The sequence below is a fragment of the Diceros bicornis genome, assembly GCF_020826845.1.
Source record: "Diceros bicornis minor isolate mBicDic1 chromosome 3 unlocalized genomic scaffold, mDicBic1.mat.cur SUPER_3_unloc_1, whole genome shotgun sequence".
Taxonomy (NCBI): domain Eukaryota; kingdom Metazoa; phylum Chordata; class Mammalia; order Perissodactyla; family Rhinocerotidae; genus Diceros; species Diceros bicornis.
In genome coordinates, this window is record NW_026690897.1 from 2,882,080 (window position 1) to 2,954,168 (window position 72,089).

Genomic DNA, 72,089 nt, shown 5'->3' on the forward strand with positions numbered 1-72,089 from the left:
GCTACTGCCTGCTCACTTAAAGAGGTTTCACAGAAGGACCAAGTGTACAAATGGACACTCTTGCTGTCCGTATGGATTCCACACTCACCAGAATAGGCTGGCTTGTAAAATAGGCTGATGCAGGTTCCTCCATGGCTGCAGAGTTGTCCTGCTGACCCCACTCCTGATGTGCAGACAGCCTGTGGATTGCTGGAAAATGCAGTGAGTTCTGCCTCTGATTCCCCTTTTATGTAGGGAATGGATAATCCAATCAGTGGATAATCCAGAGGAGACTTCCTGTCTCTTATCAATGGGATTTGAGCGATTCCTAAAGCTTTATACATAAACAGAGAAATGTGGGGTTATTGACACTGTCAGATACTGTTGGTAGATTAAAAAATTTAATACAGTTGTGTGGGGAGGTGGTATTTGCAGTTTCTATCAACATTTTAATATTTCCTTTGTCTTCCACTATTGATATTTTCTGTAAAAATAGGAATGGAAGTTTATATGTACAAAAATGTCCATACAACATATGTTTTAATAGGGAAAAATAGAGAATGTGTAAACATTTATCAATAAAATAATGTCCAAAATATTTATTAATAAGTCTCTGGAATAGATCACACAGCCATTAAAAATAAATTAGTACTTTGTGCATTTACACCTCAGGTAATTACCAGTAAACTTGTAATTATTTCAACCGTCTTACTCTTTCCCTTCCCTTTGACCTGAATAATTAACGTTCCTTTACTCTCTTTACTTCACTGATGTTGACTTAACTCTTTTATTATTCTGTTATGTTGTCTATAAACTTATTTGTTGAAATCATATAGAAATCTTTGTTTAATTGCACTAATGGCTAAATCCTGAATCCTTAATACAGTCTAATATGAATAATTACTTTTACCCCCTCCCCCAAATGCTAATAACTTAAACACTTTCAATTCTATTTTTAACCTTCCTGACATTTGTATTACTGTTTTCATGCATTTTATTCTACATATATTTTAATCTCCATGAGAGATTTCTAGAATTACTTCACAAAATAAAATTCATTTATATTTATCTATAAATTATCCTTTCCTTTCCTCTTCAGTCCTTCCTCCGTTCCTGGTTTTCTACCTGAGATTATGTTCCTTTGGGTGTGATAACTCACTCCAGTATTTTGTCTAATTCAAGGCTGCTGACAATCAAAAGTTTCACTTTAAGTTTTTCTAGGACATCTTTATTTGGGGCACTGTTGCTGCTGGGTGTAGAATTCTGGTTTGACATGAGATTTCTTTTAGCATTTAAAAAATACTGCTCTGTTGATGTCTATCTTATTTTATTTATGGTTAGAAATCACCAGTTGGCCTTTTTCTTGCTTATTTGGCATCTATAGTCCCTAAAATCCTTTACGTTAACTTTGGTTTTTAGACCATAGTTCAGTTCATTAATATTTCCTGTGTAGTCACTCTGCTTAGGGAATGTTGAATTAATTGAATCTGTAGATTGATGTCTTTCATCAACTTGGAACATGCTTGTGTATTTTCACTTCTGATATCAATTCCTCTCCACATTCTCACTACTCCCCTTTTAATCACATCCCATGTGTATTCTAATTTTACCCTGAATTTTCCAATGTCATTGACCCTGTGGTTTTCTTGGAAGATTTGCTCTTAAACAGTCTTCCGTTTTAGTAAACCAGTCTTTTGCTGGAATCAAATCCTTCTTAATTACTTAATTTTTTAATTTCATTTCTAACATAAACACAATATACAGCTTTAATTTTTTAAAAAAGAGATAGCGGAGCAGTTTGACAATAAGGAGAAAATGATTTCCTTTTGATACAATAAAGCTAATATAGGTAGGAGAAAATTATAAATTGGATCATATTAAGTTATATGAGGAGCCAGTATTCATTGAAATTCAACAGTAAGACAGAGGGAGCATAAAACCTGAGTATCTTGTTCTTTGTACTGATGTGGACTAGCTTTTGAAATGATAATATTTAGATTTCTTGCGTTAAATAAAAATGTTATAAAATCCAGTTTCATCTGTTTGTATTTACTTTCTTTAACATGTGTTCTGGAAAATTGAAATGACATAGGTCACATTGTGATATCTCTGTTGGTCTTGGTTGGATAAAGCCATGATGTGATGGTTAATTTTAGGTGTCAGCTTGACTGGCTGCAGGGGTGCCCAGCTGGACTGTGAAGCGTTATTTCTGGGTGTGTCTGTGAGGAGGTTTCTGGAAGAGATTAGCATTTGATTCCATGGTCTACATAAACAAACCCACCCTCACTAGTGTGGGTGGGCATCATCTAATCTGTTGAGGGCTCAAGAGAACAAAAAGCAAAGAAAGGCTGAGTCCACTGTCTCTTCCTGACCTGGGATATCCATCTTTTCCTGCACTTGGACATCAGAGGTCCTGGTTGTCAGGCCTTCAGACTTTGACTGAATTATATCACTGGTTTTTCTTGTTCTCCAGCTTGCAGATGGCAGATTGTGGGACTTCTCAACTCCATAACCTTGTGAGCCAATTCCTACAATAAATCTCCACTTCTATATGTTTATATATATTCTATGGTTCTATTTCTCTAGAGAATCCTGACTAATACACATGGATAACAAAGTGCATATTAAGTGCACATGGAGGACATTTCCCAAGGCATAGGAGGCTCCTCCAACCCCGCGGGAGGAAGCAACTCTTCCCATCCAGGCAACACACATGAGCGCTCACACACACACACACACAAACACAAGTAATTTGAAAATGTGCTCAAGCTCAAACTTTCACTCTCTGCCTTATTGTTCATCACAGCAGTGATTTCTACATGGCATGCTATACATCCTTTGCCATTTATTATCTCTTTCCTCCCACTAAGACTAAATCAAACAGGGGCAGTCTGTCTGTTTAGTTATTTTGTAGATCACAGGTTTCATACCAGAGCTTTGCATGTAGTAAGTGCTCTAAAAATAGAATGACCAAATAGTTTTCCCTCCAAACTGAAACATATCAGGGAATGAAAAGGGTAGTATTAATAATTATGATAAGACAACAGGAGAAATATGTGCTGAAGACAGAAACGGGGGATTTAAAAGTTAAGATGGGGGCCGGCCCGGTGGCGCAAGCGGTTAAGTGCGCGCGCTCCGCTGCGGCGGCCCGGGGTTCGCTGGTTCGGATCCCGGGCGCGCACCGACGCACTGCTTGGTAAGCCGTGCTGTGGCGGCGTCCCATATGAAGTGGAGGAAGATGGGCACCGATGTTAGCCCAGGGCCGTCTTCCTCAGCAAAAAAGGAGGAGGATTGGCCGATGTTAGCTCAGGGCTGATCTCCTCACAAAAAAAAAAAAAAAAAAAAAAAAAAAAAAAGTTAAGATGAACTGATCACTTTTGCATTTTAAACAGATCACTGTGACTAGAATCTCATGATTTTATTACGAGGAGAAAGGATTTGGAATCTTAAACTATTCTTGCTAATTTACTGCAGTGTACCACTCTAAAGGTGGTGTCTTTGCATAAGAGTAGTTAAGTGGATGGATTTAAAATATTTCAGGAAGTGAATTTTTAATGTTTCAATTTTATATGTATATAAATATAAAATATATATTGTACACATAATATATGTGAGCCCTTTATGTGTGCAAAGCCATATGTGAACACTATTGTGGGAAAATTTGGAAAATCCATATTGGTCTTGTCTTCATGGAGTATCCAGTTTAGTGAGAAAGAACTAAATCTTGAAAGAAATAGATAATAATGCACATATAACTAAAATAGAAAAAAAAAATCAACAAAGAGGGAAAATGGAGTTTTATAAATTGGCTTACTAGAGTAGGAGAGTTCACTGTGTGGAAATGATATTTTGTATGAGATCTGAAAGATGATTAGAAATAATTCAAAAGTGGAAAACCTGTAGGTAGATTCAGGAGGGTGGATGGGTGGTTTATTGATATCTGAGTGTGGGGTACCAGGGTGTCCAGAGTGACACCCAGGGCTAGACGCATTATTAGCACAAACAAGTGAGTTTGGGAACACTGAGAGAGAAGCAAATTATTTTGGGGAAGTGGTTTGCTCAACTTGGGACCTGGTCATTGTGAGTTGAGTCATCACTGATGCCGTGAGTGTGCAGGTAGATAAATGGGTCTGGGGGTCAGAGTTAGGTCTCTGCTGATTCTTTGGACATATTTGGCTCATTAGTGGTATTTGAAGCAAGGGAAATGTATGGTGTTGCCCCAGGAGGGTGCAGATGGGCAACAGGTGTCTGAGCAGGGCTGACTTCCGGGAAGGATCAGTCATTGTGGGGTGGTCATAAAGAGAAGCCAAAAAGTGCCTCAGGAAGTTCAGACAGGCAAGAGCAGGACACTGTAGGGTGGTGGATCCCAAGGACAAATAGGCTTTTAAAATGACATTGAAGTCCACAAGGTCACATGCTACTGCAGAGCATGTCAGACAAATCATGAAAAGTCCCCAGTGGATTGGTAAGAGACATGGCTTGTGAGGTTAGCAAGAGAAAAATCCACAGAATGAGGATGGGCTTGAGTGTGCACTGTGCAAACAGAGGCATTTGGATATATGTGAACTTTTCACAGCGGATCCCTGGCAGGAGGACAAGAGGAGGGGCATGGGGGGTGAGGACTGTTAGGAATGCTGGATGAGGGATTGGTTTGTAGATGGTAGAGATTTGTGCATATTTGAAACCTGAGGGATGATTGCAGTAGGGAAGTGATGGAAAGTGCAACAAATGTGGAGGGCATAATGTCACTGAAATTGAAGAATGAGATAAAAATCAGAGTGGTTTCCGCAAGAAAGAAATTTCTTTGGATATAGCAACAGAAAAGGTGTGATAAATCAATTCCTTATGAGGAATATTTGTAGATCTGATGACTAGAGAGTGAAATAGTTCTTGTTTGATGGTTAACAAGTTATGTGTGAAATATAGAGTAGGTCAGGAGAAAATAGAGATTTATGGAACTTGAGAAATGGAAAGAAATTGACAGAGCATTCAGGAAGCATTAGAGAAATGCATATAGGTCCATTGGTCTGTTGGGATCCACAGGCTCCTGGTGCATTCTCTCTTCAGTGCAAGTGTCAACATGGCATGGCAGGTATTTGGAATCATCTGAAGTGGGCGGCTTGCAAGGCAGATATAATGGCAATAAGGAATCTGCGAGTATGGTCAGTGGATGATTGAAATGATGGACTGTGGAATGCAGGATTAATAGAGAGGAGTAGGAGAAGAGAAGCAAGAGGGTTGTGAAGATATGCTTACTGGAGTAATATACTTTCTCGAAGAATGGTTACTTAGAGGGGAGTTCTTTGTGTCAAAAGTGGAAATGTGGAAATTTGTGGTGGGAATATGGTGTTTCTGAGTTACTGATTTGGGAGCAGGAGAATTTTGGGTGAAGATAGGATCAGGGTGTGGAAGTGAATGACTAAGGATGGAATAGTGAATAATTTCATTAGAGATGAGGCCGTAAAGGAGCTGTGGAGTCCTTGGAACTCTGTGTCCCAATAACAGTGGGCTGTGGGGCACCGGCATGTGTGTATTTGACCATGACAGAGAGAGGAGGAGAGGAACGTGCTGAAGCAAGATGGCGGAGGGAAGTTGGTCTGGATTTGACACTGGGTAGTGACCTTGAGCTTTCTGTCCTTGTCTCACATCAGCTTGATGGTGTCACTGAAGCCTGTTCTCCACGTGTGGTCCCTGTACCAGCAGCATCAACATCACCTCTTAGAAATGACAATTCTCCGTTTCTTCCCCAGTCCTACTTGGGTTGAAGTCCAGCACTCTGAGTTTTAAAAACCCCCCAATGATTGTGATGCACAGTGCGATTTGAGACACATGTGTCCAGGGAGAGAAGGAGGGTGGAATATCCACGTGAGCTGAGAACGTTCTCCGTGGATGGTAGTCTTCATCCTCCATTTTGTTCAAATTTCACATTTTATTTTGTTCTGAAAGAGAAAGCTCAAAAAATATGCCCAGACTTCATAGTGGAAACAGTAAGACCAAGAAAATAAACCCAATCAGAAAACTAAAGTTCTACGCACCCTGAATCCTAAGTAGCTGCATATTCCAGAGGCCAGTTACTGGACTAACTTCCCATCCTGGCAGTGAGGTCAGATGCAGTCAGTGGGAGGAGACCTTGGAGAAGCCCCAGCAAGTCTGTGGATACAGTCGACTGCAGGGACTCCAGGCCTGCAGCAGTGAAGGAGAACTCTTAAGTTCTTTGGAGTCGCAAATACCTTTGAAACAGTGGCACAGGCTGGTCCATGTGAATCTCTGGACCATGCTGGGGCCGAGGGATCTGCACACCAGCCCTGAGCCCACCCGGGCCACTGTCCATATCGGGCAGAGATGAGTCCAGGAATGGGTCTGGGCCACTCACAGCCCCTCTGCAGGCAATGGGCATCTTCTAGAGATATCAGGAGACAGACACAGAAAGTGAAGAAAAGCATGGGAGAGACTGACTGTGGCCTCGAGGACAGAAGAGATTGCTGGGGAGCCAGAGAGAGCAAGGAGCCAAGAAAGGCATCCTGCAAACACAGTGAGGAAGGCAACATCGGTGCTGAAGAAAAGGAGAGTGGTGGCGTTGAGAAATTCCCCATGAGACAGGCTTGACTTTCACAGCATCTCTTTGTAACATCCATCGTGAACTTGACGTTTCATGTTAAACCTCAATTTTTATTTACCATGAGTTTTCTCCTTTTTATATTAAAATTGATAGGATAATTGTAGCTGAGGAATTAGTGTTTTGAACTTAGATTTGTTTTTTCTAGAACCGACACTCAATGAAGAGATGATACCTACTTGAATGAGATTTGTCTTTTAATGTATACTAAACCCGACGCCATAAATGTTTATTATGATTTTGCATCTAATTAGTTTTTTTTTGTTTTTTTTTTTTTTGCTGAGAAAGATTCACCGTGAGCTAACATTTGTTGCCAATCTTCCTCTACTTTGTGTGTGGGTCACCGTCACGGCATGGCTGCTAATGAGTACTGTAGGTCCGTGCCTGGTAACTGAACCTGGGCCACCAAAGCAGAACATGCCAAAACTAACCACTCGGCCAGGGGCCAGCACTATGAATTTGCATCTAATTATAACATAAAATCCATCAATCTTTCTCTTCACTGTCACATGGTAATTCAGACATAGGTGATTTCTATATCATGAATTAAGTATCTCTTATCTGTTACCTGGCAAACTTGTGTAGCTTTGATTTTGGAATCTCCAGAATGAGCATACCCCCTGGGGGCATTATTTTCCCCGTAGAGAACCTTGGCAGCAGACTCATTGCCTTCCTTCCCACACGAGATCCAGAGTCGTGGAAATGGGTTCGCCTTGCACACAACACAGAGCACATAGGAATTACTCCACAAACATGTGATAAGTGAATAATTGGTGGCATCATCAGGTCATTCACAGAAGCCAGACTGAGAGAGAGCTTCCTCAGGTCAGGAAGGAGAAGCATTCCTTTATATTTGTGAGGTTTTAATTTGTAACATTGTAATGTGAACAGCAAGTATACTATTTTTATCAAAATTGTGTTCTGAAGGTTTTCAAAAATCTCTAAATCTCAGAGTAGAGAAAAATCAATCTCTGTGACTCTGTTACTTGCTTCAAAGATTGTCAACTCGTATACCATCTGGCTTTGTTTATCCTCACACCAAGACCCCAAGAATTAACCAGCTGAGATGGCTGAGAGCGCATCATTTCAGCTGTAAATATTTCCGTTTTTGGTACAGATGAGGGAATTTTGGAACACAAACAAAATAACATGATCACACACAAAAATAAAAATGTCATTCGGATAATCAACTATCTAGTCAGTATCCAAAGTCTCCCAGTTTTGTCAAGGTTATTTCTTGGTTTTACATTTTCTTTGAGTCAGGATCTTAATGAAACCCTTCTTTTGCAATTGGTTGATCTGTTTCTGAAGTCACTTTTAATCTCTTGTTGGTTCATGCATCTTGGGATTTGGGTGGAATATGAGTGTGTGTGTTTGTGTGTCTACACCGATGTGTGAATTCTTTCTTTCCTGGATGGGAGTGCCCTGAAAGGAAGGACCTGGGCTGTGGGAACAAGGATTTCTACTCTGCTTCTGGCTGAACTGAAAAGGCCTCCCTGGGTGACACTTGCAGGCTTCAGAAAGGAGGGGGAAGAAGTACCAAGGAGTTCAAGACAATGGCCCTTGTCTTACAGGGTGTTTCCAGGGCATGATGTTCAAAATGCCGGGTGCTAACCCTTTAGGTGCAGGTCGTCGGGTGGGTTCTCGGCATGAGCTCTGAGCAGTGTCTGTTCACCACCCACGTGGGGAGCATTTCAGTATTTTAATTGGTAAGGTTATGTCTGTGGTGTCTGTGGTGTCTAAGATTGGTGGAATTCCCCTGCTGGACCCACTTCTATACCTGCCCCTCTCCTGCCTCATCTTTCAAAACTCCCAACAGGAAAGTTTCACATCCCTGTAACACAAATCCATATAACCACAGCACAGACTGGGGAAAAGAACACAGCAGTCCCAGGGGCTACGTGCTCTATGCCCTCAGGCCAAGCTGCCCCTTTGGGACAAGTCAGTAACAACACGACTGAGTGTGTAAACTAGTGATTGTCTGAGACCATGGACCTGAGAACCTGATGGGCCCAGATGTCACCCAGGGCAGCAAGGGCTGGTGTGGGTCATTCCGTGGACAGGATTAAGGTCTATTGTCCTGGCAAACCAGAGCTTACCCCTGATCCCTCAGGCCCAGCCGGGGAGGAATGGCCAAGATGTGCCTGACAGAGAGGCTGGGGGCCTTCTAGGGAATTTTTACCCTAAAAGAATCCTACAGTGAAGTGCAGGGATGCTGGAAATCCTAGTTCACAGGGAGCAGTGAGGTTCATAGAACAAAGTCCTGTTGTAGGTTTAAAAGCTGCATCATGAATCTTTCCCTCTAGACATGAACCAAGCGGGAAAAGGACTTCCACGGGCATGGGCCAGGATCCCAGGAGGATTCCAGTCTAGGCGAAGGGTGAACAGGGAGCCCTAGAGGCGGCCTGATGGGGATGTCCTGTCGGCCCTTAGTCCATCTGCACATGGTCTTCCTCTGTCCTTGTCCGTTCCACATGCAAACTTTTATCTTTTTACATTTTTTCCTCATTTAGTGTTGATGCAAATCCAGACACTGATTAGAAAACGGCAAGTTCCAATGTCTGATCAAAGAAACCTCAACAAGAGAAGCAAAAAACATTCCTTCTTCCTGGAAAGCTCTAGAAAGACAGCACCGTCCTGGGGAAGGACATGGTCCTGGTAAGTGCTATTTGAAAGACACCCACAATTCAGTGGTTATTGCTCTGCCTGGGAAAGTCCCTCCAACCTCTACATCCAGGGAGATCTGAGGGGCTGTCTCTGCTCCTGGCCCAGGTGAACCACACTGAAATCCACCCGTCCTCTGAGGAACAGGGACTTGAGGGTTTCATTCAGTAGCCAGGGAGGAGGCTGGCCCTCCTCCCTTCTCCCACATACAATAAGCTGTGACCATACACAAGTTCTTAATTTAGGAGGAACGTGAGATTCTGTGTCTCGTTTACATGAGCATAAGAAGTGAAAGAACCACACCACAACACCCAGGCTGTGACAGAAACAGGATATAACGTAAGAGTCAAATCTACCATTTACTATTAAAGAAATAATATCACTCCTCCCCAGTGGGTTAACAGTGGCTGGCGTGGAGATGTCAGGGAGTTGGAGGGGGTGGTGCCCTCCCTCTGGGGCTTTAGGGGACACCAGGGAAAGTCTTAGGATGTCCTCGTTCACTCAGGGTGGGAAGACCTGGCCCAGTGCACCCCGAGGGCGCCAGTGTCCCTGCTGGTCAGGAGGAGCTGCACTTGTGGTCTCCAGAGTGTGACGGCTCATCGCCAAGGGCATGGCGGCTGAAGAGAAGAAACAGACTATTTTGGGGAACCTCCCTGAGATTCATGGCACACCTCCCTGCTCCCCTGCACTCTGATCCAAACCCTGTACTGAGTGCTCAGTCCATCAACAACACCCCGTTTTTCCCTGATGCAGGAGGCATCATTTAGCATCACCCACTTCAGAGGATGCAACTGAATCCCAGAGAGGAGAGGGGAGCGGCCTGTCCCAGGCCTGCTTAGCATTGGAGCTGTGATCCAGTCCCATGCTTAGCCCGAAGCTGTACTGAGCCCCTGGATTCAGTCACTCCTGGTCCCAACACTCACTCGGCCCTGAACTGGAGAATGTCTGGTTCCTCTTTCTCCTGAAGAGCCGCATTTTGCTTGCCTTCTGGTGTGCGGGCTCCAGCCGGCAGGAGACCCAGTAGCTACAGGACAGAGTGGCCTGTGAGCTACCAGGAGCCACACCTCAGGTGCCCCTCCCAGAGCCTGCCAGCAGCTGAGTCCTGGTGCCCCATGGGTCACCACGCTACGAGTTCTGTGGCTGATCAGGGAGCCAGGCCACAGGCTCTGGAGCTGGCCATCAGAGAGAGTCTGGCCTGCCCTCACCCAACTCCTGTCCCCCTCACCTCTCATGGATACTGATGGGCTCCATGGCCTGGAACCAGGCCCCAAATCGCTCATCAGGCTCCAGGTCATAGGCATTTGCAGCCTGCTGGAGCAGCTGGATCCTCCTGATGAGTTTGAATTTCTGGGAGGAAGGACAGGATGCAGACAGGGCTTGGGTGGGGAACGCTGTCAGGGACTTGTGCGGAGTGAGGATCTGGTCTGGGGTCTGTGCTCACTCGGGACCCCTCCTTCCTTCCCTCTCCATTCAGGACTTGCCTGTCCTCACAGTTGGCTTGAATTAGTTCCTCATCCAGGAAGGTGTCCTTGATGCCAGCCCCTCCCGTACCCGCCAAAGTGATGGGATGCCCAGCTTTGTGGATCTGACTCTCCCAATAAATGTAAGACCCAAGGGATGAGGACAGAGAAAGTCTTGCCAGGCGAGGTCTCTGATTTCCACATGCCCACCCTCCCCATAGCTGCTCACGTCACACCATTTCTGAAAGTTGACCCGATTTCCCTGGAAGGGAGACAGCCAATGTCCATCAGAAACAGCCCCCTAAGCCCATAACCAAGCCCCATCCCACCCCTTCTCAGGCTGCAGGAATGTCAGGGCCCAGCAGAGGGCAGACCTTCCACAAAGAGAACTTGACACTGGGCCAGGCTCTGGGCTCCAGGGCTGGAGGGACAGGGGAGCTGAGGCCAGAGACCTTATGTAGCACACCCTCTCTGATGACAGACGGGGAGACTGAGGCCTCAGGGAGGAAGGGACAGCTGGAACACAGAAGTGCTTCCTCACTTGCAGGGGCTGATGGCACTCCCCCAGGGGCAGGGCCCGAGGGGGAGGCTGAATCCATCTCAGACACAGCCTCCTGCAGCTCTGCAGGCAGGCAGCTATGAGCTTCACCAGCCCAGGTAGACTGGTGGGGGGCTTATGAGGAGCATCTATTCACGCATTGCTAAGATGGGCCTGACTCCCCAACTCCCAGGGGTGGCCATGGGGCTCTCATGAGAGGAGGTTTGCCAGGTACTGAGAGCTCAGGTCCCAGGGCAGGGCTCTCGCCTCCCAAACCTCAGGATCCTGCTCTCTGGCCCCACGTCCGGGCTCACTCACTTCCAGATCATCCTCCATCCCAATGTCCAGCAGCTTCAGGTGATAGAGGAACATGTCCAGGAAGGGGACAACACCCTGTGAACTCAGGGTGGGAGTGGTGAGATGAGTCTCACCTCTCAGGTGCCCCCATGGACCCTCCCCCAAATCCCTTCACCCCAGCCTCCTGCCCACCACAGACTCCCACAGAGAACAGCCTAGGACCCTCAGCGGCCTCCCCCCAGTTGCCCCCTCCAGGACCACCCAACTTCCCCAGTCACCTCCCAGGGGTGGCTTTTGGCAAATCCCAGGGTATGTGGTCCCTGCCCCTCCCCTCCCTAACCCATCCTGGGCCCAGCCCTTCCAGGCCTCCTCCTGGTCACTTCCAGGGCAGGCCTTTCAGGCTCTTGGGCTCCTGGAGCTGGGCTGGAGGAGGAGGGACCCCTCTCTTAGGGAGGCCTCCAGCCGTGAGGTGAGTGACCCCTCCTCTGACACCTAGACCCTCCCCCTCAGGCCACCTCACCTGCTGCTGTCTCTCCTGGGCTCCCTGGGGGTCCATCTGCGGGGTGGCCCTCACAGATGACACCTCCTGCAGGGTCAAGGACAGGCTCAGGGAGGCATGTTCCCTTCCCCATGTCTCCCAGGCCCCTGATCTTGGACCCTGGACATCTGGTGTCTATGGCTGCTCCCATTCCAGGGTGCCCTGATTCTAGATCGCTCCCAGCTCCAACACTCCCTTCTCCGTGCCCTCAGGCCTGCCCAGGCCCCTAAGCCTCTCTCCTCATCAGGAAAGTGTGAGGAGGACTCCCCATGCATCCCAGGGTCCCCTGAGGACTCAGTATCATCTGACTGTCACCAGTGCTGTCCCCTCCCCCCTCAAGGAGGAGGAGCACAAAGCTCCTGCACATTCCTCTCCCCCTTGTACCTCATCACCCCTGTGAGGCCTGCACCACAGATCATCTCCCTCCATTTCCCAGATGAGGAGACCGAGGCCCACAGAGGGGCAGTGACTTGCTCAGGAGCCCACAGAGGAGACCGCTCCCCCTCCCAGCCAGAGGCCCTGGCCCCCGGCCTTCACTCCTCCTCCAGACACACCTCGGACCAATGTCCTGTCCTCTGGACTCTCGGGGTGTGTTGAGGCCCTCGGTCAACCTGAGCCATGGATGGAGACGCACAAGGTGTCTTGGGGTCCCAGGCAAGTGGCTGCTGTGTTTTCTAGCCCCCTGGGATTCTCTGATACCAGGCTGGACCTGAGGCCATGCCAAAGTCCTCAGCTCCCTAGGATCCCCTCAGGATTGTCCCTGTACAGAACTCCTCCTTCACTCACTCAGGAAGGGAACCCCCGTGTGCCACATCTGAGTGACAGTGTAGGAGTTGACCACGGCACTGTGTAATGGTGACATTTGCATCCTTTTTCACTTGGAAACTTCTAATGTCCCTTCTCTTTTCTCAGGTCTCATGTTTGAAGTCTGTGGTCTGAGCCTTTGCACAATCCTTAGGCCCCTCCTGCCAGGGCCTCGATGGAGGCCATTAAGTATCTGTCAGGAAGGTCCATTAAGAATCTGTAGGTTCCTCGATAATTCTCATTGCCATCTGGGGCATATCCTTGTCGACAAGGCACCGGGGGAGACTCACTGGTTTGTCAGCAGTGACCACTATCGGGCTAGAGTGCACAGTCCCAGAGAGCACACAGTTCTGTCCCAGATCCACCATTTGGCCCAAGGCTGTGCAGCCCCTGTGTCCACAAGCTCTGTGTGACCTCACAGTGCCCATCCCTGGGACAGGCAGAATGTCCTCCCCTGTGAGGTGCAGTGAAGACAGAAGGAGCAGCAGAGGCCTGGCTTCCTGAGGACAGACTGGGCTGCTTTATGAAGAAAGGAACCCCCACCCACTCCATCCACCCGCCAGCCTGGAGGATGATGAGGGCCAGCTGATGGGTCCACATGGAAGCCAGAAACCTGCTCATTCTGCCAGCTCCTCACCTCTTGGAACAGTCCAGGTGACACCACTGTATCCAGTGACCAAGGCCTCCTGCCCCAAACAGTCCCCACCTGCCCCTGCAGCTCACACCCCCCGCTTCCTGTCCAGCTGGACAAGACAGACCGTTATTTCTCGGGGAACCTTAAGTGAAAAACTTACCAAAGCACATCCTGCCTGGTCCCTCCTCACCTCACCTCCCGTCCTTCCAGTTCTCCAGCCTCCACTCACCTCCTTGAGAAGCTTCCTGCTCTTCTGGTGGCATGTTTCGATGATGTTTTTCAGTATTTGCCAGTTCTTCCTGAGGAGGGAAAAAAGGAAAGAAACACTGTGGAGTGGTTTGAGGGTAAATCCCTTTTGTTTGAAAACCCAGAAGATCCAGACAGCCTGGATGAGCATTTTCACTGTGTCCTCTGAGCCCTGAGGTGTCTGGGACTGGGGAGGGGGCTCTCCTATTGTCACCTGGGGCCTCCATTCTCTTATTTTCTCAGCAGATGTGTTTTAAACAGTCTTAATTTCACGTGGACAGAGAGTTCTGTTGCTGAAAACACTTGAAAATCTTCAATTTGGTTCAAGCCATGATCTGTCACTTAGGGAAACTGATCCCTGAAGCAGAACCACTGGCCTAAGTTGTCAGAAAGACTTCAAGCCTGCCAACCAGGTCAGACCCTAACCCCAGGCTTTGCTGTCTCCCAGGAGGTCCCAACTGACTGAAGGGCAATGCCAGCCCTGTGGGGGGTGTCTGGTCCACCCAGGTGGTGCTCGCATGGAGAGAGGCCTACCCACCTGGACACCTGTCTCCACGTCTCTTTTAAACGTTGAATGGAGGGGCCCTCCAGAGCCCAGAGGATCGCATGGAGAGAGGAAAGGTTCCTCAGGCCGTGGCTTTCCTGGGGAAGGGAAGAGAATGAGCTGTGAGGGGGAGCTGGTGCCCTGCTTCCTCCGGCTTCTGTCGCCTCATTGACGTCTCCTGTCCTGGATGAGACAGCAGCTCAGGGAACCCGGGAAAGGCACAGCTGGAACCTGATGAGGAATACTTCCAGGTAGGAGGATTTCAGCTCAAGCCAAGAAAGGAGCCCAGGAAGGGGTGAGCTTCCCACCACTGGGACCAGGAGTCAGGTCATCGAGGCCTGGCAGGAGGGGCCTAAGGATTGTGCAAAGGCTCAGACCACGGACTTCAAACATGAGAGCTGAGAAAGGAGAAGGGGCAGTTCCCCCGACTCCAGAGAGGGGCTCCCAGGGCCTCCCACATCTTACCTTGGCCACCTGGATCCAGAGCTCCACCACCCTGGCCCTGACCTGGGCCGTCATGCTCGGGTCCCCAATGCAGGTGGTGACGATACATTCGACCACTCTGTTAAAGTGGGTCATGGTGGCATGGATGGTCGGTGCCAGGTGCTCATTGCCCCTGTTGTCACACTGGGACCAGATGGAGTCCAGGAATTCGTGGGGCCTCACTGTCTTGAAGAGCTCCTGGGGAGGACAGGGATTGTCACCCAGCCCTGCCACAGCCCAGCTCAGCATCCGCAGCCCCCAGTCCCAGGCCAGGTCAGTGGTGAGAGCTGGAGCTCAGGAATCGGAGAATGCGACCTGAGGCTTGTGGGAGTCCCTGGGTGTTGCTTGTGTCCCCTGAGGGCACCCAGCACAGGATGACCCAGGAACGCATACTGTGGCGCAGGGAAGTGGCATTTGCTCGTCGCCCAGTCTCACTTCCTCCAAGCACCAGAACTCAGCTCCTGCATGACCATCTCTAGGGGCATCTTCCACCCATTCTGACCATCCTGGGGTCTGACTCCTCTTTCAGATGCACATTCCCCCAAGGCAGCAACAACCACGGGCTTTGTTTGTCTGCCTTGTAGTCATGTACACATTAAGTGCCTAATTAGTGTTGAGGCTGTTGAGGCCTCCTGGGCAAATGAGTGAACTACCCAAGGACGAGACAGCACTTCAGTGTGCTCCCCTCCCCCACCAAAGCGCAGACTCTGCCCAACTTCCTCTCTGCTCCACCTCATCCATCTGCACAGCCACTCTGCATGGCAGCTGCTCTCAAAGTCCATCCCTACTGTCCACATGAGGACAGCAAAGGCTTGGGAGTTAAGAAGGCTGCTCAGGTCACATGAGGGTAAGTGGGGAAGCAAGAGGTTGGACCGAGATCATGGGATTCTGGATCAGGAAATGGCAGGTCTGGGGCAGCTCACGGCACAGGGAAGGCCGGCCCCAACTGTCCTGAGAGCCCCGCTGCTCACCACATCCATCAGTGTCAACTGCTCTGCCACCAGCCGGGGAGGGAACTCCAAGAAGTCAGGCTTCTCCTCCCTCAGCAGGTTCTTGGTGGTCACGTCCCAGGGGCAGGTGGGCTCTGGGACTGGATCTGGCTCTGCTGTTATCTCTCCAGGTGGAGGGAGGATTCTCCCTGGAGCCAATGGTCCAGCTGGCTCCAGCTCAGGAGCTGGCACTGGGGCTGGAGCTGATGGTGGTGGTGGCTCTGGCCCTGGAGGGACTGATGGAGGTGACACTGGCTCCAGCTTTAGCACAAGTGGTGGAACTAGAGCTGGAGCTGGATCTAGCCAGGGAGCTGGCCCTTGCTCTGGTGCTGGAGCTGGAGGGACCTCTGGAGATGGTACTGCAGCAGGAGAAAGAAACAGTGTCACTCAAGTAGCTGACTTCCCCTGTGCCTGTCAAAGCCAGGAAAGACCCCACTGCCTTGAAGTGAACCAAGCCTCCGAACACTCTGCAAATTGTCATCCCAGACTGCAGTTGCCTCACCTTCCAGCTCTGCCTCAATGGGCCGTGGATGCTCCAGCTGGACCTGGAGAAGGTAGGCGTGGCCCTGCAGCCCCGAGCCAGGCAAGCTGAGATGCAGAGAGGCCAGCTTCATGCTGAAGCAGGGATGGTGCAGGAGCTCCCAGAAATCCTGCCCTGGGTCCAGGCAGGTTCCCACCACAGAAGAGATGGCACTGGGGGAGGCAATTGGGCAACAGAGTCAGAGGCCTGGCCTTTCCCTCCACGCTTCTCACCCAAGACACCCTGGCTTGGGACTGAACCCTATGCCTGTCCCTCTCCATCCAGGTGAGAGCCACATGGCAGCCCTGACCCCTGTGAGGCTGTCCTGGCAGTGGCAGGCCTGCTTATCCAGCAGGTTGACACAGAGTCTCTTGTGACTCTCTTCCCACTGACACTCTTCTCCTGAAGGTCTGGGACACAGCCCACCCCAGCCCTCCATGCACTTGTGCAACTGGACTGAGCACTGAGACAGATTTGTGACCAGGTTGCTCACACACCTCCTGTTCTGGGCCTGGAGGCGGTGGTGAGAAGAGGTAGATGTGGAGAAGGGGAGGCAGATTCAAATGGGTCTGTGGTGGGAATGGGTTTCTAGGGGAGAACTCAGCCCAGCCACCCCTCTGGTTCCCAGGGGTCCTGGCACCCATCCATAGCTCTTTGACTCCTGTCCTCCTGGAGTGGAAGCCACCGGGCCTCTGCCTTCCCATGGGAATCAAAAGATGCGTGAGATGCGGCTTCTGACAGGCTCCCCTGAGCCACAGCCTCCATCTCTCCCCCCACAGCTTGTTCTTTAGAGACAGGAGGCCATCCTTCTGGACCCAAAGACCACTCACTTTTTTAGGTGGTCCTGCGCTCTGCCCTCCTGGCTGGAATAAGGGGAGATGCCTCCAGATGTAAAGGAGGCTATGAGGGCATCCCTTGGGATGGACGGTGGATGACAAGACCTGCGAATGATGTCGAATGTCAATGTCTGACTCTCAGACGTAAATTGAGGCCACGCATTGTGTCTCCTTCATTCACTGAGTTTACTGTCTCCAAATGTCCTGCATGCAGTAGGTGCTTGATCTACATGGTTCAATGAATGTAGTCCACCCAGAACCATCCCAGACACCTGAGTGGGCCTAGGGCCTCTCTGCTGCCCCAGAGATCCTTGACTGGCTACCCCAAGGAAAAGGACCAGGACCAGCTGGATGGACTCTCCAACTCCTTGACAGGGTGGTTTCCATGTGCTTTTCCAAATTCAGAAAGGCCGCATCTCAGAGATGGGTGAGGCAGACTACTTTTCACGGGGAAGAGAGAAATAAACACCATGAACAACCACAGCACGTCCACAGCCCTCTCTGCAGAGCCAGGCACCAGGTAAGCACCCGCCATGGCTGATCCCATTAGTTCCTACAAGATCCCCATGAAATTTATCCTCTCCCACCCTACTTTTCAGAGGAGCAAACTGAGGCTCAGAGAGATTTGGTGACACTCCCAGGACACACAGCTGGCAGGGGGCAGAGTCACCACTGTGCTGAGGAGGGAGTGGCCACTCACCTAGTAAACAGCTGGTCCAGGACCTGGTGGGATGTGTCTAAGGCCGAGTAGTTGACCATGAAGGTGGTGAAGCTAGAGATGTTCCTCCTCAGGAAAGCTGGTGCGATGGACTCTGTCAGCTTCTCCATCATGCCTGTCTGGAGGGCCCGCATCCTGCAGGCCTCATTGAAATTCACGGTGGACTCATCCTCACACTGAGGGAGAGGAGGAGGTACATACACTCAATGACATCATGGTGAACCAGCGGGAGGATTGAGGTGAATTTCTACCCTCCTGTGTAGCTGGTGGGAAGGAGTGGAGGTCCAGATTCCTTTGGGAGTGGGACTGTGGAGCACTCTAATGAGAAAACCCTGGGGGGTTCCAGGGGAGACTCAGATTTGAGTCTGCATTCTAGTAGTGCCTTGGTTATCTCAGAGTCCTGGGTATGAAGACCCCTCTGCACCCACTCTCACCTCAGACCAGCCCTCTTCATTGATGGACTGGTGCACCTGTGTCCTCTCCAGGGAGATGGTGAACTGGAAACCATCTACCAGCTCCTCAACCATCACTTGGGTGCAGCTCTGCAGTGACAGTGCCCAGAAGTCAGGCCAGGAGGCATCAGGGGCCTGCCTGGACTTTGCCACAGAGGGAAACCCCACCACAGTTCAGGCACAGAGGGGCATCTGCATAGTCTCCATCAGGGAAGGAATGTGATGACACCTCGATGGCCTGGGATTCACATGTGGGTAGAAGAGCTTGGTCCCCAGCACTCACCATCCTCTCCTGCAGCCAAATCTTCAGTATGAACATGACACACAACCAGATCTCCACCATTTAGCTACCTGCTCCTGCTCAGGGTGGTTCCTCCTCATACTACCTTCTCTAACTCCACCTCCCACATACATACACACACACACACACACACACACAATGAGGGTCAAGGGGTGTGGGGCTGTCCATTTGGGATCACAGTTGTGGCCTGACCTAGAGTGGCCTGCCCTGGGCTACGCTGTTACCTGATGGTTCCTCCTGCCAAAAGGCCACAGACATTCGACGTGAGGGCTGAGCCAATGTCTAAAACGACTTAACATGCTCTCATTCTTGGCTTTCCGGGGGCCACAGCCTCGGAAAGTCACAGGACAACACGAGAACATCCTGCTGTGTCGAGTGTCTCCACTCAAATGAACTGGACAGGAGGCTGTGGTTACAGTGTGGGTGCCTGGTAACCAGAGTTCTAAGTTCTGTTGGGGGCTGTCACCAAGGAAGTGAGGTCACTTCTTCAAGGTTCTATTACTTGGCCCCTTCCTTCAATCAGACCCACCCAAAGCCCCCGCTAGGCTGTTGGCTACTCTCCCTCCTTGCCCATGTCATCTCCGTCACTGTACACAAATATCCATCACCACCCTCCCCACAGCTCCTTGGGAGTGGAACCAGTGGCCAGCTTTGAGGAGACAGAGCTGAAGTCACACCTCTTTTATCCTACCAGTTCTGTGTCCTGGAAAAGCCACTGTGCCTCTCCAGATCTCCCCAGTCTCCCCACCTGCACAATGGGGATGGTGCTAAAAACAGCTTTCTAGGAACATCGTCAGGTGTATATGAGATAATACCTACAACACCTGTGGATTGGTGTCACATGTGTCTAATGCTGAACCTCCCATCTATGTCAGTTCCATCTGTGCAGCCTCCACAAACCCCCACTCCATACTTCTTGTCACACATCATTGGCCTGAATTTGGTCTGGTCACTCTTATCTGCAAGAGCGGTTAGGAATTTTATCTTTTAGTTTGTTGAATTGCCACCCAAAATAAAACTGATTATTTGTTCTGAATATTAAGGGAGAAGGTGAACAGTGGAAACTACCCGTGCTCTCGCCCTACACTAACCTTCAAGTTGAAGGGGAGGAGATGAGCTTTTCAGATGAATCAAGCATGTATTTACCTACCACAGGCTCTCTTTTCTTGTTGTTTATTCATCCACAGAGAACAAGAAGTCTTGCTTCCAAACCAGAATGTATGAGACGTCCACTGCCCTCTGTTCCCAGCAGAGTGACCAAAACCAATTTGTTGGCTTTTATTTGCCTGGCCCTTGTAAGTAGATCTGAGAACATTCTTTCTATGTCCTTCATAGAGTGGGTCTGGGAGGGTCTGAGGTTGTAGAGAATTGTAGGCAAATAGCAGGCTCCTGAAAAACTGAGTCAAATTTGAATCTCTGTAATTCGAAGAAGGAAAGTGACATCAGCATCATCGTGGAATAAGACACCTCCTGTTTTTCTACTCCTGCACTTACAATGCTTTGGCATCCATCCATAGACAAAAGTGCCTTTGTGGGAGAAGTGGGATCCAGCACCATATGGCAAGGGACCCAGAGGGCGTCTCACCCAGCCATGCATCTGGTAATAGGCAGACAGACCTCGGTCCCAGCTCTGGACCCTGCAGTGGCCCGTGAACCAGCTCAAGCTCCTTTCAGCTGCTGCATGGAAACCCCTGAAAACACTGTCTTAGATCATGACACACAGAGGAGAGGGCCTTTGTGGAAGTCCAGGTTTCAAGAAGAGAAGTTCCAGCCCTCTGTTGGACCACAAAAATATGAGTGTGGATGGGTTGAAGAGTTTGGGGGCATTGGCAGATAGGTACTCTTAGAGGGCTTTAAAGGATGTGGATCCTGTAACTGCACTGAGCACTCCATCAAGAAGTCTCCCACGACTTGTGGGGTATGCCTCACCCATGGATCTCCCCAGCTGGCCCTTAGGCACCCCCAGTGCTCTGCGTGCCTCACATACACACACCTCCACCCTAGGGCTTGTTCCTTGTGTATGCTCCCAACAGTGGTGGTTAGAGTGAATTTTGGAGGACAGCTAGTGAGCACGTGCAGAAACTTGGTCCAAATCTGCAGGCCAGAGAGAGACCACAAACTTGAGGTTTCACACAACCTCTGGAATACCAAAGGGAGGCTGTCAGCGCCCAGCCTATTACATCACAGCATCAAGAGAATGCATACAAGCTGGAGAATTCTGCCATTAATGAACAAATTAAAAATGCTAAGGTTATACTGGTATAACACATTAAAATACAAATGTATTATTGAAACATATATTAAGTTTAAAAAAATGACATTTCAAATGTTGGAAAAATTAAGTTTGAGAAACCTTGTAGGTGGTCAGTAAACATCTGTCCCTCCCTCCCTCTCCAGAGCAGCCGTATGTATATATATAGATACACACACACACACACACATATATACCCCCCATAAGTTCTATATATAGAGAGAAGCATATGTGCGTGTGTGTCCACAAACACTCATACATATATATAATGCATGTACCTATGTATATCACATACATGTATGTATACATGATAGAATACTCACATGCACATGTGTATATCTCTACAATTTCACCTTCAATAAGGTAAATTTCCGGTTTGTATTGACTCTAAATATCTCTGCTTTTTAACTTGTTAGGTCTGTTTCGGTTTGTTTTCCCCAAACTTTCTGGTTAGTCCTCTGGGCACTTCTCAATTGGATAACTGTTGTGTTTTTCATTCGTTGTTGTGCTTTCATTTTCTCTTTTTAATAAACATATTTGTTGAAATATGACATACAATCAGAATAGAGCACAAACCCAAGTGTAAAGATTGATAAGTTATCAAAAAGTGTACACATGTGTTAACACCACCCAGGCCAACAAACAGACCATGACCAGTTCTGTTTATAGTAGATTATACATGATATATATAATAGATAATAACCGCAGTTACCCAGATTATTATTTCTCCTTTTTCAGGAAGTATCACACTGAATGGCAATGCTTAAAGCAAATTTGGTCATGTTGTGGCCTGCTTCAAATATGTAGCTGGATTTGGAAGGTTAATTTTTTTTAGGAATACATGAGTTTAGTTCCAGAAAAAAAGAGGCTTGTAAATTTCCTTTCCTGTAATGACCTTGTAAGATTTTTGTAGCAAAGTTAAGCTATTCTCATAAAATGAATCAAAAAGGTTTTCCCATTTTTCCTGTTCTGTGGAAGAGCTAGAGTCAATGTGTATTATTTCTCTCCTGAATGTTTGGTGGAATTTGCCACCAGCGGTGTTGGCCACGATGAAATGTGGGAATGTTTTAAACTATGGATTCAGTTTCTTCTTTAGATATGGGACTATTCAGATTTCTCATTTCTTCTTGAGACAGTTTTGGTAACTTTCATTTTCCTGGCAATTTGTGAATTTCATCTAAATGTTCAAATGTATTGACATGTTATTTATAATGACACGTGTGTTGTCAGGGAAGGTCTGGGGTGAGTCTCCTGGGGGCAGAAGTCAAGCTCAACTCATATGTCCCCGCAGCTTCAGGCACCTGGATGCTGGAGGGAGAGCTTGTTCCACATTGCAGGACGAGAGGCTGAATGCTTTTCTTTTCGCCCTCTGCTCTCCATTCACACCAGCTCAGGAGACCTTGTTCCTGGCCAAGTTGGTGTGCAGGCAATGCCCCATGTAAATTCTTCCAGGCCTGGTGGATATTTGGAATTTTTTTCTCAAATGTTCTCTTGAAACCACATGGTCACATTTGTATAATATTCTCTCTTTATTTTCTATTTGAGTCAGTTTTGGTAATCACATTTTCAATTTTTAAACTGTACAAGGCTGTGTCTCTTAGACTCCTAAGTGTTTTCAGTTTTAACTCCTTCAAACTTCTCCCAGATGTTCCTGCCTTACGGTGATTCCTTCTTCATGGGAGCTCTGAAGCTCTTCCTAGCTGCCTGGTTGTTGACAGTGGCAGATACACGAGTTTCATGGGGCAGAAGTTTAGGCAGTTTGATTGCCAGCCTTCTGCTGCCCCATTCTCAACCCACAGATGCCGTGCTTCTCTGCTTGACCCAGAGCCTTCAGTTGTAATTACTCTTCCTCCCCAGGACTATCTCCAATCGCATGTTGATATTATTGCTGTTCTCTGAAGCATTTGATGATGTGTTCAAATGAACAAGCATTTTGGATCCTGAACCAAAGTAGCATTTACAAAACGCACTCTGAATGTGATCTGCTTTTCCATTCATTAAACTTTTCTCATAAACTTCATCACTTTTCTCCATGTGTGTGGAATTCAGTAAGGATGTTCCAGAGCCCAGGTGATGTTACTTGATTTAGCTATAAATTTTAAGGCTTCAGGAGAGCTGTTGCCACAGATGGAATGAGTTGGCTTGGCATTCTTCCTTAATTAAGTGATTACATAGGATTTCAAGATAACTGTGGTTTGAGTCTTTTCCCTAAGGAGCCCCATCCGTCACAGCAGGTTTCAGTACAAGAACTATAAGTATGTTGTGGCCTTGGTTTTTGCCATTGAGGAAATCAACAGAAACCACCATTTTTTACCCAACATATCTTTGGGAGTTGATCTCTATAATGTCCTGCACTATGAACAGAGGACACTGGAGACTTCACTCACTTGGCTCTCAGGGCTGGGCAACGACATCCCAAATTACACCTGTAGGAGAGAGAGCAAGTCTCTAGCAGCCCTTACTGGAACAACATGTGCAATTTCTGCCCAGATTGGAACACTGCTGGAACTGTACAAATTTCCACAGGTAAGGCTGTGTGGGATGGGGAGACATGAAATCATGTCTACTTTGATGCCATTCTCAGGTGCCTGAAAAGGAAGAAAGGAGGAGACTGTGTTTATGCATCTCTCACAGGATGTAATCTCCAAGGACGAGTGTATAGAGTCTTAGTGAGGTATGCACATTTCCTTTATTTGGTATCCCTAAACTCTATGATTTCATCCATGTCCATTGATAACAAGGTTCCAGGGACCATCTGCTCTTGGCTAGATTGGGTCCCAAGCCTGAGTCAACAAGCCATTTGCATGAACAACCTCTGCAGTGATGCAAATGAACTGCATCAGAGGAGGCGATGTCAGGTGTAAGGTGAAGGTGACAGACAGGGCCCATGCCACTCAGGGCTCAGACAAGAACAATCCAGCATCAATGCCTCCAAAGTGCAAGATAGGGAGGGACAGACTCACACACCCAGGGCCCAGGGCAGCCACAGAACATTCTGTGTGTGACCCATGCATGGCTGCACACCAATCATGAGTGTAGAAACACCACAAACCCATGAGTCCCTGCCTGGGGAATCAATAGTCATGCTGAATTTATAAGATTCCAAATCAGTAACTCAAGATCAATGCAGAAATAAAGTTGCATTTTGATTTTCTAAAAATTGACCTCCTTTCCTTTTCCTCAGTTCTTTTAACCATGTTAATTCCGGGATCAATATGTTGTGATGATCCACTTCTGCACCCTCAACATTGGTTTCCTCCATTATTAATGCTGTTGTGAGAAATTCCTCCCTTTCCTCACCCTAAAGCAGAGGATACTAGCTGGAAGGAGCCCCTGTATTCCCCATCACCCCAAACATCTATGACTAAGACAAAGGTAACACTTACACACCTCTATGGCCCTGGAGCAAAGGGGATTTTAGGGCAGTGAAACCATAGTTCTATATGATTCTGTAATGGCGGATACATATTACTATGCATTTGTCAAAACCCGTAGAATGTACAACACAAAGAGTGACCCTAATTCCAACTATGGACTTTCATTAATTATAAGCTATCTGGACTGGTTCAGGAATGATAACAAATGTACCACACTCAAGTTAATAATTTGTAGTTAATAATGTTACAGTAATAATGTTATATAAGTTATATAGATTACTAATGAGATGTTAATAATAGGGAAACTATGTTGGGGGGGATTAGGGTATATATAGGAACTCTCTATAATTTCCACTTAATTTTTCTGTAAACCTAAAACGATAAACCTATAACTGTAAAACGTTATAAGAAATAAAATCTATTTTTTTAAACCATATTTTCCTATCTGGTAGACTCTAGCTGCATGTCACCATTGAGCATTTAAAATGGGGCTAGTCCAAATTGAGATGTGCTGTAAGTGTAAAATACACAATGGGTTTCAAAGCTTTTATATAAAAATATGAATGTATAATACCTCAATGATAATTATATATTAACTACATGTTGAGATGATAATTCTTTGGAGATGTTGGGTTAAATAAAATATATTAAGATAAAAAAATGAAAGGCTTACATGGCTACTGACTTGGGAATTGCAAGATGCACAACTACACACACACACAAGACTCTGGCTGAGGCAGAGTCTTCTAGGTTTTGCAACCACCTCATAAACTTATGGTCTCCCACACTCAAACCCACCTCTCCTGACTTGGAACAAGGCTATTGCTATGGGTTGAATTGTGTCTCCCAAAAGATATGTTGATGTTCTAATCCCTGGAAGCTGTGAATGTGACCTTATTTGGAAAGAGGGTCTTTGCAGATGTGATCAAGTTAAGATGAGGTCATTAGTGTGGACTCTAATCCAATATGACTGGTTGGAGAGGAAACAGCATTTCATGACAGAGGCAGAGATTGGACTGTTGCAGCTGCAGCCAATGAACACCAATGATTAGCGGCCAGCACCGCAAGCTGGGGGAGTCAAGGAAGGGCCTGCTGCTACTTTGATATCAGATTTCTAGGCCTCAGAACTGGGAGAGATTGAATGTCTTTTGTTTTAAGTCACCCACTTTGTGCTATTTTCTTACAGCAGCCCTGGAAAGTCATACAAGTATAAATGGCAGAGCTCATGTGACACAGGAAACATAAAACAGAGGCAGAAAAAGGGGAATTTATTCTCTTCCTTCCAGGTTGGAGTGGTTTCCAGAAAAACTGGTTGCTGTAGCAGAGGTCCCTGGTGTCACTGTGGTTTTTCTGGGGCCACAGGAGCTGGTGAAGATGTTGGGCTGTTTGAGGAGACAGAGATAGTGGTATGCGGAGCTCTAACTATTATGCTGGAAATTTTGGAGATATTTGTGATTCAAGAGTCCTTAACTGGGGAAAAGGCCGTCACAAGGTTATTGGAATCAGGTCCGACTTGCCCTTCCCCACTGATGTCTGAGAAAAATGGGACCTTGTCCAATTCATGATGAACCAAAGAAGACCTTCCATGTAAGCTGATTTATAATATTGAAAATTTTCCCAACTCTTAAGTGTCTGTTGATAGGATGCTGGTTAAAGCTATTATAATAAATTCAAATTAAGTACTCTAGACATTAAAAATCAAATCGGAGTCTATTTTTTGAGCAAAAACTAAGTTTAGCTATTATAGGATACCAACGTTGTGAAATGAAATTTTTATGTTTATCTACATAAGAGGAAAATTGGCTGGAAGACAAAGCACCAAAATATTAATAGGGAATATCTTTGAAAGATGAACTTACAGTTGACTCAGTTTTCATTTTTTTTTCTCTTTGCTTACCTGATTTTCTGTTAAAATGATCATGCAATTTTGGTAATAAGGAAAATTGTGTATTGTTTTACATGACTAGACCATCATCGCTGAAGATTCTATGAAACAGGTGGGAGAAATAAGGGATCAGGTGTGTCTCTGACTTTTGTCAGGAAACAGCGCTCAAATCTCTGGCAACAAGAGGAGTGCTGCTTTTCTGGAGTAAGGGCTTAAACAGCTTATTCCCTCTCCAAGGAGAAAATGATCTAACGTGCAGTTCAAGCCTGCAGATAAACTGCTGAACCTAAAAGACAGTTGTCTTCAGATCACTGTTATCATCTCATCTTCTTTTAGTCTGCTAAGCTGCAGCATCGCCTTATCCATCCTGTGTCATCCATGCGCCCCTGTTGTTGATGGTGGTGGTGGTTGTGTGTGTGTGTATTTGTTTGTGTCGAGGTAAAGGTGAGGGGAGGGAAAAGGTCAAGGAAATAATAATGGCAAAGATGGCATCATAAAATTGAGCCTTCACAAGTACTAGCCACCAGACTTAATCTGACATGCACCTTAAAATCCTGTGTCATTAAAATGTGACATTGGTGACAATCCCAACTAAATAAGAATACACCTCTAATTGTTGACTCTGTTTCACTCTTGAGTTTCTGTCCAACTTTCGTGTTTTGCTTTTTTTTTGGCAATACTTTATTTTCTAAAGAATGAAACTCCTAGGAAACAGTCCCTTAATAAACATCGAATCTGATTCCCAAGGGCCAATTATCCACTCTTATAATGGTCTCTCCACGATCAAAAATGTGAAAGGCCGTTGGCTAGAGTGGAAATCTTGGAGTTATGCCAGTGGCACACTGTATTTCCCTAATTGAACTTCTGCACCTGGTTTGGCCGAAACTAAGAGACAGTACTGAACTCTGCAATGTGCAGGATGGCAAAAAAGGTCAGCCCCAGGCCGACTCGAAGACCCAGAAGGCATTTGTGGATGCCAGCTATTAACCTAAATTATCTTTGTTCTCTCTCAGGACTCTACTGCTTTCTTGCTTTCATTGAGATTCAAAAGTGTTCAACCCAAGGTTTGTTGATGGTGAAGGAAGTGGTTAGTACCTCTTGCAGTTCTACAGCACTGGGTTTTCAACACAGTCCCTGTGTGTGATTTTATATTATCCTACAACCATTTGGAGGTAAGAAAGACAAACATTGTCCTCAACCTGTTTCCGATGGAGAAAGTGTGGCATAGAGATGGTAAGTGAGCTTCTTAAGTAATGAAGGGAATATCACACAGAGAATGGAGGCCAACGCTATTTGATCTACAGGTAGACAATCGTGAGTTTGAACCTCTGCTCCCATAGATACCAAGAGATGACCTGGGGAGAATATAGAACCTCTCTAGGTTGCTTCTTCCTCAACTTGATATGGGAATGATAATATTTACATGCTATGGCTATTTTGAGGAAATGCAATAAAATAAATAGAACATCTGAATGTCATTTTGTGGGATGCCTTATGTGTGATAAATGCTTAGTAGTGATAGGCGTTATTTTAATCAAAGCTTCATTTAACTAAATTCTTAATGGCAAAATGAGAGAAGGCACATTGCTTCACTCCTTTATTAATAAATAACTTTATTACAAAATAATGCAAAATGGCATTTTGTCCATTGTTTCCATTATGTAAAAATCATGACCCTTCAAATGCTTCTGATACTCACTCTTTATAACCAGAAGAGAGGAATCTCACTGTTTCCTCACTTCCTGCGGCCATAGAGGGGCAGCTACAATAGGTAAAATTTTTGCAATATTTTGCAGAATATATATGGCTCTTTTGTCTACTTGAATATACTTCTTTTTTTCCCTAAAAATAACACCTTAATCAAATGAGCATGTATAGGTTTTCATTGGAAAGTAAATCTACGGTATTTGCATTTGAGTATTCCATTACTCGCTAAAATGGAAGCTGATTTAGATTCAGAAAGGATATGGATTTATAGCTGTTAAGGAAGATATGAGGGTGCAAAATATTTGTACATAATTTGAAAATTACATGGAATCTAAAGACCAGAATTATCCATCAGTAGTTTCTCCTGGGAAAACCTAAAATGAGACCCCATTACAACTGCTGTTGTGTGTCCACAATCATGCGCGTGCACATTGAAACATGGTGCTGTAATAGCCTCCATGAAGGTTTTTCCCTAGTATGCCAGACTCTATCCGTCCTGCAATCTACCAGCTGGGAGACCAGGGGCAAGTGACTTCCCTTCTGTGAACCTCATTTTCCTGGTCACTAAAATGGCTTTAAGAGTTACTGTATGAAGAGGCCTGCTTCAATGATTAAGTAAGATAACTCCAGTAAACTGCCTATTTCAGTACTCGCCAGAATAAGTGCACAATAAGTGTTGTTTCTATTTCCTCCGACTCAAACACTGATCATAATGTTGGAAATAAGATGACTTCTCTATTGCACACCAGCAATGAAGAACACTTCTTCAGAGGCCTGCAGAAGCAATGCATTAGTGAGTTCAGGACTCAGGGCTTACATAGGGGCTCAATGGATTCAGATCATTTCATCCTTTCCCCAGGTGGTTGGTCAAAGTGAAATGTCAGAAATCATACAAAATGGTATTCAAAGTGTTGTTTCTTCTTCAGTTGAAGATGGTATGTCTTTTATGTCTTTTCAAAAATACTATTTGGAAGAAAAAGTGAAAATGAGGTGAATTTTCTTGTCTTTCTCAGTAATAAAGTCCAAGGACAAATTGTATAGGTGTGAAGAGGGAGGAAAAAAGGAAGAAGACCAGAAAAATAAAAAGGAAAATAAAAGGAAGAGAAAAGAATTAAAAGATATTATATGGAGTGATTTTATTTAAATGAATACATAATCTCCCAGGTGAACAATTTAGATGCATGTTTTGGCACACATTTTTAAAAATTTTTATTTATCATATGTTAGAGGATGAATCTCTTTCTTTATAATTTTATCTCATTTGGATTAAATACAAAAGTTTCAATATCACAACTAATGAAATTAAAAGTAATTTAAAAATTAAATCTTATACAAATAAATCTACCCCCTGAATCATAGCCATCTGCTTCCAGAGATGATGGAGAAAGGGTGTGAGATAGGACAATGGATAAGAAGATATGAAAGGGACTTGGATCTTGGGAAAAGGAGAGGAGATGGAGGGGATTAGAGAGAAAGCTTCATGAGGAGAGAGAAAATGAGTCATAGGTTTGGTGAGGTGATAAAGAAGGAAGAACTAGAAATAGAACTGGCATTGAAAACAATCTGAGGTTTAAGAAGTCCAATATGAACCTGGGAATTTTGGCTGATGGAAAACCATGGCTTTAAATAGTGACAGGGTGACTCATGACACCTCACTGAGTTGATGTAAAAGAATGAAATAAAGGTCAAGAAATTCTAAATCAAGTCTTATTAAAAAATCTTAGGGTTTTCATGAGAGAACTCTTTTATTCTAGAAGCAGCTGAGATGCAGAGGTTCTCAAGCCTGAGCATCATCGTCATCCCCTGGGGAACTTGTTCAAACAGATTCCTAGCCCAGGACCCAGACTTAGATTCAGTAGGGCTTGGGTGGAGCCAGGAAATTTGCATTTTTAACAAGCTCCCGGGTGATGCTGATGCTGCTGGTCCAGAGACCACACCTTGAGTAGGACAGTTCAAGAGGATTGCTCCAATGTTTTCCAAAAGAGTTTGAGTCCCTGCTGAAAGAAAAATTTTTTTTTCTAATAACATAAGCTGGCAACACCAATCATGTTCATTGATCATCCATTGAACAAATGTTTACAAAGTGAGTACCACTTGCCGAGTGTCACACTCAGCACATAAAAGGATTCAAGTAACCAAGACTCAAGTTGACTTGAGGCAGCCCAGGGTCTAAACAGAGTTCCTATCCTCTCCTCCACTCTAACAGTTGTTGTGACTGTGAAAATGTCTCCACTACTTGTCCCCCAAATGCAACGTGCAATAACATCACAAAGGGTTATGAATCTACCACTGACACAGGATTTATATCATGTCCTGGAAGGGAGAATTTTACAAATGGCACAGAAGATTGCAACGGTAAGTCCAAATAGAGTAACAGCCTTCAAAAATCAGAACAGAGTTAGTTGCAGCAAAATTGAACCAGTTCCTTAGAATATGACGTGAAATTCTGGAGAAAACCTACCGAAGTGAGCAAAGATGCCAGGAAGAAAACAGGTCATAGAACCGAAATGTGACACCAGGCCTACAATTGATTTTTCTCTTTTATTGGTTGCTTTAAAAAAATAAGAGTGAATGTTGAAAGTAGTCCACACCTTAGAGTCTTAACTCATTCTGCAATAACAGCCTAATAGACCAGGGTTTTCAATCAAAGCCCAAGGCCATCCGTAGTTGGAAACGTTACTAAGCAGATAGAGAAGGCTGTGCACATTATCAAATTAAAACCCAGGAAACAAATGGGAATCGTAACAGCATAACAGTTGACTTTTCCCATTTATCCAGTCCCTGTCCTAGATGTGGACATTGTATGAACAGGTTAGTCTTCTATTCCCATTTTGATTCTCTCTATGATACTGGAGAATTATTGCCTCTGTGCACAGCAGGCTGTTACTGCTAAGAATTCTCCCAAAGAACATACACTCAGATAATTTTTAAGCTCTTAATATCTTAGGAAAATCTCTTATCTCTTCAGTCCAGCTGTCCTTATCAGTGGCTCCCAAACCTGTATGCTGAATGAAATCACCCAGCGTTTTTCTGAAAACATCAGATTCTGAGTCCCAACTTCTCTGAAATTCGTTTTACTGGGTCTGAGATTTACTTTGGGATTTATATTTTCAACAATTATCTCTAAATATTTCTGATGCTGTCAGTCCACAGAAACGTCTTGGGCAGCACTGCCAATGGATAGGTGGAGCGTATACATTCAGCTGGTTTGATTATGAACTGTTTGCTCCATTCCACAGATGAGGATGAATGCCACTGACTGACCACCCCAAAATTATTGGACCTATCCAATTGGAAGCTACCTTCGTACCCCTCAACCTGGTTTGGCTCCAAGTAAGAGAAAGTCAAACTTCACACATGAAGAGGAAGAACGCACGGGTAAGTATTGATAAATCCCAGTGCCTGCAGACCACCAGGAATGCATATGATGTACAAAGTGTTAGGTTTATTAATGTGCTGCAGCAAAGTGCACCTCCCATTGGGAAGCTTCGGTGTCTCAGTAAGAAGATGCTAGAAGGGGCTTATTGAAGTGTCTGGCCTTATGCCACGTGGCTTTGAGGAAAGCTAAGGAAGCAAGGGTTTCTTCTGTAAATGGTCCTGTCAGGAAATGAGTGCAAGTTGATAACTGGATGTTTTCACTTTCAGGTAGGAGAAGAGACTAATGAAGTTGGGTAAGAGTTGTCTTTGCTTCAGAAGCAGAAGCATCCGTGTCAGCCAGGAGAGTGGAATGTTTGGGAATTTGTCAGGAATGCAAATTTTCAGGCCCCAGCCCAGACCTACCGAATTGAAATCTGTGGGGCTGGGACCCAGCAGCGTGTTTGAACAAGCCCTCCAGGCAGTGCTGATGCACACCAGAGTTTGAGAACCACTGCCTTAGCCCAACCTACAACAGTAGTCAAAAAAGGTGGCAGGGGACACGCCATAAAAATCATGTCAAGAATTCTTGCCCACCAATGCTGGTGATAGGTTACACTGTTTTATATAATAAAACAGGGACCGTGGCTAGTATAGGGAATAGTCTATAGAGATGGTATAAGGAGTTTGAGAGAAATATTCAGGAACATTTAAAGGTAAACATTCTTCATTAATGTTACTCTGTTTCCCTGGGTCTCCAAAACATTTTTTTTTTTTTTTTAGAAAACTTGATCCTGTCTCACGTTTAGATACTTGATGCTACAGGAATGTGAGAAGAAAAATGGGGAGACGTTTTTTCATCTTGTAAGGTCAAATAGTTCCTGACATTGAGGAAGTAACTCTCTCCAGCTTCTCTTCTATTTTTCATTCTTAGAAATCAACCCTAATTCTTCTCAACTTGGCAAAAATAAATTTTCCAGAGACTGTGAAGTCCCGGTGAGTTTCATACCGTCATCATCTTGTGAACTGGGCATGAGAAGGGGCAGACATAGAATATACTTAAGACTCTTGCAACATTTTTCAATATGTTGTGTGGTAGATATTTTTCCAAATACGAATCTAAATGTACCAGCTCTATTTATTCGTTAGATACCCGCTAATTTAAAATGCTACTTTTCAAAATGCAATGTGATAACTAAAACATGGTGCGGTGTGTATAGAAATTCTGTGTACTGTTTTGCAATTTTTTTGTGAATTGGGTGGGGAAGTGACCATTAGCCCTATTGCAGCCCTGGAGCTGGGCATCCCACACACATGAATTTAGTTCTTACACTCTCTGCTCTCTTCGTTTCACCTATTTTCTTATTTCCCTAACAGGAACAACATTTTTAATTAATGCAGCTTTATATCTTTTAATAACTCATAGGTCATGGCATTAAAAATTTTCCTTTTTTTCTGAATCTCAGTTGAGCATGCCTTTCTTTAATACTAAATGTGTTGAATGCCAGAAAATATCCCTCAAGTGGTCAATTCAGATACTAAATCTCTTATAACTGATTTTGATTTTTACATATTGACTTGTTCTGAGAAAACTACTGGCAAATTGTACTAACCATCTATAAATGCATAATTAGCTTTAAGTCAACATCATGGTCACATGAACTATCAGCCACTCAAAGTCTTGGCTGCCCAAGTTAAATACACATATTTCTATGAAGCCCAGATCTCTGTAGTATAAAGAAAATGTCCAAATTGCCATTCTAGTGTGTGTTTTACTAGCTGACTTTCACAAATTATCAGAATAACAATAAATGGATTTGCTCTGACTTAGTGAGGCTCTCAAATAGGTGTGGAAATGGGAATGCAACACTCTCTTTAAAGGTTTGAAATCCTTTCTAATATTTTAATATCTTTTCATGCTTGGTGATTCTCAAACTTGACCATACATTAGAAACACGTGGAAGGCTGTACAAAATGTACTTATACCTGGGTCTCTGATGAATCAGAATCTCTGAGGTTAGAGCCCTATTGTCTATATAGTTTAACTTGTCAAATGATTCTAATATACAAGGGTGGTTGAGAACCATCACAAATGGCTCCCAGGGTTTCCTCTCAATCATCTGGCTGGCAGGCCAGATCACTGGAATCCTAGTTCATTTTCGAAGGAAAAGGGAGCACATACAGAATAAGTATCCAAATCACTAGGAGAACGGGAGGTTCGGAGAGATTTTAATAGTTAAAACTATTTCCAAAAGAGGGCCTGTGAGTCTGCACTGAGGATACTATGCTTCTCTCTCCTTCCACCCACCCCCTAAAAGTTCCTCAGTCTAGAAGCCCACAGACGTATATGTATTTGGCTTAATTCAGTAGGTAAACAGGTGAAAACAGATGTTCTTTTCTGGCCCAATACATGAAGTCTCTGATAGTTCACCAGATTCTTTTACCATATTGATTAACTCTATTCATTTTACTAGTTTTTAATATAGTTGTTGTTTTACTCAATTGGTTAACAATGAATATTTACGGTAAGAGAATAGCAGACAGCAGAACAGGGAGACCGTGAACAAGAAAAGCAACACATACATGAAAAATAATGACCGAAAGGACAGAATGTGGGACAGGAAGGCAGAGCTGTATTCATCCATAGTTTTTCGAGAAGCGACCCGATAACAGGAGAACAGTTACTTCCTACTAGGTTTGAACAATTGCGTTGATTTTCCAAGCATTCTGTTGCAATGCACCCATCATCTCCATATGTAGGAAGACAAGCATCCCCAAGGAAGGTGTTTCTTTAGTTCCAAATCTCTAGAGAAAGGTCTTGGGCACAGAATATTCAGTTTCAGGCATCTCTTTCCATTTTCCTTAGTGACATTTTCTATATTTTATGGCAGGGGATAGCTAATTCTTTTGATCTCCTCGCAAACGTTACTGCCTATGGAACTGCTGGAGACAAAGAAGAAACGGCTGTGGTGCTAACTCTGCGTCTTCAGGGTGTTCAATCAGCAGCATACGGTGCAGCTCAGAAAGAAACCACAGAGCGGAAACGGAGGGTAGAGACACAGTTTATGGGTAAGCCCACACCGGTCACTCTTCCTCACAAGGCATCTGCTTGGATGAATGTGTTTCAAAATGGGTTGTCTCTGCAAAAAAAATTCATGGACCACAATGAAAATAAGACCCTTTCAGAACCTACACAGGCCAGGAGTCATGAAGTTTCCACAGAGTGTTATTGAATAAAGTAACTTGTGTCCTAGAATAATGAAATCATGGGTGGAAAGATTGCGACTGGTCACTCTCAGTCTAACCACATATTTAACATTCTTTTTGGGTATTTTCCAGGTTTGTATTTCAATGGGCACTTGTCCTTCAGCTGCTAAGCTGGAGGACTTATAACTTATCTAGTGCATGGTTTCTTGACTTTGGCAATATTGATATTTGGGGCTGGTTCATTCTTTGTTGTGGGGACTGCCTTGTCTATTATAAAATGATTAGCAGCAAACCTGGTATCCAGATGCCAGAACCTCACCCTGCCATCATGACAAACCAAAATATCACCAGATATTACCAAATGTCCCCTGGCGGGTACAAATCACCCCTGGTTCAGAACCACTGATGTGGAGAAATAAGATGTAAGTACATGAAATAGTAACCATACATGGCAGACATAATCAGTGTAAAATGACTATATTTCCCAGAGATTGGAAATCTTACTTTCAGGCAGGGTTGCCAAATAAACGCTTCAAAGAGGTAAGAATCAAGGATGTGGTCAAGAAGGGAGAAGAGAAGGAAATACCATAAAAAATAAACTGACCCATTATGCGGTGATTGATGGAAGGATATCTGCATAAATAAGTGATGAAAGCAATATAGCAAAATGTTAGCAATTGTAGAATGTGGGTGGTGGGTATTTGGGTGTTTAGTGTGCAATCTGCTTGACCATTTGTGATAAATTGTTGGGAACATATTTTTTTAAATAAGGCAAAATACCAGTGAAAGAAAGCCAATTGTAAAAGTTACTGCCCTCAAAGCATGATGACATGTGACTGTAAGATAAGTGCACAAATAACAACTCCTTGACTGCAAGTCTAAAGCATTCTAGAACTAGGACTATACCACTGTACCATATTTCCAAGGTGAAGCACATAGTTCAAGAGCTTTCACCAACTTTAACCAATTTGGTCCTCATGACAGTCCTGTAGAGTGAGCAAGGAAGGTGCTGCATTTTATGGATGAGGGAATGGATTCAAAGAGGTTGAGATTTAATCACTATGTGATATATGAATAAAAAGGCAAATTATGATTATTAGTAATTCAATCCATTTTATTGCAAAGTAGTTTTCTGTTATATGACCATACCACAGTTTATCTCTTCTATTGATGGACGCCTGAGCTGTTTTCAATTTTGGCACTATTGTGAATGAAACTCCTACAAGCATTCTTGTACAAGGCTTTTTGTGGACCTAAATTTTTGTTGCTCTTGGATGTATACCTAGGAGTGGAATTGCTGGGTTTCAGTTAAGAAACTGCCTAACAGTTTTTTAAAGTGATTGTACCATTTTACACACCAAAATATGAGAGTTCCAGTTGTTTCTCATCTTCACCAACACTTGGTGTTGTCGGTCTTTTTCATTTTAACCATCCTAATGGGTGTGTGGAAGTATCTCATGGGGTTAATTTGCATTTTACTGATGACTTATGATGTTGAGAACTTTTTCATGTGTTCACTGGCCATTTCTTCTTTGTTCACTGTCTACTCAAGTTTTTTGTCCTTTTAAAAAAGTTGGATTGTCTGTTTATTATTGAGTTGTAGAAGTTCTTTATATATTCATGACACAAGTCTTTTGTCAGATACATGTGTTGAGAATATTTTCCCCAATCTGTAGCTTGCCTATTCATTTTCTTGATGAGTAAGTGTTGAATCCTGGATCCTAGGAAAGAGCTTGCAAATGGATCAACTCTCCCTTATTCAACTTATGTTCCAGTCCTCTTGATCAAGCACCCTAGACTCCAGTCTCACACACGCTCTCCTGACTTATGCTGGTCCATGCTGGGTAGGTTTTGTAGCTCCCTGGTGCATAGTCCCTTTGCTCCCTTGTCAGCCTCAATGTGTCAGCAGCTTGGTTATGTTGTGACTTAATCCTAATTTTGAGATTAAATCACAGTTGTAGGGATTAAAGTCCTGGTGGCCAGGAAGGGCAGATCCTGAATATCCACACCCCACTGAGATGGAGGTGGGTGGGTGAACATTGTCTTGTGGGGAAGCAGCCTCTGCATCATCTCCAAGCAAGTGGGAGACAGGAGGTTAGTGCATAATGGAAATGAGTGGGCTACCTTTGGAGGCTCAGAGGGTTCAGGGGAATCTGGGGATTCAGGATCTTCAGGGACATCAATCTAGATAACTCCATCCATCTTTTTCCCAACCGGGCCCTGACCTTGGTACAGCAGACCTACCTTTGTTGGGAATTTATCCTTCTTTGGAGTTTGGCTGTTCTGACCATTGAGTCTTGGGCCTGGTCCCCAGTTTCTCTGCCTTCCCCCAGAGGAGATGAGAGCCTGTTTGTATACTGCCAAGGTGGCTATGGTGGTTTGAAGATATGTCCACAAATTCTTTGATATTCTTCCCTTCAAAAGGTGGAGCCTAATTCCCCTCTCCTTGAGTGTGGGCAAAACTTGACTACTCACTCCTAACAAATAGAAGAAAGTACAAGTGATGTTGTACATTTCAGAAACTGGGTCAGAAAAGGCACTGAGGTGTCTTCCTTGCTCTCTCTTGGATTTCTTGCTCAGGAGGAAGTCAGCTGACATGTCATGAGGAAATTCAGGCAACAGATGGAGAAATCCTTGAGGTGAAGAACCGAGGCCTCGTGCCAACAGCCACACGAGTGATTTTAGAAGCAGATCCTTCAGCCTCAATCAAGTCTTCAGATGACTGTAGCCTCAGCTGATATCTTTTATTGTTGTTGTTGTGTGTGTTGATTGTGGAGTGTTGGTTAGAAGTAAGCTTGTTTTACTAATAGAGGCAATTCTCACTTTAAAGAACATTTTTTTGATGCACAGATAAAAGGAGGGCATGTTGGGAGAATAAAAAAATAGTAGATTAAAGATAGACTTTGAAATACTGGACACCAGAGATGTTCTAGAATGATAAACTCAAAGATGATGGTACATTGTACAATAAAACAGGGGTCAGCAAACCATGGCCTTTGGGTTGACAACCTGTTTTTTTTAAAATAAACTCCAGATGTTACAATGTTATTACGGTGGTAGAGTTTTTATTTTATAACTTTTTTGAGATATATGTCACATACCATACGATTCACCCACTTAAAGTACACAGTGCAGTAGTTTTCAGTATATTTACAGTTTTATAACCATCACTACAGTCTAATTTTAGAACATTTTCAACACCGCAAAATGAAACCCCAAGCACATTAGCATCTCTCCCCATTCCTGCTCCATCACTTGACCCAGCCCCAAGCAACCACTGTTCCGTCTCTAAGGATTTACTATTCTAGACCTCTGCTCATTGAGTTCTGCAGATCTTCCAAGTGTTGACACATTTCATTATACGAAAACAAAACAAAACAAAATACCATACAGTGCTTAACACTACCCCCGACCTATCAGAAAAGTCTTACATAGTGGAAAGCTGTCAAGCTCTTTGTATCAAGTGTAAGTTTTCCATAATTTTGGCTGAGAGCTTGAATTTTGTCATTGTCAACAAATACTGTCAGTTGTTTTCCTTGAAGTGATAGGCTCTTGGAGGTAATTTTTGAGAAAATGTGTGCCAAATACCCAAAACTGAATAACCTCAGTTTGTCAGTCGTTCTTTTAAGTAAAAATGACGTTCTATCAAGAGTGGCTAGGTCAGCTCAGATTGTCACACAAGTGCTTCTCCTCAAGACAGCCATTGTCCTTCAGTGCGTAACAGAAGTGCTTCCCGCCTACTTCCCATTTCATCACATACTACGTATTATATCAAAATATTAAAAAGAGGTATATTCAAGGTCAAGATTTAATAAAGTTAATAACATACAGGCCGGCCCCGTAGCATAGCGGTTAAGTGCGCGCGCTCCGCTGCTGGCGGCCCGGGTTCAGATCCCGGGCGCGCACTGAGGCACCGCTTCTCCGGCCATGCTGAGGCCGCGTCCCACATACAGCAACTAGAAGGATGTGCAACTACGACATACAACTATCTCCTGGGGCTTTGGGGGAAAAATAAATAAAATTTAAAAAAAAATAATATTACTGCTCCATCAAGAACATTCTTTAGGGGCCGGCCCCAGGCGCAAGCGGTTAAGTGAGCGCGCTCCGCTGCGGCGGCCCGGGGTTCGCCAGTTTGGATCCTGGCACGCACCGACGCACTGCTTGTCGAGCCATGCTGTGGCAGCATCCCATATAAAGCAGAGGAAGATGGGCACGGATGTTAGCCCGGGGCTGATCTTCCTCACAACAAAAAAAGAATGTTCTTTAGTAAAACTGGCTTATTTTTTTTTTTCTTCCAGCGTGAGGTCATGCCTGTGAAGACTATGATGACGCTAATATAGTTTGGTGCAACCACCTTGATTTGTGCTGAGGCGTCATCTCTCTTCAGTCATATCTGCTCCCCTCCACCTGGGGGCAGATGACCTCTGTCCCAGCTTCCAGTGGGACAGATAAGTTTTGCCTGTTTCTGAACTTAATATAAATGGAATCATAGAGCATATACTTTTTCGTGCCCGGCTTCTTTCACACAGCATTATGTTTGTGAGATTCATACGTGTGTATGGCTACGGTTTGTTCTCATTGCTATTTGTATTTTCCTTGTAGAAATATCTGTCCCTTCTGTTGTAGATAGATATTTGGGTTATGCCCCTGTTTTTGTTTTTGACTCGTGTGAGTAGTGCTGCTCTGAGTACTGTACCTGTCTTTGATGAACATATGTGCATGTTTCTCTTGGTATTTACCTAGGAGTAGAATTGCTAGGTTGTAAAGTATGTGTATTTCAGCTTAGCAACTGCTGCTGGTTGGTTTTCTATGACGTTATGTTTTTGAAATCATGAAATTAGATTGGACAAACAACTGTGATTTATATATAACAAAATAAAAGATGGGAAAATGTGTACTAGATTGGAGAGGCAGTTTGGGGCCACACTCTTCGGAGCCTGAATGCCATGTGAAGGCAGAGTGGGCCGGGTGGTACAGTGAAGATGGGGCTAGGTTGAATCCACTCCTTACATTCTGTGTTACCTTGGCCAAATTACTTAACCTTCTTCAACATTAGTTTCCTCCTCAGTAAAACGGGGATAGTACCCACCTAAAAGTGTTGTTTAGAAGATGAAATAAATAATGTATGAAAACTGCTTAGAAGAGGGCCTGGTACTTAAGACATCCCCCAAAGTATTAGTTTCTTTCCTCCCAAAGGATTTTATTTGGAAATATTAGGAGATATTGATAATATTTGAGCAGGAAGATACATCATTAACTGTTCTATCCTTTAAAGTGTTTAATAAACTAAAGGTAAGTCTGAGACTGAAGTGTTGGAGTTGCAATCCCCTAGTTTTCTGCTGGCGGGTATATTTTATGCCTGGCACAGAATGGGAGTGAGTGCATTTTGAGCTTCATTCTCAAGATATTGTTCTACGGAATGCACAGACCTGCCCATAGATCTACAGGGCTTTGAAGAGTAGAAATAACTTATTGTCATCACACAGCAAAAGCATTTGGGCATTCTTCTTTCTGTAGCATCTGCCCCAGAGGATGAAGCCCTAAAAGGTAAAGAGGAGAGACCAAGATGCAAATAATTGGTCTTTGTCTCAGCTGTAAAGAGATGACCATTGCTGTCATAACCAAAGAAAGGCAAGGCCAAAGGAGCTGAAGTCCCAAAGTCTTAGGACCTAATAGCATGAGCGGTGACGTCAGATATAAGGAGAAGGTAAGGAACAGCATCAGATGAACCTGACTGGAACAAAGGGAGGTGGCCTGGAGATGCTGGTGTTTTGTCTGGATGTAAGGGAGGAGGGAGCAGAGTGGAGGGCACCTCCTGCTTTCCCAGTGGACACAGGCTGAGTAAAGACTTGTCTTCTTCAGTCTCATCATAAATGTGTCAGCCTGTGATTTAGTTATCTGTGGTCTCTTCCAATTAAACAAGATATGTGCAGCCATGACCATCCTGGAGATGCTCATCCAGAAACTGTTGTTGGAGGATAACTGTTCACAAAGCTTATGTAAAAAAAAATGAGAGCTCCCTATAGAGAGGCTGAGTGGATGAGTGACAGCTTCCTCTCATCCTTCAGTCTCACACCATGCCAGAATAATCTTCCTAAAGTACCACATTGATCATGGGAAGCCCTACATCGAATGCTTAAGTGGCTCTCATTGCCTATAAAATCAGTCAGACTTCTCACCCTGGCATTCGTGGTCCTCGCTGAGCTGACCTCATTCTGTTGTGAGCCTTCTTTCTGATGACTCAGTAAACCATACTTTCTTCTTTAGCAAAACTAGTTTACTTGAGCTTTTATGACTTTTTAATTCTTTGTGCTTTTATAAATCCTCCTCATTCTTCAGGGGCCAATTCAAATTTATTTTCTGTCTTCCCTGAAGTTTTTTCTTTCCAGTCCAGCTTCCAGTATTTTCCTTCCTGTGAATTTCTGTAGCAAGTAATTTGTTCATATCTAATTTGGCAAGTAATCTTGTGCCATCTTATGATGATATTTTATGGTGGACTGTTGTTTACACCTTTTTCTCTTTGCTTACATTTTCATTGTTTTATTTTTTTCTCCAACCAATTCATGAGCTCCTTAAGCCAGAGTCCCTGTTATCAAGTTACTTTTTAAAAGAATGAGGTTACTTTTTATGTCTCACTATATCAAGCTAATGATTTACAAGTAATAGGCCCTTAATGAGAGTTTCTGTGTGTGTGTGTGATTATATGTGTCTTTTGACAGTAAAAATGAAGATAAATAAAACTATATGCCAGAAAACATCAAGAATATCTTACAAAACCAAAGATTTTCATAAGAAAAACAGAACTGAATTTTCCTGGAGCCAGACATGATGAGATGTTGCACAGAACTGAGGATGCCACGTCTACTGTGCAGAGACTGGATTGTTGGAGGCAAGTGTGGAAGCAGAGAGATGAGTGAAGAGGCTGTTTCACTCATCCAGGGGAGAGAGAATTGTAGCATATGCCACTGTGTTAGCAGCGGAACTGCAGAGAAGTGGATAGACTTGATGTGTAATTTTTGACAATACAATTGATAGAACTTGTTGATAGATTAAATGTTTGGGGAGAGGTAAAATCAAGGAGATGAGAGAAAAATCAGGGATGACTTTTGGAGGTGGTCAACGTTGTAGAAAGAAAAGTAGGAAAGTGTCGGGTCATGAAAGTTGAATATAGCCAGGAAATCAGCTAAGATGAAGAGAAGAGCATCTATTGGATTTAGCAACGTGGAGCCCAGTGGCGATCTTAGCAGAACATTTTGGGTGTGTTGTAGGAACAGAATACACATCACTGTGTGTTGAATAGTGAATGAAGACTGGGAGGGGAAGAAGTGTAGACATGGTGATGAGAGTCTTTGGAGAAGCTTGTCAGTGAAGGAGAGCAGAGAGAGAGCCATCACTGAAGGAAGCCAGAAGGTCAAGGAAGCAGGAGATAAGACAGGCTTAGTAAGCAAGTCGATATTCTGTGTCAAGGACCCCTTGTGGGCAGTGTCAGCAGAAACATGTGGACTGATGATGAGTAACGATGGTTTCTCCACCTTTGTCCTCCATGCAGATACATACCATGGCTCCACAGAAGCCCCCAGTTGAGGACACGGTCCCAGGGCCAGGGTGGACTCAGCCTCTGAATTGAAGGAGATTATTTCTGACACCTAGAGAATGGGGGATCCTAATGGACTTTAAGGTCCCAAAGAAAAAAGGCAATGGCATGGTTTGCCACCTGAGCATGTGCACTGAAATTTGAAACCGTTACACTTCTGTGGTGTTCCCAGTGGTATTCTTCTGTTATTTCTGCTGCCTGGACTCCTCCCCAACTTACATCACCCCACCTCCACTTTCTGTCATTCAAGAGTCAGCTCAGTGGCCCCAACTTCTGGGGTGAGAGTACCCCTCCATGCTCTGATGGCACCTGGGTGCCCACTTCCATCTGACTTACTGTGTTGGGTTGGGATGGCACCCACCTGTCTCCCGGTGTGCATTCTCTTTCTCTCTATGCCCCATCACGAGCCTGAAACCTGGAAGCAGAGCAGCTGAAACACAGTTGACATCTGGCAGTTAGGAAGGAGCCCAAACTCCCGAGTCATATTTGAGCGCCACCATTTCTTGACTGTGTGGCCTCAAGCACATTATTTAACTTCTCTGTGTTTTGTTCTTCATCTGTAAAATGGGGGATACTAAAAGCACTTACCTCATAACACTGTTGTGAGGATTAAATGAAATAATACCTATAAAGCAGTAACAGTACCAGGCATATAGTAAGCGCTCAATAAATGTTGCTATCATTATTAAGGCATGGTAGATATTGATACATTTTTTATTGAAAGAATAAGTGAGTAAAGGGAAGAATAAAATCTGATGTGAAAGGAACCAGAACATGTGTCAGCCTGTTTTTCAATGCCTCTTCTGCCAGGCCAACTTGAATATATCTCTGGTGAATTGCATAAGTTCTCTGAGCCAATTTTCAGGCCATGTACAAGGAGGAGTGAGGACAGACAAGCAGTGGTTTCCTGGGGGTGCCTGGAACCTGACAGAGCCGTCTGGCCAGTCTGATCAATGAGGATCAAAGGAAGGCTGCCTCTCCATGAGAAGGACAGTATTACTCATGACCTCTCCCTGCTCTCTCACTCCTGGTACCTCCCAAATTAAGTATCTATGTACAAGACCTTGTCTCCAGCTCTGCCTTTACTGATGAAGCTGAGACACAGATGGATAAAGGAGAAGTATGTAAATATGATTGTGTTAATCAGCGTTCTCCAGAGAAACAGAACCATTAGGAGACATAGGAGTGCCATGATCTTCCGTCTGCAAGCTGGAGACTCAGGAAGGCTGGCGGTGTAGTTCCAGTCTGAGTCCACAGGCCTGAGAATCAGGAACAACAATGGTATAAGTTCCAGTTCAAGGGCGGGAGAAGACTGATGTCCCAGCTCAAACCTTCAGGCAGAGAGAGAGAGAGAGAGAGACAGAGAATTCAACTTTCCTCGGCATTTTTGTTCTATTCAGGCCCTCAGTGGGTTGGATGAGGCCCACACACAACAGGGAGGGCAATCTGCTTTACTCAGCCCACTAGTTCAACTGCTCATCTCTTCCAGAAACACTTTTACAGACACCCTCAGAAATAACGTTTAGCCAGCGATCTGGGCACCTCATGACCTGGTCAAGTTGACCTATTTAACAGTCTAACTAATGATCACAATTATTAATATAGTTATGAGATATTTACATATTTATGAAATGTGTATACCACTTTCAACTGTTCTTTGATAAGCAGGACTGTCTTCTGATATGAGTTTATGGCCTTTCTGATTTCTTGGTTTTAAATAGCTGTTCTTTTACAAACTGGCAATGATGATAGATAGTAGTCTCTTAAAAAATCTTGACTTGTCAAAATTAAAAAATCCATAACCCTACTTGGGTCTCTTGTATTTCTAAAACATTTAACTTTGAAGGGATATCCAAAAGACAGAACTCTTGGTTTGAGATTTGGGGGCCAAAGGGTATGGTGATGGACCCTGCGATGAGAAGCAGAGCCATGAGGTGGTGATGCTGGCCCGTCAATTTTGTGGCTCTTGTTCGTGGAGAAACAGGCTAAAACAGCTTCAAAGCTGGTTTTGGCCAATGAAGAGGTAGATTTAGAGTGACAACTGGGCTTTTCCGTTTTATTTTCAAGACCTGGTTGGTTTTATATCTTGGCTGTATCCTGGCAAATACTTGCAATTTTGTGCCAAGGTTTGCATGGCAAAGATGGTCCTACAGCAAAATATCAGCTCCCCTAATGTATGAAAAATGTCTGCTCATGTTAGCCAAGCTCAATTGTCCCCCACCTATGCTGACATTTTCCTGTGGACATTCTGATTTCTTAGTTACTTTGGGGTAGCTGAAATTCTCTAGTAGGAAAGAATGAACTTAATTAGTCTTATGTATTTTAATTTTTCATTATACAAATAATATATGAAGCAGTACCTTTGTAAAACATTAATTAATTAAAAGTTATATATGGATCAAGCTAAAGGCTCCTTTAACCACAGCCCCACATATATCTGTCGCTGTAGAAAAAATATTCTTTTCTTTTTGTTTTGTGTGTTTAAAGAAAATGGTATAATATGCACCTCATTCTGCAGCCTCCTCTTTTCACCCAAAACTATATGGGAGATACTTCTGTAACAATTTGCTTGGATCTACTCCATTCTTTGTCACTCTGACATGTTACTACGAATAAACTACGTCTTGTTGAACCATTCTTCTTTTGGTGCACGTTTGGGTTGTCCCCATTTTTTGCTATTACAATATTATGAAGAATATTCTTATACATGTTTCTTTTTGCATCTGTGTGAAGGTCTCTCCTGGGCAGATACTAATAAACAGAACTGCTGAGTCATAGAAAGTGCTCATTTGAGAAATTCAACAGGTATTTTCAATTTGTTCTCCAAAAGTTGTGCTTCAGTACTGTATGAGTGGATTCATTTTTCCATGTAACCAACACCTGAAACAAACTTTGTAAATGTTTGTCAATCTGATATCTAAGGCATGTCTCTTTGTTGATTTATTTTGTATTTCTGTCATCTCTGGGAAGGTTGAACACTTCTTGGTTACTGGCATTTCATATTTCCTCCTCTGAGAATTGTTTGGCTGTTCGTGTCCTTTGCCACACTTCCACTGGATGGTTTGTCTCTCATTAGTTTACAGGAGTTCTTCATATAGTCTGCAGAGAAACCCTTGATTACATGTTGGAGTGTTTTCTTCTGTTTTTTTACTTAATTTACGGTGCCTTTGGTCTTACAAAGTTGTATTTTGCTGTAGTTAGTTTTATGAATCTTGTCGACTAGAGTTCTGCTTTCTGAGTCTCGTTTAGTAAGACTGTCTATTATCCAAGATATAAAGATGTTCTATAATCTTTTTAAAACAATCTAATACTTTTAATATTCATTCAACTTTTATTGTTTATTATATTCAGATTTGGAGTTGATTTTTAAGGAGTGGTGTGAGACCAAATAGAATATTTATTAATATTTTGTCAAATGAATATCTGATTGTCCCAAAATAATGTATTGGCTATTACCAGACTTTATTAACATACATAGTGATTAGTTATGTCAAGTGCTGGTAGATCAAGTAAATCACAGACTGACAAATGACTGTAGGATTTAGCAATGTGGTGATCACTTGTGACCGTGGAAAAAAGAGTTGTAGTGGGGTGGTGGGGGTTCATTGGAATGGGTTCAAGAGAGAATGAGAGAAATCAGAGATGGTGAGTACACACAGCCATTCCTGAGGTCAATCAGTTGTTCTTTTAAACCAATCAGAAGATGTTTTTGACATTTTTAACAAATGGCTCAAAACCATGACACTCTTCATGTAGATTTTAAAGCAGATGAGAAAGCCTTCCATGTTGAAGTTCTGAAGTATGAGTTTCACACACTCATTGTTTTTGGCAACAGAACAGAGTCAATCCTCCTTATTCAGTAATTTGATATTCGTGAATTCACCTAGTCACTAACATTTACAGGTGAATCCAAACCCAACACACACTGTGTTTTCCCTGGTAATTCCTGGACGGGTGCAGAGTGGCAGAAAGTGGGAGTTGCCTGAGGCGCACGTTCCCAGCTGAGGTAGAACAAGGTGACACTCTTGTTTCAGCTCTCAGGCCAACAAGTGTCCTTTTCCTGGTCTATTAAATGGTACGTTTTTCACCTTTTTTGCTTCTTGCTGCTGTTTTTCCTCTTTGTAATGATCCGCAAACATAGTGCTGAAGTGCTGTGTAGTGTTCCTAAGCACAGGAAGCCTGTGAGGGGCCATATGTAGAAAACACTTGTGTTAGATGAGCTTCCTCCAGGCATGGGTTATGGATAGTGATATTGGCTGGGAGTTCAAATAATGTGTCTACAGTCTATACTAAATAAGGTCTTTTCAAAAGAGACAAACATAAAACAAGGCTATGCGTTGACAGGTTCCCAAACATGTCACGACCAAAGACTGCAGAAACCTAACCTTGTCCTTCCCCTAGGAGCACTGGTTCAGTCTGGCTCATGCAGTGTTTGCTAAAAATTAATAGAATGTAACTCTTCCAAATAGGGAGGATCAATGGTAACAAGATGGAGATATTTTCAAACCTCTCTTTTAAAAATGATGTCTAAAAAGCAGGTAGTTTCTCAACTAATGGTTGACTTGTCATCTTTACTTTGAAAGGACAGAGTTTTTAACAGCATCTGCTCAGAAGCATATCTTTGATAGACACATAAAAAAATCTCAGCAAATTGGGGACAACTGTTTTCTGCAAGAGAAAATGTGTATAGAATACATATATTAACTTCAAGACAGTAGTTACCTTTGGGGAGGAAAGAGAGAGGAAGGAGAATGGTGTCTTCCACTGTGTAATAGTTCTTAAAAAACGACATCAATAAGGTGTGCTCTGTTAAATCTCAGCAAAGAGTAAATGGTTTCTGTTATCCTATTCTCCTTCTAAGTATATTTAAAATAAATATGTAACTGGGGGCCCGCCCGGTGGCACAAGCGGTTGGGTGCATGCGCTCCGCTGTGGCAGCCCGGGGTTCGCTGGTTTGGATCCCGGGCATGCACCGACGCACTGCTTTGGCAAGCCATGCTGTGGCGGCGTCCCATATAAAGTGGAGGAGGATGGGCACAGATGTTAGCCCAGGGCCGTCTTCCTCGGCAAAAAAAAGAGGAGGATTGGCGGATGTTAGCACAGGGCTGATCTCCTCACAAAAAAAAAATAAAATAAAATAAATAAATAAATATGTAACTGGAACTGAGATGAAATAACACTAATGTAATAGATGCTATTTGCTGGAGTGCTCCCACCATCTGATGGACAGCTCATGACGGGTTGGTGATGTCGCTGACACCATCTAAAGGTCAGGACACGTTGTTTACCAGCTGTGGAGCTAGAGAAGGCTCGGTCACCAGCAGCAGAGCCAGAGTTACCTCAACCTACAAAGTTAGAGCCACATAGAAGCAGATCCTGCTCCAGCTGTGGACTAGTGAGAGCTCTGGCAGCACCTCCAGAGCTCAGTTGCAGCCAGCTCCAGAACTAGAGCTCCTCCAGCTCCCACACTCGACCAGCTCCAGAGCCGCAGCCATTCCCATCACTAGCTCCCGCACCACATCTGTCAATAAGGCAGAGCTAGATTCAGTCTCAGGACCGGAGCCAATTCTAGAAGCAGGTCAGGCACCACCGCCTGAGACAGACCCAGCTCTAGCCCCAGCTCAGGTCCAGCTCCTGAGCCAGTTGCACAGCCAGAGCTGGTGGGATCTCCAGCATCAGCCACAGCAGTGGCTCCGGCACTAGGGCAGCTGCAGCACCACCCACATCGCCAGCAACTAAGGCCCGGCCGGCTCCAGCCTCCACCCAGAGATGTCTTTCCCTTTTCTATGTTTTATGATTTCTTATGTTTTATGTGTTTCAATTTAGATTCAATAAAGTTTAATGTTTTCATCACTTAAAGTTGTACAATTCAGGGCCGGCCATTAACTACATCCTCTATGCTGTGTACCGTCACCGTTATCTAGTTCCAGATCATTGCTTCACCCCACCAGAACCCCTGTACCCATGAAGCAGCCATGCCCCCATATCCACTCCCCCACCCCCTGACAAGCACTGATCTGCTTCCTGTCTCTGTGCATTTCCCTGGCCCTGGTGTGGCTGTCCTGAGCACAGCCAAACCTCCTTTGGCCCCTCCCCCCCATGCTGAAGACCCCTGAGGATGCCAATGTGTTCAGTGCCATGAACCCGATGCCTAGTATGACTTTGACCTGAGGAAGCCCACCGTCACCAAGGGGGTGAGGTCAGGCATGGAGCCAGCTCAACCCTGCTTCACATGAAGAAGAGGGACTCCATATTGCCACGGGCACCTTCTCCTCAGTCCCTAGTGCTGTTTAGCCACAGGGCCACCCTCCCCAGGGTCTGGCTAGCTGGGGAGATGAGCACGTACAGACTAGAGTGACAAAAACCAGGTGGCCATCTTTTCTGTCCAACCAGCTGGCCCAGGCTACCCAGGAGCAGTTTCACCCTGAACCTCTCGTGCTGCAGGCCTGATGCCTGCCAGACAGCAGGCTGTCCTGTCCTCCCGTGGACCACTGGGAGCCTTAGGTGTCTTCTGCCCTCTAGGGTCCAAAGGACTAGCTGACCTTTGCCAAGGAGTGCTGCCCATGGGCATGAAGCCCTGCCTGCCACTGAGGCACTGCCCTCTGTGCACCTCCCTCACACCTTCCCAGGTGCGGGTCACTTGCATCTGTGACTTCAGGTGTCCCAGAGTCCCCACTCACCCAGGGGGCGTGACCTCTGCAAATGCAGCCCTTCCATCCAGCCTCCAAGCCAACAGGCCCCAACACAGGCTTCAGGACCAGGCACAGCTCCCACTCCAAGTGCTGGGACACCTCAGGTGGGGCCAGGACCTCAGTGGCAGGGACATTGTCCAATGCTCAGCGAGCACTTGGCTGGTTCCTCCAGCTCCAAGGTGGAGGAGAGCAACATGAGTTTTGACCCAGAGTCCCCTGATGGCAAGGAAAAGAAGGTGGCTGCCCTACCCATTCTCCCTGACAGCCCACTCCCAGTCCCTTCTTGCCCGGGACCAGTGTTCCCCAGCGACACCTACAAAGGGGCCAAGAACCCCAGGAGCTGGATGCCGGCCTGGGGTGTCCTGCCGGGTCCAGAGACTCTGCTGATCATGCCACCCCCCCACAGTTATGGAAATCAACCGCCCCCTGGTCCCCGATGGTCTCTGGTTTCATCTTGGCCTCCAGCAGCACTTCTTCCTCCTCAGCCTCCACCACACCCATGGCAGCTTTGGTCACACACAAGCGTCATGTCTCAGGCTCTTCAACCATAGCTCCTCGCTGGCCCTCTCCATCCACACGGTGGGCGATGCTGCATCATCCCTGTCCACCTGGAGTAAACAACAGCAACGTGGACAGGAGCGTCTTGTTTAGCCCACTGGTGGGACGTGCCCTTGGTCCCATCACTCAGAGCTCTCTGAGCACAGACCTGTCCTGAATGGCTACTTTGACAAGAAGCCCTCTCTGGGCCCTCCAGGCAGCATGCCCAGCCCAGGCAGGAGGTAGGCGACCGCCACAGTGCCCACTGTACATGGGAGGAAATGGAGGCAGCTTTCTCATCCTGTTGGTTCTTGGGGATCTGGGCTTGAGTGGAGGTGGATAAGGTGCCCACCGAGCTCCCTCCAAATCTAGGATCTAACCGCCTGAGGCTCTGATGAGACTGCTCGTTCAAGTCCAACCAACCTGTAGTGAAGCCCGACTCCTTGCCTGAGTCACGGCCCTGTGTGATCTGGTCCAGACACCGTCCCCAGAGTGCACCCCTCACCGCACCCCACCCTCCCTAAAGCCTTCCTCCCCAAGAACCCTGCCAAGCCCCTGCCCCCTTCAGAGCTCCTAGCCTGCAGTGCCCCTCCCCGGAGCCCCCATCCAGGATGGACTCACCTCTGTGCTGGGCTCACAGGCCACCTCCTCAGGCTCCTGTGCTAGCAGAGCCTTTAGGGTCAGATTGACCTGGGGTCAAACCCACAGCTGGGTCACCTCACAGCCCTGTGACAGGCAAGGTCATGTGGTGTCTTCTCGGAGCCTCAGTTTCCTCCATGAAAAATGGGGTCAGTGACTCTGACCTCAGGAGGGTGTGTTGGGATTCAAGCAGGGAGACGAAGCTGCACAAAGTGCTTGGACTCAGGAGGTTGCCTGGCTGGGGGAGCCCCAATGCAGGACAAGGCCTCGATGGTCAATGCTGGACTCAATGCTGGTGAAAATCAAGGATTTCTAGTCCCCTGTTCACGTCTGGACTTGGTCACTTAGAGCAGAGTGACCTTGAATGCTGGGACCACTGGTCATCTGTAAAATGGGGTGCAATCACTCAGCACCCAGTGGGCTCCCTAATAACAGTAACTCCCTCCAATAGTTGCCCAGCTGGGCTCCCTTCAGCTCCTCCTACACCTGCCAGGGCTGCAGGCAGGGACTGGTTGGACCTCATGTGGAAGGGAGGGGGTGTAGAGGAGGAGGGAAAAGGGCAGCCTGGCCTTCTCCCTGCCCAGGGTCTGTGTCCACCACTGTCTTCATGTCTGCAGGACCAGCCATGCATGGAGCTGGACCCTGGGATGGAGTCTGTGGACCAGGACAGTGAGGTTGGTGTATATTCAGTGACCCTCACGTCCCCAGATGTCCAACCTACCCAACTGTGCACCGTGTGGCCCACCTGGCTTCTGTGGCGTGTTCCTGTGACGTAGGGGATGTGAGGGTCACCGAGCAGTTGGCTGGGGAGGGGACAGACGAAAGCAGCCATGTCAAGGGACCGTTGTGGTACACGTGTGTGCTGCGAGCTGTGTCACCCAGAAGTGCTGTCTGCAGGGCCCCTCTGTGTGCCTGACCATGGACAGGAGGCCTGGTTGCCGCACAGGAGAGAGGCCTGTGAGACCGTGAGGGTATCCCCGCCACACTCATGTGGGCAGAGATCCCGGGCCATGTCCATGCTCATCGGGGCTAATGTTGCTCCGTGTCCAACCCTCACAGGACAGTTGGGAAACTGAGGCCAGGAGAAGCAGGGACAGGCCTTGGGGCCACAAGGTGGGCAGAGTCCAGAGGGGAAGAGAGCATTCCAAGCTCTTAGGCCAGCCTCAGCACTTCCAAGGGGTTTGCTTTGGGAATGAGAGCCCCTAATACCCTGGGGGACCCCTGCCAACGCCCTCCCATGTAGGGCCCTTTGCTATACGCATCCCCACGTGGACACACTCACACACACAAGCATACACACACACTCTGAATGCCCAGCCCGGTCTCAGAAGGGAAGTGCTCACTGGGGAGGTGACAGGAGGAAGAAAGAGGTTGGAGGCAGCTCTGCCATGGGGCATGGCCATCCAGTCCCCTAACAACATGCCCAGGCCCATAGCATGAAGGGGAGAGATGCCAGACTGGTGGGCAGGGGGTCCCCAAGGTACACAGGGGGATGCAGGGGTTGGGGCCATCCCTAGAGCAGCCTGTAGAGAACCAGGTCTGGCGTCCTGTGGCCACCACTCTGGGCACCGGGAACTAGGATGTGACCCCCTAGGGGGGAGGGGATACAGCAGAGAAGGCCAGATCTTACGCCTCTGTAAATTGGGGTGCATAGATGGGGTGACTCTAAGGGTCCCACAGGCTTGTAGAAGAGTCTATTGACCTTCGTTCTCCATCCATGACCCACTGTTCTCTGAGTCCTTGTAAAATGCATTCCATTCCCTCGAGGTCTTGCTGAGCAGAAGGCAGCCTGAGAGCTTGGGGACTGGGGCCCCGGGCAGTGCAGAACATGGCAGAGCACTGGTCAACTTGTCTGGGGACCAGGGACAAGGTCATCCTTGTCGGAGCCTCGGGGGCCTCCTTTGGAAGTGAGGTGGAGTCATTGCCCTGGCTGGGGCGAGGAGGCCTTGTGAGTCAACGGGACACGCCAGGGCCAGTGGAGGGAAAGCGGGGAGCAAGAGAGGCTTCTGAGGTCCCTCACGTCCCTCCTGGAGCCCACAAGTCCTGCGCCTTTGTGTCCTCGGCCCTGGTGGAACCACTGCCTTGAAGACCCCAAACAAAGAAAGGTGTGTGTTTTGCTTTCTGCTTTCCTGCCTGGGGCTGCAAGGCTGGGGCTGACCACCAGGGGTGTCCTGTGTCCACTCATGCTCAATGCAGCAAGTGGAGCAGGGAAGGGACGCCCAGGGCTCGTTCTGGGTGTTCCCCTGTCCAAAGCAACAGGCACCTTTGATTACTGGTATCCACGTCCACAATGGGAGCTGCTCAGAGGCGGGAGGGGACTCTGAGATCCTTTCATGATTCTTTCAGCTACTGTGGCCCCAGCACTCACCCTGAGCAGGGCCCATGTTAGTCCTGAGGGCAGTGCTGAAAGCACCCACATGGTCCCTGTCCTCCAGGAGCTCACAGCCTGGAGGTGGAAAGGACAAAATCATGAACAAATCCATGTGAAAAAGAAGAGAAGGTGCTACAGAGCAATGAAGCAGGGTGCTGGAGGAGGGAGGGCCTGGAGCCCCTAGGTGGGTGTAAAGGGCCTCCCTGGGGACATTTGTGCCCTGAGCAGAAGGACAAGAGGAGCCAGCCCTGCATCTGTCTGCAAACAGCGTGCTGGGGGGAAGCTCAAAGGCACAGAGACTTGGAGGCAGAAGAGGATTTGACGAGAGAGGAGGTGAGAAAAGAGCCAGTGTGGCTAGAGTGAGCTGGGGAGGAGAGAAGTGAGGGAGAGAGGATGGCAGGGCCAGACCCAGGCCTGGAAGGAGGTACTAGCTGTCTATGCTGGGTGACAGCATTAGCCTCACTTAGCACTTACGAGACCTATCATTGAGCATCTGACAGTGTCTCTACCAGGGTCCAGGCTCAGGTCAGCTGGGAGGCTCCCCGTCAAGGTCTAGCAGGAGGCTGGGGCTGTGTTCTCAACTGAAGCTCGATAGAGGCAGGAGCCATCTTGGAGATCATTCACAAGTATCGGGGCAGTGGTAGGATTCAGTTTGGATGGGGGGTTTCAGGCCTTTTCTGTCTGTGGGCCGGGACCCTCTGCCAGTTCTTGGCATTAGGGGGTGTCATAGGGAAGGAAGCTCATAATATCTGATATGGCTTCTCCTGAATAGTGGATCAGAGAGACAGAAAGAGGGAGAGAAAGAGAGACAGTGACACACAGAGATAGAAAGATGGGGAGGAGAGACAAAGAGAGTAGACACAGACAGAGACAGGGAGACAGAGAGACAGAGAGACAGGGAGAGACCAAGAGAGATACAGACAGCCAGAGACACAGAGACAGAGAGAGACAAAGAGAGAGAGAGAGAGACAGAGAGATAGAATGAACACAGGAGAGACAGAACCACACAGAAGTCACAGACTTTTCATTAAGCTGACCGTGGAAGTGACATCCCATCACTCGGCCCTATTCTATTGGTTAGAAGCCAGCCGCAAAGTCCATTCTCATAGAGGAGCGGGGATTACATAGGATGTGTGCCTAGGAAGTGGGAACGCTGGGAGCCGTTGTGGGGGCTGCCCACCACATAGGCTGAGATGACCACCACTCAGGCACTTGGACCTGAGTCTAAACATAACAGGAGGCCCTGGAGGGTTGCGAACCAGAAGGAGATGATGTCTGAACGTCATTTCATTTCAACCCTCCATAGGAACACTGGGACACAGGCAAGAGGGGAAGTGCCTCTCCCAGACGCCCAGCAGACCCAAGCCTCTTTGCGTTGTATTCTCTGCCACAGCCAGCCCTTTCTGTAATCCTTGCACTGCCAAGTCTGTGCAGGAGCTACGTGTGGGAGCAGCCCACGGGATTCACAGCCTCTGAAGGGATCTCTAGGTCTATACACTTGATGACATCCCTAGGAAGTAGATGCTAGAATGACCCCCACTACACAGAGAGGGACATGAACACAGGAGAGACCCTGAGAGGGGAGGCCCTGAGAGGCACAGGGTTGTCCAGGGTGACATCACTGGCGAGAAGCAGGAGCGGGACTGAATTCAACTCTGTGTCCTCAAAGCTGGGGCCCTGGTTGCGTCCAGACCTCCCCAGAGGCTGTGGGGTGGACTGTGTCGGTGTGACTGTGTCTGGACAGGGTATGGAGATGGAGAGTGAGCAGTCAGCAACCCGGGGGGCCCTTAGGAAGGTCTTGTGTGAGGAGGAAGCTTAGGTAAGGAGATCCCAGGAAGTGACCTCACAGAGCCCAATAGAACTTGGAACCCTGGTAACTAGGCACCCACATCCTAAACACAGCCCCCAAGCGAGCTCACTTCTCTAGCACTTGTCTAGAAGGAGCAACATGTTTAGTTGCTGCTTCCCAATGACCAGGGGGCGGAGCCCCAGGAAAGCCCCCAAAGACCGATGCAGATGCTGGTGCCCCTCTCACGGCCGACGGCTCTGGTCGTTTACCCGGAGGGACGGAAAGGTAACACCGGGAGGCCCAGGGAAGGCCATTCCAAACCAGGCTACCACTGTGGTCCCATCTGGGCAGCCCTACATCCCCTCCTCATGTGTGCCTGGAAGGGCGGGTTCATGTGGGTAGACCACCGTGAGCAGGAGCAGTCGGTGAGGTGTTAGAAGCCTTGGGGGGTCGGTCAGGTTCAAAGCCCAGGTCAAGGCCGGCTGGGTGGGATGTGGAGTGCGGGGTGGTGCCCTTCTGCCTGAGGTTTATCCCAAGCCCCTGAGGTGTAGGTCTTTCCTCAGGGGTGGAATAATGTGCAGACACAGGTGTGTGCCTGATCTGGGAGAATTAGGACCAGAGGGCAGAAGCAGCAGCAAGGACAGCTGGGCAGGGCTCTGAAGAAGCAGCAGCAAGGACAGCTGGGCAGGCCTCTGGGACGGAGCCAGTCACTGTCTTTGCAGAGCTCCACGAAGAAGATCAGTGTGGAGCTGGCGGAAGGGGATATTCCATCCATCTCCCCGATGGAGGCGCTGGTGTCCCACAGGCCTGGACCAGCAGCTACCGGGAGAGGGACTGCAGTGACAGTGATAAAACCCTCAGAGCCACCCGAAGACCCAGCTTCAATCCCGGGAGAACCATCATACCCACCATGTCCTGCAGCAGCGCAGGAGGCAGCTGAGGCCCCAGCCTCCGTGCAGGGAGCGCCATCCCCTGCACAGTCTCCTGTAGGAGACCAGGAGGCAGAAGAGGCCCAAACCTCTGTGCAGGGAGGGCCATCCCCTGCACAGCCTCCTGCAGGAGACGAGGAGGCAGCTGAGATCCCTGCCTCCGTGCTGGGACAGACATCTCCTGCACAGACTCCTGCAGGACTCCAAGAGGCAGCTGAGGCCTCAGCCTCCGTGCAGGGAGAGCCATCCCCTGCACAGGCTCCTGCAGGAGAACAGGAGGCAGCTGAGGCCCCAGCCTCCGTGCAGGGAGAGCCATCCCCTGCACAGTCTCCTGCAGGAGAACAGGAGGAAGCTGAGGCCCCAGCCTCTGTGCAGGGAGAGCCATCCCCTGCACAGGCTCCTGCAGGAGAACAGGAGACAGCTGAGGGCCCAGCCTCTGTGCAGGGAGAGCCATCCCCTGCACAGGCTCCTGCAGGAGACCAGGAGGCAGCTGAGGCCCCAGCCTCTGTGCAGGGAGAGCCATCCCCTGCACAGGCTCCTGCAGGAGACCAGGAGGCAGCTGAGGCCCCAGCCTCTGTGCAGGGAGAGCCATCCCCTGCACAGCCTCCAGCAGGAGAACAGGAGGCAGCTGAGGGCCCAGCCTCTGTGCAGGGAGAGCCATCCCCTGCACAGGCTCCTGCAGGAGAACAGGAGGCAGCTGAGGGCCCAGCCTCTGTGCAGGGAGAGCCATCCACTGCACTCTCTCTGGCAGGAGAACAGGAGGCAGCTGAGGGCCCAGCCTCTGTGCAGGGAGAGCCATCCCCTCCACTGTCTCCGGCAGGAGACCAGGAGGCAGCTGAGGCCCCAGCCTCTGTGCAGGGAGAGCCATCCCCTGCACAGGCTCCTGCAGGAGAACAGGAGGCAGCTGAGGCCCCAGCCTCTGTGCAGGGAGAGCCATCCCCTGCACAGGCTCCTGTAGGAGAACAGGAGGCAGCTGAGGCCCCAACCTCCGTGCAGGGAGAGCCATCCCTTGCACAGTCTCCTGCAGGAGAACAGGAGGCAGCTGAGGCCCCAACCTCCGTGCAGGGAGAGCCATCCCCTGCACTGTCTCTGGCAGGAGACAAGGAGGCTGCTGAGGCCCCAGCCTCTGTGCAGGGAGAGCCATCCCCTGCACAGTCTCCTGCAGGAGACAGGGAGGCAGCTGAGGCCCCAGCCTCTGTGCAGGGAGAGCCATCCACTGCACAGCCTCCAGCAGGAGAACAGGAGGCAGCTGAGGGCCCAGCCTCTGTGCAGGGAGAGCCATCCCCTGCACAGCCTCCAGCAGGAGAACAGGAGGCAGCTGAGGGCCCAGCCTCTGTGCAGGGAGAGCCATCCCCTGCACAGCCTCCAGCAGGAGAACAGGAGGCAGCTGAGGGCCCAGCCTCTGTGCAGGGAGAGCCATCCCTTGCACAGGCGCCTGCCGGAGACAGGGAGGCAGCTGAGGCCAATCTCTGCGGCCTGGGAGAGCTGGCTCGGGAACCTCCCTCATTAGCACCTCCAGTCCCACCTGTTCCACCTACTCCCTTACCACAAATTTCCTTCCCCATCCTCCTAATTGTGTTTCTCTATTTCTTGGTTTCTTTCATTGATTTTTTTTTTATTGTTTATATCTTGATTATTTAAAATAAATTTCACTTTCATCTTTTAACAGTTTAATGTTTTTCATTTTAAATTGTACGCTTCCTGAGCATTAAGTACATTCACAATGCTGTGTAGCCATCACCACTGCATGGGTTTAGAATATTTCATTCTCCAAAAGAACCCCCTGTTCTGAAAGCACTCATTCCCACTTTCTCCCTCAGGCCCTGGCAACCCCTAACCTGTTTTCTGTCACTGTTTCCTTTTTTTTTTTAAATCTATTCAGGATGTTTCCTATAAGTGAAATCATGCCATAGGTGGCCATGTGTTTTCTGCCCATTTATTTTCCCACGGCCTGATAGGTTTTCCTTTTCTGTTTTTATTTGAAATAGAATTTCTCTAATTTGATAGGAAAATCCCAGATGGAGTCTAGATTTGATGTATCAAAGAAAGCCCTTTTGGTAAATATGTGCATAATCTTGGGGTACAGACTGCTGTTCTAAGTGGGACACCAGAGCCAGAAGCCACACACGAAACGCGTTGCTCTTCCTGGGGCCTAAACAAAAACAAGAAAGGGTAGAAAGCTGGAAAGACAACCAAGAGGCAGCTGAGGCCTCAGCCTCCAAGCAAGGAGAGCCATCCCCTGTACTGGCTCCTGCAGGAGAACAGGAGGCAGCTGAGGCCCCAACCTCCGTGCAGGGAGAGCCATCCCCTGCATAGGCTCCTGCAGGAGACCAGGAGTCAGCTGAGGCCCCAGCCTCTGTTCAGGGAGAGCCATCCCCTGCATAGGCTCCTGCAGGAGAACAGGAGGCAGCTGAGGCCCCAGCCTCTGTGCAGGGAGAGCCATCTCCTGCACAGGCTCCTGCAGGAGGCAGGGAGGCAGCTGAGGCTACAGCCTCTGTGCAGGGAGAGCCATCCCCTGCACAGGCTCCTACAGGAGATCAGGAGGCAGCTGAGGGCCCAGCCTCTGTGCAGGGAGAGTCAAGCCCTGCACAGGCACCTGCATGAGACAGAGAGGCAGCTGAGGCCAAATTCCGAGGCCTGTGAGAGCTGGCTCGGGAACCTCCCTCATTAGCACCTCCAGTCCCACCTGTTCCACCTACTCCCTTACCACAAATTTCCTTCCCCACCCTCCTAATTGTGTTTCTCTATTTCATGGTTCCTTTCATTGCTTTTTTTTTATTGTTTATATCTTGATTGTTTAAAATAAATTTCACTTTCGTCTTTGAACACTTTACTGTTTTTCATTTTAAATTGTACACTTCCTGAGCATTAAGTACATTCACAATGCTGGGCAGCCATCACCGCTGTATGCGTTTAGAATATTTCATTCTCCAAAAGAACACCCTGTTCTAAAAGCACTCACTCCCACTTTCTCCCTCAGGCCCTGGCAACCCCTAATCTGTTTTCTGTCACTGTTTTGTTTTTTTTTTAATCTGTTCTGCATGTTTCTTATAAGTGAAATCATGCCGTAGGTGGCCATGTGTGTCTGCCCATTTCTTTTCAAACGGCCTGATAGGTTTTCCTTTTCTGTTTTTATTTGAAATAGAATTTCTCTAATTTGATAGGAAAATCCCAGATGGAGTCTAGATTTGATGTATCAAAGAAAGCCCTTCTGGTAAATATGTGCATAATCTTGGGGTACAGACTGCTGTTCTAAGTGAGACACCAGAGCCAGAAGCCACACACGAAACGCGTTGCTCTTCCTGCGGCCAAAACAAAAACAAGAAAGGGTAGAAAGCTGCAAAGACAAACCACAAACCGGAATGTATTCCTCATGACACAAGGCCAGGGAAAGGTTACGCATCCTTGTGGTCCAAAAAAACGCTCAAAAGTCAGAATTTTAAAAAGAGATAAAGAGCAAACACATTCAACGCCAACGAGAGGTGATACACAGGGGCAGCATGTGTCAGAGATGCGCGAGCTCCCCGAGGAGGAGACGCGCACATGGAGACACTGTGGAGAGGGCACTGGGCCCCATCAGACGGGCTGGGTTCCAGTGTGGTGACGACCAGACCTGATGACAATGTGAGGAAGCAGAGGCCCCAGTAGACCCCTAGAGACAAGTGTGAAAGGACACTCCTCTCTGGAGACCAACCTGCAGGACCCATCGCAGTCCCCAGGGGCACGCCTGTGCTGGCGGTACTGATCCCAGGACTTCATCCCACAGAAATTCCTGCCCAACTTTTCAAAGATGTATTTTCCAGACTATTCATCACAGCACTGGTTGCAATAGCAAGCAATTGGAAGGAACGCTACTGTCCATGGCGAGGCGATGGGATCCATCCGTCCCATCTGTAAGACCACTAATATGTGATATCAGCCGGGAGACATGCATCTAGGAACATGAATCTGTGTGTGAGAGAGAGACAGAGACAGACAGAGAAAGAGAGAGACAGAGCCAGAGAGATACGTACCAAATCATCCATGGGGCTCACCTCTGGGGATGGGAATTGCCACTCACTTCTCTTCTCCTTTAGAGGCCTGCGTGATGTTTCAACTTGATAGAATGTGCCTCTATTCCTCTTATAATTCTAACAAGATTAAAATCACATGTTAATGTTATCCATTTATCACTCATCTTTGGACTGAAGTACATTATTTAGTTTTTCTTTGTAAAGGTTTTTATTACAAAGACAATGTACGTTAATTACAGTAAAAGAATGAATTCTAAGGGAATTAAGAATTAAGTGGAAACTGAGGAGTGCCCTTAACAGGCAGCGTTCACCGTTTCAGTCCTTTGCCTTTGTATGCACGTGTGTGTGCACGTGTGTGCATGTGCCCATTCAGCTGTGTGCATCTGTATGCACATGGGTATGTCTATGTGCAAGTGTGTGTGGGTGTGCACTTGCGGCTATCGTGTGGGAAGGACTGCAGGGAGTGTGCTCTTCTGGAACCTGATTTCCCCAGGGCTGGACCCTGGCCAGTCAATCCTCTTCCTCCTCTGCGTCGGCCTCAGAATTGCCTAAGAGCCTCTGCTGGGCAACACGGATCATTTCTGATTTCTCACTCCCGTCATCGTGCTGAAAGGAACACCTGCATCCATAAATCTCTACTTCTTTAGGACCGATCCCTAGAGGCGGAGATTCTGGCTCATAATGTAAACGTGATGTTAAGGTGTTGGTCACAGTCTCTGACCCCCAAGGTATCCTTCTACCCTGTGATATTGTTTGGGAACAGGGAGTCCAGAGACCCTGAAGCAGAGACCTGAGGGAGGGAGGGAGAAGGAGGAGCAGCTAGGATGCAGGGGATGAAGGTACCTGGGGTGACCTGCCCAGCTGGAAGGCCTCGCTCCTGTTGCTTCTGTCCCTACCACTCCCCTCACCCCTGGCCCCGCCCCTAACACACCTGACCCTGCTTTGGCCTTGCCCATGCCCCTCCTGCTCCCTAACTCACCTGAGCTGAGCAGCCTGGCCTGCCATCCAGGACAGATGATGATGAGGGTCTGGACACTCCTGCCTGCTCCCTCTCCCTCCAAGCAGAGAGCCCCATCCTCAGTCAGGAAAGTACATCTAGGTCAGTGCAGTGAGTCACAGGGACCTCCTTGAACATGCTCCCTCCAGGGGGAGTTCTTAGTTGCAACAGCAGGACCCACTTGAGCTTGTGTGAGCAGAAGTGACTTTGACAAGACAGAGTGGAGGTGTCATAGAAGGTGCCAGAAGGTCAGAGCACGGGGCTAGAGGCTTTGGAGAAGGTCATCATGCCCAAAGCACACCTCAGGGTTTTCCAGGAGTGATGGCTGCCTCAGGCACTGTGCCAGCCCCAGCCCACATATCCAGCACATTCAGCCTCTGCGATGGAGGGGCCCTGCTCAGTGGGGATGAGGGAGAGAGCCCTGGTGACCTCGGAGAGGCACTGCCATTGGAGCCTCGGTTTCTTCACCTGTGAAGTGGGGTGGCAGCCGACCTTTCATGGTGGTGTCAGACAAGTTCGCTGAGGCTGCACCTGGAGTGCCCTGCACCTTCTCAGATCTCAACAGCTCCTAGCTCTAATGAAGAGGAATCAAGAGAGGAGAGATGGGGCTGGGTCCTGGATCCCCACCTGGCTGGCTGACTGCCGTGGGACGAGATGGGCTGGAGAAAGGCATTCCAGAGGAACAGCGGAGTCAGAGCGAGTAGGGCTATGCCTGGTGGGAGATCAGAGTGGGCAGAGGCGAAGGGCCCCAGGGGGCTCTGAGTGGGGTGACATCAGCAGGAACAGCTCACGGTGATGAGCACTTACCGGGGCCTCTGTTCTCCTCTTGAGCTATCTCCTTGAATCCTCCCCACAACTCCTTGGGGGAGGAGCAATTATTGTCTTCATTTCACTGATGCGGAAACTGAGGCTCAAAGAGACTTGCCCCCTCTGTGCCCTGCAGAGTGGCAGAGCCGGGATTTGAACCCAGTGCCTCTTAGACCCCTTGGGCCTGCCTGAGAAGGGCTCCCCCATGCTGAGAGAGGGACCTCTTTTCCCTAAAGTTCTGAGAACTTTTGGTCCTGATGCCCAGAGAGACCTCACTCTGCGGGGGGATAGGCTGGTCCTTGGTACTGGGAGAGCCCACAGCGCCCACAGCTGGCCATTCCCCGGCCACCATACCCAGCCCCAGGCAGACGGAGTGGCCCTGTCCCTTTAGTTCAGTGATGGCTGGAGGCCAGAAGGGTGCAGGCCCCAGGGAGGCCAGGACCCCTGAGCCCGAGGAGGCCACAGTGCAGGACAGTGGTTTGGAATGATCCAAAGTCAGAGAAACAGGGGCCCTAGTCCCTGCTCAGCCTCTTTCTAGCTGGTGATGCAGGTGAGGCTCTCAGCCTCAGTTTCCCCATCTGTACAATGAGGAAATAACTTGGCCTCCTGATGGGCTGTTGGGAGACTTCCCTGAGGAATTGCTTGAGCATCTCTAGCCTGGTGCCCAGAGCGTGTTAAGAGCCCCCTGCCAGGCTGTCACAGTGGTCCTCCAGGGCGCAGGGTCTGGGAAGTCCCTCCTCAGTTTCCCTTCCTGCTGCCCTGCTCCCGGGAACATTCAGCATTGTTTGAGGAGGAGCTGAAGAAGATCCAGGACCACACTGTGTTGCAGGTGACGGAGGCTCAGCGCTGGGAGGACAGCTGGACATGCTCCATGCCACCGTCCAGGGCTTGTGCTGTGACCCCCTGTGAGCCCCCCACAGATAAAGGCTCCTCCTGTGTGGATCCAGCTTCTGTGGTTTACTCACTTACTGCTTCATTCACCTAGTCATTCCTTCACTCATTCCTTCACTCACTCACTCCTGCACTCATGTACTCATTCATGCATTCGTTCATTGTTTCACTCACTCATTCAGCCAATACGTTCTGGTCCCTGCCATGGGCCGAGCACTGTAACTTCACCAGTGAGTATGACCCCACGTGGTCCCTGCCCACCTGGAGCTCACATCCACTGTGTGACCTGAAAGAGGGCTGTCCCTCGGGTTAGCAGGGGTGATGAGCACCAGGAATCCGCTTCTGAAAGTAGAGGCCACCCATGCAAAGAAAAGAACGGAGAAAACCCATGCTTGGCACTTCATCGACAAAAAAAAATAATTAAAAGTTAAGAAAAATAAAGATATCCTACACTTAAGAAAATGTGGGTTCTAATCACAAGTGTGCACTCATTCCTACAGCCAATGAGAAGTAATCCAGAGTGGACTGGGTGTTTGTAACACATTCTTCCGGCCAATAATAGCATTTCAGTAAACATGTTCCAGGGCCTCATGATTTTCCTAAGGCCTCTGTGATCCTCCAACACTTAAATCTTTCTCCTTGGAAGTCTCTGTCCTGTCACCCTCCTTGTCGAATGGCTCTTCCACTGTCCGGGGGCCTACCCTGCACGGCCACACTAGTCAGCGACTCTCCACGTTGTGTGGACAGGCTGCCCGCGTTCCTCCCGCAGCCTCGCGAGCTGCTGTTTCTTTGGCAAGGTTGGGGTTTTCCCTGGGTGATCAGTGGGCGTCCTTCTTTGCAGCGGTGTGCCTCTCCGCACGCTGCGTCTCCTCTGGCGACTCCGGGAGGCAGGCCTGTGTCCCCATCTCACAGGTGAGGAAGCTCAAGTCCAGAAAGCTGGACAACCTGCTCCACGTCACAGCCAGCGTGCAGCCTCCGCAGAGTCTGGGCCCAGAGCAGACCAGGACGTAGGGCGAGTGGTTTGTCTGCAGGTGAGGGAGGAGGCCCGAGGGAGGCCATGGGGAAGGGAGCCTGGAGGAGGAGCGCCAGTGCGGGGCCTGACGCGGGAGCACTGAGGTGAGCATCCAGCCCAGTCCTGCTGGGAGACGAGATCCCACCCGGACTGGCTGTGTGCCCGTGGGTGGAGGGTTTACCCCGGGTCGTGAAGGCTTCTGTGCTACAGGCTGGCACAGGCTCGCAGCAGAGGAAGCTCCCGCTGCAGGAGAGAGCCCTCAGGCAGAGAGTGGATGCAGGTGCTCCAGGGGGACACTGTGGGCCTGCCGGGGACTGGCTCTCGGGGACTGCAGGGACTCAAGTGGGCTGAGGGAACTGAAGGGCAGCAGCAGCAACGTCTGCAGCGGGGGTCTGCACACATGTCCCACACGTATGCCCCCAGAAAGGCTGCTCTGCATGGCATTTCTCCTCCCAGATGCGTAGTTGCCCCAAACCGCCCCTCCACTCCACACTCCCAACTCCTTTCCACTCGTCTCAGGTTACTAGAAATTCAGAATATTTTAGTTGGTGTTGGAGCCCAGAGACTTTTGTTTGTCCTGCCCATGTTCTAACATTGCTGGCTTTTTAAAGATCTCAGGGCTTTGACTCCAAAACAGCAAGATGATGAGGATCCCAGAGAGCTTTCTGGAAGCAAGACTTGATGCTTTGCAATACTGCCATCCCACCAGCTCTTCTCAAAATCCCTCCAGGACACAGACTCACAATCTTGGGTCCTCAGATTGCTGAAAGGATGCGCCTTCAGAAAGTGATCGGCGTGGGTCGGCAGGACGCACCGAATGGTTGAGTGAGGAGTTCAGCCAATCCTCTTCCCGGAAAGCCATGATCACACCGGACGTGCTGTCAGAAAACAACCTCTGGGAAGAGACCAAAGACATACAACCAACTGAGGAGCATTTGAAGCTGAGGGAAGAACAGTGAGAGTCGTGGTGTTTTTGCCCAGGGCAGGTCCCGTCCCCACCCCCTCAGTGTGACGGCCCTGTGAGCAGCGCAAGCCTGAATGGGGGTGGCTTCACTGTCAGAGGTTGCCCACTTGATGTCGCCATGCGTGGGCAAAGCCCGGCCCCTAAGCATTCCTGGAAACAGTAGCCATCTCAGTGGCAAGCTGACATTGAAGGTCAACTTTGCAGCCGCCTGAGGTTGAATCTAGAACAGAGCAGCGAATCAGCCAGGAAGGTGAGACGGACAACCACACGATGAGACAGACACAGCGGCCTTGATGGGCTGCACGTAACCCCAGGGGGTCTGAAAGTTTGTGTACTTGTGCAGCCCTGTTCCCAATCAGGAGAGACCAGGAAGATGGGCATTGTGGGGATGCTAGAGACCTGCCACCAGCCTAGGCCCTGCCCCCAGGGGTTGCTGCCTCCCAGGAAGTCCAAGTTGACTGAGGGGACAATGCCCAGCCCTGTCGAAGGTCCCTGTCCACTCTGGGGCTCCCATGGAGAGAGGCCTTTCCACCTGCAAACTTCTCCCCAGGTCTTCTTCAGAGGCTGAAAGGAGGTGCTCTCAGAACAGAGAAGATGGTGACTAGTGAGGAGAGGCTCCTGAGGAGTCAGCTCTCCTGGGGAAGGAAGCAAATGAGCTGGGAGGGTGGAGTGGTCCCTGCTTGCTCTGGCCTCAGCCCCTCAGTGTACATCTCCCTCCTGGAGGGGACAGGAGCCCAGGGAACCCGGGAGAGCACACCCGGGCCGCGATGAGCAACACTCCCAAGGAGGAGGATCTGAGCTCAACGCAGGATCAGCCCAGGTAGGAAGGGAGCCTTTCGCCACCAGGACACTCGAGTCAAGGTCAGCGTGCCCCTGCAGGGATGAGCTCCCTGCCTGTTCTATACGTTCCTGCGGACCACTGACTGCTTAGGGACTGGCTTCTGACCAGCAGACCCAGCACAAGTGACAGGACGACCCTTCCCAGATTCCATCACCGAGGCTGTCATTCTCTCTCACTCGCTCTCTTGTGTTCCCTCTTCCCTCTCCCCTTGTTCCCCTCTCTCAGTCTGTCTAACCCCTGGACCTGGGGACATACATGGACGTCCTGAGCTCCCCTATGCAGAGGCCCACGCAGAAGAAAACCAAGGGAGTGCCCTGGCCAACAGACAGAAAGGAGCCAGGCTCTCAGTGAAGCTGATCCTGACCGAGCCCACAGGAGTAAGCTTGACAGCACATCTCACCCTGGTCCAGCCTCGGTGGAGGCCACAGCCCCAACCTGGAAGTTGTCATGAGCAGAGGCTCCAGCTCAGTTGTGCAGGATTCCTGGTCCACAGAGATGGAGAGAGAGTGAATATTTGCGGTTTACAGATGCAGGGTGGGGAGCAGTGTTGTCAGAGAGGAGGAGACACCTCACACCATCTCCCAGTTCCCAGGTCTGGCCTGCCCTTCTCCCTCCTCTCCCCTCCAGGTTCTCTGCAGCCACAGTGCCCACCTCTCTAACCTCCTCTGGCCAAATTCACTTCTGCCTGGGTGTCTCCACACCAGCAGTGCCTTCTCCCTGGCACGCTGATCACAGGTGAGTGCAGCGCTGGGTCCTCATGTCATTCTGGTCACAGCAAATGTCACCTCAGTCAGGCTTTTCAGACCCTCCTACCCAGTGAGACCCCAGCCCTCCCTGCAGGACACTCTTTATTTTCATTCCAGTTCATGCTCTTCTCTTTCACGTGTCTCTGATTTTGTGCTTTTGTCCATCTGCCTCCAGACTGAGCTCCTGGTGGGCAGGGACCACTGGGTAGATTTCAGCACCACCCTTGGGCCCACCAGGGCTCCCGGCCCAGGGTGATGGCTTGGCACATAGCTGCCGAATGAACAAATAGGGGCATCTTGGATCCCTCCTTCCTGCTTTTGCTCCACTCAGTCGGTGAAGAGGAACACTAGTAATAGGAAGTGCAAGTGGGTCCTGAGGCAGGCGGAGGGTCAGCATGACTTCTGCATGAATCCTCCTCTCCCCAAATTGCTCCAGCAAAGCTCAGTGGGCACCACTGACACAGGAGGCTGCCACCTGATGGCCAACACAGGAACTGCAGCCTCAGGCAGGGACAGCACAGCACCAGGCAGGCATGTATCTCTTGTGGAGAAATGCCTATCCAAACGCATTGCCCATTTTTCATTGTGCTATTTGTATTTTATTGTTGAGAGGGGAGAATGTATTATATATTCTCAATAGTAGACCTTTATCAGATATGTAAAGATCTGTAAACATATTCTCCCCTTCTGTGAGTCGTCTTTTCGCTTTCTTGATCGTGTCTTTCAACGCACTCAAGTTTTACTTTTCATGAAGTTTAATTGATCTGTCTTCCCTTTGGTTGCTTATGTGTTGGGTGCCACAATTACAAAAACATTGCCTAATCCAGGGCCATGTTTTCTTCCAAGAGTTTTATAGTTTTAGGTCTTACATTTACATCTTTGATGGTAAGAAGATGTAACATTTTTGTATATGGTGTGAGGTAGGGGTTCACCTTTATTCTTTCACATGTGGATATCCACCTGTCCCAGCACTACTTGTTGAAAAGATTATTCCATCCTCATTGTCTTGGCATCTCAAATAATTCTAGAATCTGTGGTTGTTGCAGGTGGTGTGACTTACAGTTCCTTAGAATTTTTCTTTACATGAAGGTTGCTTTTCTCTGGCCTTGTGGACTTTCACCCACTGCATATGTAGACAGATCATTAGCGAAATAATCATATCAGGTATTTGGACTAGTTTTTTCTTTGCTTGCGGTGGGTATGTAAGTCCACACCCTGTTACTCCCTGATGGCTGGGTGGACCACATTGCACCATTGTTCTGGCCTGGATTATCGCTGTATCCTTCTAACTGGTTTCTCTGCCTCTATATTTGACCCGCCATCTATCCTCAATGCACCAATTGGAGTGACCCTTTAAAACCAGATGTCACACCCTGACATTGTGAAATCTCTCAAGGGGCTCTCCATTTCTCTCAGGGGGAAAGTTCAAGTCCTTATGATGGACCTCAAGCCCAATACAGTTGGCCCCACACTCTCTCTGATATCATCTTTGGCCAGTCATCCCCTGTACCATTTGCTCCAGTCCCTCTGCCTCCATTATGCTCCTGGTACATGCCAGGCACTCTCCCACCTGTAGACTTGTACTCTATGTTCCTTCCACTTGGAATCCTCTTCCACATGATGATTTCATGCCTCATCTTCTTCACTATCTTTAATTCTGTGTTCAAATGTCATCTTGGTGAGGCTGTATTGACCATGTCATTTAAAATATAAACTATCCTCTTGTCCTGACACTCCCTATCCAACTTGTTCCCCTTTCATTTTTCCCCTTAGCACTAACACCCTATAAAATAATATATAATGATAAGAATCAGTGTTCAATCAGGACACGGAAACCAACCAATAGATTGAGCAGGGACAGTTTATATAATGAACAATTAACCATAAACCTTTAAAGGGAACTATAGAGAATAGCCCAGAATTACAGTAGAGTAGTTAAGAAAGAAACAAATTTGGGAGAGGACCCCCTCGCCAAGGCTGCCTTCAGGCCTTGTTGGAGAAGGAATGATTGCAGCACAGGGATGGTGGAGAAGATTGTCATGTTTCCCAAGGCCAGTACCAGTCCCTGGTCAGGGCAGAGCTCAGCAGGTAGGGAACAGCAGGCTGAGACTGGCAAACAGGAAAGCCCTGTCCCCTCCCAGGGGCAGGTAGGCTGAGGCTGGGATGCCTACTGGATTCACTGGGATTCCACTTGCAGCGGTGCCACTCATTCTCCTTATTAAGCCATCCAAGGGTATCCACTGAATCCACTGTGGATCACCCACTGTGGGTGAGTCCACGTAGACACCCCTGAATTGTGCCACTGCTGGTTGTACTGCAGGAGAAAGAAAAAGAAAAGAATGGAAGCACCGTGGAATTAGGATGGAAGGCCCTTTGTCCTAAACCTTCTCTGACAAAAGCTTAACCCCTGCCAGGTACAAAAGAGAAATGTCTACTGGGTGCAGCTCCATTATTGCAGAACAGACAACAGAGGGCAACACTCTGATGTTGTTACACAGGGGCAATCCATTGATAACTGGCACCATAATTCCCTTATTATTTTGTTTATGTATTCCATGCTTTTACTTCCAACTTGCCTCTATTGCTTTATTTGAAGTAAGATTTTGAAGACAGCATATGCTTGTATCAAGGTTTCTAAAAAAAGGTATTTTGACCCCCCAAAATGCCATTATTAGATCAAAACAACAGAAGAATTAAAAGTACAAAGTAGCTATACTATCAGTATATGCCTTAAGTAAATAGTTTACTGTCAAATTCCTCTTATATAAGAAAGCACCATGCAGTTTCATTTTAATGATGTTAGCCTCAATAATCTAGTATAATAATAAACTCCTTTGTAATGAGTAACTATATAAAATGAAGTTAGAATAATTTACAATTTACGTCTGTGACATGACCCAACTACTCTCTACAAGCACCACTGAAATCTTTATTGATGCTTGGCTACCTTGTTCTACTAGAACTAACGGGAATATTTCACTGCCAACAAATTCTGTTTACCTACTGTGTAGTTTATAAGGGTTGAATTCTTCTCTACTTGAAAATCACCATTTTCATCTCTCCATATGGATACCTGTTTATTGGTAGATAGCTTTGCAGCCAGTATAGTTTTTTTCAGGAGAGTCTTATATAAGAAGTCATGAAATATGAGTATAAATAACTTACACTTAGGCAATTTTTCTTTTTCTTTTTTTTTCCCTGCTTGGAAAGATTTGCCCTGAGCTAACATCTGTTGCCAATCTGCCTCTCTTCTTTCTCCCTTCCCAAAGCCCCACTACATAGTTCTATATTCTACGTGTAAATCCTTCTAGTTCTTCTACATGAGTCACTGCCACAGCATAGTCAATGAGAGACGAGTGGTGTGGTTCGCGCCTGGGAACTGAACCTGGGACTCCGAAGCGGAGCGTGCCAAACTTTAACCGCTAGGCCATCAGGGGTTGCTCCAGGAAATTTTTCTAGAAAAATATTGGAATCAAGATGTATGATTTATTTCTAAAAATTTCATAACATACTTTAAAACATGAAATGCTCAACATGTTTAAAAGCACTTTACCACTCAGTTTACCTTAACAAAGATATAGCAAACATTTTGAGAAATATACTTTCAACAGGAAAGTCCAATTGTAGCTTTATGCTTTTGTAGACCACTCCCAATAACGTGGCTTAAAAAATATAACTGTAAGATTCTCTCAAGAAAATGTATTTCATTTCTATAAAAATCGTTCTTTACAGTGTCTCAATGTTTGTTTCCTACTAAGCTTCTCAATGTTCTTTAGGCTTTACAATATAGTAGAATCAAGCTCCTATAATCTAGCTTTTAATCCCACAATCTGGAAAGCTCTATCTCAAGGTCATCAACGACCTCTTAAATCACCGAATAATATTATTCCCATTTTATAAGTGCGAATACTAGGTTTTAAAGAAGTCAAGTTCATGCCCAATATTGTTTAGCTAGTAAGAGGCAGAGCCTAGATATGACTGACTCCTGCTGTCTGATTCTAAAATCCATAAGCATAACCTCTAGGTATACAGCCAAACATAACACTCTGTATTCTTGCAACAGAATAAATGCATTTGCTTTTTCTTTAATATCTGTAACACGGTTCTTAACTATTCCAATACATTGGTTTCTCCCTTTCTGTAAATGAGAGTGTTCTTCAAAGTACCTTCCTTCCTCTCTGCTCTTCTCTATACATTCCCTCCACTCCCAGTTCTTGAATTCATTTAACAAGCATTTATTTTATTGAGTCCATACAATTCCAGACCCCATGGAAAAACAATGAAAAAAAAACAGTCCCTGGCCTTGAAGGATTTACAGACTACTAGGGGAGAAAGCCCTATAAGCAAGTCCAATACTATTTTCAAAAAAAAAAAAAACAAGTTTGAGTCTGCACAAACACAGAAGGCCATCTATGCCACACAGCACGGGTTTTCAAGCCTTTTCTGAGGAGGACTACAGTTTTTTAAGAAATAGCGTTTAAAATTTCCAAAAGAGCACGCAAGACCTAGAACTTCCCTGATCCACTGTCCCCTTCCCACTACAAGCCATGTTTTTTCTAAGACTCTTAAGAACATCGTTTGAAAACCACTATATTCTAACATCTTAATAGTTTTGCCTTTCATGCCTAGGTCTTTAATCTACCTGGAATGGATTTTTGTGTACGGAGTAAAGTAGGGTTCCAATTTGAATTTTTTCCATACTGATATCTAATAGTCCCAGGACCACTTAAAGAAACGCCCCTCCTTTGCCCTCTGCTCTGTAAGAGCACTTCTATTAAAAGAAATCAAGTTTCTGGATACACGTGGAACTGGATTTGGGTTCTCTACTGTTTTCCACTGGTCTAACACTGTGCTAATACCAAAGTGCTTTAGTTACTATAGCTTTATATATAATAAATCAGGATATCTCATAGATCAAGTCTTCTCACCTTGACCTGCTGCTTAAAAAATATCTTGGCTATTCTTAGTCCTTTGTATTTCCATATGTATTTTAGAAAAGACACGTAATTTTGAGCTCTGTAATTTCCTGGCAAACTGGTAAAATACCCACAAAACAAATCTAGATCAGTGTTTCTCGACCGGGGCAATTTTAACACCCCCACCTCCCACCCCAGGGACATTCAGCAACGTCTGGAAACATCTTTGGTTGTCACAAAGTGGGGGGTAGGTACTACTGGCCTCTAGTGGGTTGAGGCCTGGGAGATGCTGCTAAGCATCCCACAGTGCACAGGACAGCTGCCACAACAAAGAATTATCCCATTCAAATTTTAATAGTGCCACTTTTGAGAAACCCTGTCCCAAATAAATCAAGGGGCAAATTTGCATGGGCCCATTAAAGGCCAGGCAACGTCTACCAAAAACAATAATTTAGTTTTAGAAAAACTGAACTGCCGTGTGCCAAATGAGATTTACCCCAATTCATTAAAAAAAAAATCATATTATTTGCATAGACCAAAAGGCTATCTTCCTCTTCTCTATAGCAGGGACATTTACAGGAAGCTTATTGGAGGGGTTAAGTCTTTAAAATACAAAGTTATAAAGAAACAAGACGTATCCAGAAGATATTTAAAAAAAAAAAAGAAACTCATAGAAATCAGTAAGAAACAACCCAATAGAAATATGGGCAATCTAAATAGGCAATTCACTAAAAGGAATATTCAAATGACCAATAAACATATAAAAAGATGCTCAACCTCATTAGTCACCAGAGAAATACCAATTCAAACTCACGAGAACACCATCCACGCACCAGAATGGCTAAAATTTTAGAAGACTGGACATAGCAAGTGTTAACAAGAATGCTGAACAACGTAATTCCCATATACTACTGGATGTAGGGAAGGGGTTGCATAAACTGGTTCAACCACTTTGGAAAATGTTGGCAGTCTCTACTATAGCTGAACATATCCATACACTATGACCAGCAATGCCATTCCTAGGTATATATCCAACAGAAAATACTTACCTATTTGCAAAAGAATGAACAAGAATGTTCATAAAAGCATTAAAAGCCTAATGTAGAAACCATCCAAATGTCTAATAACTGCAGAACAGATTAATAAACTGTGATATGTTCATAGAAGTAAATAATATACCACAACAAGAACTACTACTATATGCAACAACACAAATGAATCCCCAAAATACAATGGTAAGCAAAAGTACGCAGACTCAAGAGTACAGATATCACTCCATTTCTATAAAGAGGCAAAACTCATCAATGGTGACAGAAGGGAGGATAGCCAATACCTGTGGAGAGAAAGGATAGTGACTAGAAAAGAGCATAAGAAGGGGCTGTAGGGTGTTGGTAATGTCCTATTTTTATCTAGGTGGTAGATACACGAGTGTGTTTACTTTGTGAAAATTCATCAAGCTATACACTTAGGATTTGTATGCTTTTCTGTATTTAGCTTATATCTTACTAAAGAATTTGCTTAAAAATAGAAAGAATCCAACCCTGATTTATCGCATCTGATGCTTCAAGAGACTATTCTAAACAGCCCAAACTCACAATGATGCTAAAATGCAAGTTGCGTATATATTGACAACGGATTTTTTACCAAGGAACAAAGGCAATGCAGTGGATAAAGGATAGCCTTTTCAATAAATGGTGCTGAACAATGAGCTATCCATAGGCAAAATAAATGAACTTGGATCCATACCTCACACCATATACCAAAAATAACTCGAAATGGATTTTAGACCTAACAGTAAAACCTAAAACTATATTTGATAGAAAAACACTTGTATTCAAAATATATAAAGAACTCTCGAAACTTAACAATAAGAAAAAAAAACAGGCAAAAGTTTCAAAAAGACATTTTATCAGAGAAGATATACAGATGGCTCATAAGCACATGAAAAGAC

At 46.8% G+C, this 72,089-nt stretch overlaps 1 protein-coding gene and 1 long non-coding RNA gene across 2 annotated transcripts; one reads left to right on the forward strand and one right to left on the reverse strand.

The window, feature by feature from the left end:
• Nucleotides 1-9,229: 9,229 nt before the first annotated feature.
• LOC131402028 (uncharacterized) lies at nucleotides 9,230-20,196 on the forward strand. The gene is made up of 3 exons (XR_009218203.1): nucleotides 9,230-9,253; nucleotides 19,807-19,914; nucleotides 20,137-20,196. It is a non-coding gene; the product is annotated as an uncharacterized LOC131402028 (long non-coding RNA).
• On the reverse strand, nucleotides 14,582-15,807 carry LOC131402027 (ral-GDS-related protein-like). Its single transcript, XM_058537019.1, has 2 exons — nucleotides 15,775-15,807; nucleotides 14,582-15,001 (listed from the first exon to the last, which is right to left on the reverse strand). Exons 1-2 carry the CDS (start codon nucleotides 15,781-15,783, stop codon nucleotides 14,588-14,590), a joined length of 423 nt encoding a protein of 140 aa, XP_058393002.1. The 5' UTR covers nucleotides 15,784-15,807; the 3' UTR covers nucleotides 14,582-14,587.
• Nucleotides 20,197-72,089: the final 51,893 nt, after the last annotated feature.